Here is a 70,370-nt window from a genome sequence, read left to right as displayed (position 1 = left end):
ATGAATGTTTTAGGGGTTGATCGCTAGGTGGTGTGTATCTAGGTAGAGTCTAAGTGTCAGCATTAATTTGAACGGTCTAGAATTTTTCCTTATTTGCATCAATCAAGGATTAGTTTGCATTTAGCCCTTCACATATGATAAGCTCTTCATGGAGCATACACACTATGCTGTTGGAGAATTCAACCAGTGTTTTTTTTGTTTCAATGTTAATAGTTAAGTCATCAACAGTGGCCCACAGGTGCCAAAAACGTCTTCCCTCCTTGCATACCAGTTCTCTTCGCACCATTAGCATTTTATGTGGATTTGAATGGGGATGTTAGGATTAGTGATGCTAAATGGGGTGAGTTTTTCTGAGTATGACACTCTATGCTAAAATTTCTAGTCATATATCTTTAAACCCTTTTGGGCCCAACATAAGGCTCTTTTGCCAATGGGTGTGTTTCGTAAGGGTCCTATCTTATGGTTGCTCGTCTTTGGATCAGTTATGCCACCGATGGTGCTGAATGGATCTTGCTCTCGCCTGATGGTAGCTTCATTTAGACTATGTTGTTATGGGTTTTTAACAGGTTTGTTGAACTTTGTATTATTCTCAACTACTACCTTTGTCACCCCGCCTACTTTATTCATTTATTGTAAGCTCTGGTCCAAAAGAACAACACCATTGGGATTCCAAATAGTGGGTTATCGACTTTTAGTAGAAGCATCACATGAAATAATTGGTTTTGAGTTTAATGATATCCATTCTTCGAGAGTGATTTTTTATTTTACTGTTCTCTAACGAGTAAGATCAGGTAATATTATCCGGTAATGACTCTTTGCACCTTGTCTAAGTCTTGAGAGGCCAAATATTGCATCACCAAACTAGAAAGATCGCCAAAAGAGAGGAGAATTAAATAACATGATCACAGGCTCACCAAAAATTCAAGGGAGGAACAAGAGTTGTCGTCGAATGATAATGTCGTTGTTTGTGCTTGAGATGTCAAACCCTAACAGAGCCAAAATAAAAAGACATATTTTTCAAGGACTATTAGATTAATTTAATACTAGATAAATAAACTACATGGTGCATAATGAGTAAGGCTAGCCATTTGGGCCGAATCGGGCTGATTTCGGACCGAGCCAAGCCGATTTGGACTGAATATTCAGCTTACCGACTTTTCGGCTCGGCTGAGCCGTACCGAAAGTCAACTTCAACTCTGCTACGGTATGCAAATCCTCTTTCATAGAGATAGGAGTCAAACCCATTACCTCTTTCATACGATCTCTGCCTCTCAGCCACCAGAGCACGAGCAACTCTCATTATATTATGTACAAAGTTTATATTTATTCCATCATACACCAGAGAATTAAAACAAAATAAGTTCAACTGGATCAGCCCTCATTCATCTTGTTTTCTTTCACTTTCTTTCCTCCTCCATTTCTTATTTCCAGTTTCATCATCGTCTTCTTCTTTTTTAGTTCCATCATCATCTTCTTCATTCATACTCCAGTTCCAGCATCATCTTCTTCTTTTTGGTATATAAATCATCCACCACAAGCCCTCAATTCAATTCAACTCCAAAAAACCCCAATTTCACGATTCAACTTCTTCTTCAGTTCAATCAATAATTTTCAATCCAACTCAATTCCCTCTAACCCGATTTGCAATATCCCCTCCCAATCAGACCCAGAATGATGACAATGGAGATTGAGGTGTCCTGGAGGAAGAGCTTTGTGTTTCTAATTTCAATTAGGGATTGCAGATAGGGGAAAGTGTGATCGTGTTATCTTGGTTGCGGAACCTAATTTCAAGATCCGGCTATTCTCCGAATTTGAGCCGAAATTCAGTATACCGATCTGTTGGTAACCGCCGGCGGCGTTCGGTTGCAGATTTGGGAAACGGAATCCACCCCTAATAATGAGTTTTCATTTAAGTGCATAATATTTTTAAGTATAACTTTTTTTGAAATAGAAATTGATATCATGAGAATCAATAGTCGATGGCTAGAGTGTATATGTACTTACAACAAGATAGCCAGCAAAAAATCATGGACCCTATTCTAACTTTCTAAGTAAAAGCAACTCATTACAAGTCTATTTTAATCTTGATAATATTAGCCAACTTATAAACAAAGAACCTTCTAGGGAATAATCATTAATTAGCCTCATATTGGGTTAGCACGCAATTTTGGCACCAACAAAATGTCACTTCCTAGCAAATACATAAAAGTACTTCCTTATTCATAAGTCGCTTGAAATACATCAATCACATTCAAGATGGTTACTAACTCCCATGAAAGTTATTATCCGAATAGATTGGCACTTGAAGGCCAGATATCGACCCAAAAATCCAAGAAGGTCTAACCTCTTGGGCCAGATCATCCCAAATCATTAAGTAACAAGTGAGGATGACAAGACATCCTCCTTATAAGCTCATGAAATAGGCCCATTTAGCCCTAACTCAGACCCCTAAGACCAAATCCAAGTCTAGGTCACTACCCATGTAACACCACCGCCGCCCACATCGCCGTCGATGTTGTGCTTATCGCTGCCACTATGTTCGACGGTCAACTCCTCTAGTAAGCCATAGATGAGAGTTGCACCAAAATTCCCCACCAAGGCACCTCTTCATGATTAGACAAGGCTAGCCGCTACTGCCATTTAAAGAAAAATTGACCACCAACAGGCTCTAGCACAACCCTTCGGCATCGACACCAAACTAAAGTCAAATACGACCACCAACAAGGATGTGCTCCATACCAGCCAAGGAAAAAAACGAAGAAGTCGAGAAGATCATGATCAAAGAAGTTGATTGCTATTAACGTCTTCACCACCAATTATTCAACTATGCCCTGATATTGTGTTTTACGACCCACGACGAGGAATCGCGTTGTAGGATCAGATGGCAACATGAGAATCCTCACAATAATTCCACTGTGACGCTCTGGTCAAAACCCTAGAAAGGTCTAACTTATAAGTTTAACTTGTTAAAAGGTGAGAAAATAAAATGATTTAAAAAAAATATGTTAGGGGAAATGTTAAATTAAAATATTATAGGCATTTTAAAGTTTTTACAGATTATATTGGTAGGACAAGGAAATAAATATAGGTTGCCTACCGGCCTACCTTCTAAATTTATGTGTTTCTCTCTTATTTTCTTGAATATGGCATGCACACTATTTAGAATGGGAGTGATTAATGTGGTCTCAATCATCACGAGGTGGTAGATGGTAACAATTGGCAATGTACAACTATATGAAAAGACACATGCACGTGGTACATTGAAGGATACCTTCCATTTGGCGTGTATGCTTTCTGAAAACAGGTATTTATCATCAAGCTTCCAATTTTTCTCCTTATTCTTTTCTTTGAATACCTCTCGTTCTTTTTCCCTCCACCTTCACATACATCTTTGGTAACAACAGTTGTCGCCGCCTCCGACAATATTCTCTCGCCACCTCCGATAATATCCTCTCACCACGTCTAACAAAACATCATTTTCAACGGTCTCCGATCGAGTTATTTCATAACTATACATAGAAGGTTGCTGAAAGTAATGCAAAAACTTAACAGCTGCTGCTACTATGCTAGATTCATGTTTGAAATTTTGTGCAACTCTCGATCAAATAGTGCTGATATCTCAATGACTATACATATACATGTGCATATAACAAGATAAACTAAAGCTTAGGAGATGAGAGTGGATGGGCGGATGGAACCAAAACCCCCACATTTGCTTTCTTTTGTAACTTGTCAAGTCGTTTCTAACAACCACAACACTAGGCAGCTTCAACCGCTCAACCTGACCCACATTAGTAGTAATTCCAAAAACAAAACAAAAAAAATCCAAGCATATTGCCTAAAGAATAAATGAATCCACATAACTTACGACATACCAATTCTATGTCTCTTCTTAACAAATGATGTTCCACTCTGTCTTCTAACAGATGCTAATATACATGCCCAATGCCAGTCTTTCCCTTTTGTCTTCTCTGTTATTCTCTTCCTTATATGCCTCAGATGGATACTTGGAAATTGGAATATCGGAAAATAAAAATAGAAGCAAGTGATAATAAAAATTGTGGTTATTGGTTTTTCAAGCGCATGCAATTAACATATCCTCTGTATATTATATTTCTAACCTAACATCCGGGGCATTTCGAGAAATGTCTTCCACCACATATACTATTTTTCAAGAATTGATATACATTTTTGAGTGCAAAACAAAACAAAATCAAATTTTCTCTTATAATTTTTGAAATAAAATATTAGAAAGTCAAATATACCCTCGCCAGTTGCTCCCACGAGACTCGCTCTTCTACCCAAAACCAACATCCTTTGCTTTCCCCATCCTTGATTTTGAGAGCCAAAATCGGAAGAACACAAAAACCAAAACCAAGACAGAGAAAGAGAGAGGTCCGATCAACCATCACCACCAATCCGACAACCCTTAAAAAAAAAGAAACAAAATGAGCTAGCTAACCTTTTGCCATTTCCATTTTTACCATTCTCTTTCCCAGTTCATCTACCCAAGCTTTTTTTTTTACCTCTGGTGAGTGCTTCTTGCTTTTTAACCTCTCTGCATCTTTTTACTTTAATCGATCGTGTTATTTATTGATACTGGTTCCCTCGTCATGATCATAAGCATGTTTCTATGTCCCTCTCTCGTGTTTGGAGGCATTGAGCTTTTTCTTTTTGACACAGAAGAGAAGAAAGAGACCCCTTAAATTATTGAAAGCTGGCGGAGACATTACCCCAGGAAGCAACAGTCACGGGACGTGAGGTAATCCCATTTATTGCATTCCATCTCCTCCATTTCAACTTCAAAAAACGACTGATTTTGCAATAACATACCGAAATCGTGAATTCTTCGGTTGTTTCTCGTGTTGTGATTAAACGTATTTTCATCTTGTACTTTCATAAATAAAAAATTATTAATGAATAATAAAAAATTAGTGGCAAATAAAGTAATAAACAAGAAAAAAAATTCAATCAAAACAAGCAAAATAAATCATAAATTCAGACGTCGTTCATCTTTATTATAAAAAACATCTAGTTTCGTAAATCGAGTATCGGGAACAACTTTTTGTGTCTTCAATTTTGTGCATTAATATAATTTCCAGAGAATGTATAATATGAGTTGTAAATTCAAATGTGTAATAAATTATGGACGTAAATTCATCGAGATATCATAGGTAGTATTATTTTCTCTCATTAGTTATGTCCACAAATGATTGTACGTAACGGACATTTAATAGTAAATGTTAGAATTCTTTTTTTGTTTGCACACTCTCGTTCTTTGTAGATCCCATATTACTTGACTGTCCACTTGGATTTCCCATAAATCTGAGTCTCTCGGAATCCAAGAAAAGCAAAAGAGAAAAAACAGAAGAGAAGAGAAGGCGATCTCGGAATCGCAATCCCTTCGCCACTAGAATTTCTTTGTCTTCTTTCGTTCTGTTAATTATTTGCGACTAAGAAAGCGTTTGTTTTGTTAAAAATGGAAGGTCACCGGAGGCTAACGCTTCTCGAGCAGATGTCAGCAAGTGCGGACGGCAGAGCATTAGCCGGACTGAGCCTCGAAGACGTCTTATCCCCAGCAGCAGCAGCAGCGCCCAAAGAACCCCCGCCGGCTCCGGTGATACCGGCGTCTATTTCGGGTCTGACCCTCCTTGACATTATCCGCAACGAGGAGCCCAAATCGTATAAGGCCTTGATCGGAAAGAAAGACAAGAAGCCGTGGAAGACGTTCAAAGACCGCCTCCGCCTCAAGAAAGCCAGCGCCGCCTGGGCCTCCAACGCCCAAGTCCCCACCTCCGACGTCCCCGTCCGGAACAACCACCACCACCGCCAGCCAGGCTACAGCCACAGCCGATCCCGCAACTCCATCCGTTACATCACGCCGGAGCCGCAGCCGATGGCTGAGCCCGGATCAAACGCCGACACCAGCAACCGACCTCCGCAGGCAGGCTCCGCGCCGAGTTTCAATCGGCGAAGCTCCGTGCGGTTCGCGTCGGACATCGAGTCGCCGCGGCCCAAGCTGGAGACGGCGATCAGCGAGGAGAGGTCGCTGTCGGCGAGGGAGGCGGTGGCGGCACAGGAGGCTGCCGAGGCCTCCGCCGCAGCAGCGGCGGCTGAGGCGGCAGCGGCGGAGGAGAAGGCAGAGAGAGAAGGAGAGGGAGACGGCTCATCTTCGTCGGAGAAGGCTTCCGGTGAAACGGTAACGTCGCCGGAGGCGGAGGCGGAGCCGGTGAGGATGTCGCTGATGGACTTGTTGGAGGAGACGGACAGGCAGATGGGGCTGGAGGGAGGGAGGTACACCATGGACGAAGAGGAAGAAGAGGAGGAGGAGGAGGAGGAGGAAGTGGAAGAGGTGGAGGAGGTGAAGGAGGTGGAAGAACCAGAAGAAGCTGGGGGAGTGGAGCACAGTTGCTGCGTGTGCATGGTGAGGCATAAAGGCGCGGCGTTTATCCCCTGCGGGCATACCTTTTGCCGGATGTGCTCCAGAGAGTTGTGGGTGCAGAGAGGGAACTGCCCCCTCTGCAACAATTTCATCTTGGAAATTCTGGACATTTTCTGAAATTTATATTCCCACCAAAGCAAGGAGAACCAGATTAGTATACACGCTTTTCTCCCACTCTCTCAGACTCTCGGTGTCAGCATTGTTTCGTTCATTGGAGTTGTTTAGAAACTTTTTTTTTTCTTTTTTTTTTTTGTATATTTTTTTCAATCCAAGTTTCTAATTTGATGCATCTCTTTCTGTTATCAATAGCTTCAGACTTTGAGTGAATGCCTTCTTTCTGGGCTCTTTTTTCTGTACATCTATTACTTCAAAGCTAGTCTACTTCATTTTGGGACTTATTGCTCATTTGGCAAAACAAAAGAATATTTCAATTACGGTTCTTGGCATCTAAGAAAGTGACAGTTTGCCAGATCATGTACATACAGTACTACAATGAAGATTATTGAACATTTGAACTCATAAGATTCAAATTTCAAACCCCAGACAGATGCTCTACAATCTTGTTTCCAAGAAGTATATTCTATATTCTACAGTGAAAACAACGGGAATGAGTCTACCAACTGTTATCACATTCTGGGAATGCGATTATTCCTCAGATTTTTTCTTTAAAATTGATGTCTTATGGTCCAAAACAACACATTCTAACGGTCTAGTGATACTTCTATTGACGATGTTGAGCAAAGGTCCCAAGTTAAAGCGCCTTGCTTCAAGAATCAAGATCAAAAGATAGTTTATCCACAGGCCGTCTCGTGACAAAGTGAGGCCTAAGGCAAAATTTAGAGAGACATTTCTAATAATTTTGTCCATTGAAAAAAAAAATGTCAACAAAGCAAAGTTCAAACTAAAACATAGTAGATTATATAAACAAAATAAAAAGTAACAATGCCGATAAAGAACATTAGAACAGAGGGTGAAATTCAGAATTTGTTTATATCGGCATGACGGCCTGTGGATAAAAATTTTGGACTTCAGGCCTTGACGGTTTGTTAAAATTATATCAACTATCTGAATTATGATTACGAAATTAGAACAGAGGGTGAAATTCAGAATTGAGTAAGAGGAAGAGAAACATTGCTTCTATGCATCTATGAGAATTTGTCAATGGCTTAAATAGACATAAAAGGAAGAAATGTTACTATTTGTCTTTGAAAGAGGGGAATCAAAAATTCATGTTTCAGCAGCCAATGTTTCATTTTTGCCCAAAATAGTGAAAGTGAGAGCAAAACTTTTGGTTATCTTCTTTTTTAATCCCAAAGTGATGGAGAAAGAGGAAAGCTTAGGTGTTTAACTTACAAATACAAAAGAAAAAGAAGAAATTTTGAGGCCTCATGGAGTCACGGGTTTGATTTTATTGGCCTCAACGTCGTCTTATACAAACTGCAGTTCTGCGTCTTTTTTCTTTTACTATCTTTTTTGTTTTTAAACATATATAAATATAGCCCTTCTATTAAGGGATCCTCTTTTTTTTTGTCTTTTCTAGGGATAGGGCATTAGACTATTTGATCACATTTCGACATCTCAACTGTTCAGTTTTTAGGCCCTAATATGTAGGTCATTTCTGCAAATTTTCAGCTGAATCGATGATCGTTAAGGTATCAAATTAGATTAAATCAATGGACGAACGAAATCTGTCAAACTTAAATCGTTCATACTTATAATCTTAAATCGTCATTTTGAACGTCTTAATGATAATCAATTTGGTTGAAAATTTGCAGAAGTAATCTACACATTGATGCAGAACAGATGGCGGTCCAATTTCAAGAACAAATGGATCGTGCTAAAGGTGGAAAACGAAAAGTGACTAGTAGACGTGAAATGGGCTTCCGGAGTCCGATTGGGACGCACCTTACCTTTCCGGAAAGGAAATCGCGCCAGAAATCAAACTCTTCGCTATGCCACGACCTGTGACCTTTTTCGGGCTTTCGGGGTCGTTTAGGGCCTCAAAACTGCATTTTTCTATTTTTCGGCGTTTTGGTTTTTCTAGTTATTTTCGAATTGTTTTCGTTTTTACCCATGGGCTTTAGGGTTCCATTGTTGGTCGCCCTAGGGTTTATTTTCTTATAAATAAGCCGCCTTAAGGCTGCAGAACGTATCTTATCATCTTTTATCAATAAAATTGAGATTATTCTCTTTTATCTCTGGTGGACTCCAGAATCCTTTGCTTAGGTTTATTGCTGGTAAACCTAGTTATCAATCCGACTGCGTCACACATTAAGAACTAAAAACTGAACGGTTGAGATGCAAAAATATGATCGATATATATATATAGGGCTTCCACTAAGGGACCTTTTTTGGTCTTTTATAGGGATAGGCATTAAACCAACTTTTCGATCATATTTTCACATCTTAACCGTTCAGTTTTTAGGTCTTAATGTATAGATCACTTCTGCAAATTTTTAGCCAAATTGGTGATCGTTAAGACATCCAAAACTGCAATTTACACAAATGGACCGAATCTGTCAAACCAGAACCGTTCGTGTTTATAATGGTAAATTGCAGTTTTGGATGCCTTAACGATCATCAAATTGGCTAAAAATTTTCATGAGTGATCTATACATTATGACCTAAAAACGGAACGACTGAGATGTGAAAATATGATCGAAAAGTTGGTCTAATGCCCTATCTCTAAAAAATACCCAAAAAAAAGGATCCCTCACTAAAAGGGCCTGATATATATATATATATATATATATATATATATATATATAATTTTATTTTTATTGTTTTATTTTGAGATGGAGGCATCTTCCCCAAACTGAGGCCCAAGGCCATTGCCTTGGTTGCCTTGGTCAAGGGACGGCTCTGTTTATCCATTCTGGTTTCGGTTTACAATACATTACATAGCTATGTAAATTTCTACACTACAGAGAGGATTAAATCATCACCTTCATAAATTTCTACCATAACCATGCCTATCAAGTCATGAACTTTGTCTAATCATATCTATATTTGAGATGTATATATGAGATTTAATCATATCTATATTTGAGATGTATAGATGAGATTTTTTAGTATACAGACTATTTCAGTTGTATATCAATGTTACAGAATACAAAGATGGACAGTAGTAGACAATCTTGAGGTATAAAAAGTAATTCCCTCTTCTATTTTATGTGTATAAAAACAAGATCTCAGTGATGCCGACTGAGAATTTGTTCATTAGTCCTGCCTGAGCTGCCCCTTCCATCAGGGAATCTATGAGAAGTAAACTCGATGCTTATGTAACTTCAAAAACCAGAGTAAATTTCCCAGCAGTACAAATCATAGATCAGTAGGCCAACTTTCAAACACCTGCCGGACAGGGCATCTATCTGGTTCCCTCACTATGTAAATTTGATCTCCCACATTATCTTCAGAGTCCTGATTTCGGTACCATGTCCATAAAGCCCAAGTCTCATTCTTCACCTGCAAGTTACGCACATTTCATTGAAATCACTAGTTAAATTTGCATCATACTTTTGGTGGTGAAACTGAGCTACTCTAATAGCTGTTCAAGTCAGTGATAGGATAGCTAGAATGGCTAGTGCGAAGTGATAGTATATTACATTACTTAATGTAGTCTCTGTACTTTCATCAACCAACAACATAAAAGTTAAATTTATGCATTCCTAGTGAGGTGAGTATTCTTGAACTTGGACTATCCAAACAGAAACATAACAAAATGGTGTACCTCAAGGATCCCATGGCCAAAGCTGCTTTCTCTGAAAGCACTGTAATCTGGTTGCCGATCCCAACAAAATTTACCAGCTGCTGGACCGGATGTAAAATTTCTTGCACACATGCCGAGGTATTCATCAGCACTTGGCGTTGGGCACAGACCAGGTTCATCAGCATGTTGGATTGCCATCTTCTCTCGATTACCTCCATCACCAATAGTGATATGCACAGGACCACATGGATCTAATGTGTAATTATAAACTCGATTTGATCTCTCGTAGGCATGAACCTTATTATTATTGAAGCAAAGCAGAACAACATTCAGCACACTTTTAAAGAAAATAGATATTTAGTTACTCTGAGGAACATCAGTTCATCATTCACTATTAATGACAATATTAACTAATAGCATGAAGGACATAGGAAGCAAATGGTGCAGTGATTAAAATCATTAAACTAGTTTCCAGATGATGCTACGGGTACCAAGATACCGAAAAGAAAGGACAGAAATCCAGTTTGTCATTAAAGCCATCAGCAGTAATTTGCTTCTGATAGTTTTTACATTATACCATGATTCTCAAAATTCATGATATAGAATGTAGCTGTTTCTATCAATCAATACCTGGTGCATAAGAAAACCACAACCGAAGGCATATTTTCTACCAAGGGTAAAACCTAACAAAGATTGTCAAAATCACTGGTGGTTATCATTACTTACATGTCCACTGAACACTATATCAACGCCATAAGAGTAAAGTAACTCTTCCATTTCCAGTCTCATACATTCTGCCTCTCTGTAATGGGCTACATAGGTACTGTACCACGGTGGATGCCAAGTAGCTACTAGCCATGGAGTCGTGGATCTGTCCACCTTGGCCAAATCTTGCTCCAGCCACCTGTATTGCTCCGCTATAAGGAAGCAGGAAACATATATTAAGTCATCACTTGTTGGGAAGGAGAGACTCGGAACAACAAACAATATGCTTATAAACAAAAATTGGAAAGAAAAAAAAAAGAGAGAAAATGCACAAGTGAAGAAACAGGTAATCCCTGATTTGTAGATGCATTAAACAAGCACTTCACAATTCTTCAAACAATTAGATCACAAATGAGGATATCTAGACAAGTTAAGCAGACTTTCATTACATGATTTGTCAAAGAGAGTATAGGCTCCAAGCATAATGAAATGAATCCCCCCTGCATTAAACGAGTAGTACATTGGGGACGAAGATCCACTTTCTGCAGATGGGAATGCAAACCGAGAACTATAAGCCACAAATGTCTTGTTCTCAACCTGTTCTTCTTCTTCATGGTTCCCTTCTACCACCATTATCGGAACTCTAGAAACCAAATTCTGCATAAACCTATACAAACAGCAGGCAATGACAACAAAAGAGAACAAACTTCATGAGTCATACTTTGCATAAGCTATTGCATTCATTACAGGGAAATGAATTCATATTCTAACCTTCCCCAGTAATCCCATCGAGGCTGATAGGTCTCATGTATCGGAGTGTCCGCAAACGTGCACGAATAGCAGTCAGAGCCAGTTCCATTTGTGAGGTATAAGTTCGCATAAGTAACATCACCAATCAAGAGCATAAGATCAGGATCATTACTAGTCAAGTGACCAACTGTGGTGGTTGTATTGTAAGTAAGGCCAAGATCTCCCACAATTGCTATTCTCTTCGGGTAGCTCTTCGGACCAGGAACTGGCATGGTCTTGAAATGGTGAATGTCACTCATGGCAGGTATAGAAGGATCTCCACATCTATAAAAGTACTTTGTATTGGGTTTCAACCCTACATACACACCGACCAGTCAGTATTCACCAACTTTAAAAAAAAATCAAGTTAAAGTTAAAGAGCAGAATAGAAAGAAGAAGATGGTGAGACCTGTAAGACGAACATGGTGGATGATTCCAGAAGTGTAGTTCTGAAGACCCACATAAGGGTAAAGCTGACTGTAAACAAGAGAATATCCAGTTGCTTCATGCGTTGGTGGATTCCTAAACTTTCCATAACGAACAACACTCTTCACACTTTTGGGATCCAACGGCTTTATGTTGTATCCAATTTGCGATTTCCCTGCAAACACCAACCAAAAAAAAATTCAAAATTCCCAAATTTCACACAAACCTGCTGTGAACTCGAAACAGAAAAACTGATTACCTGTAATCCAGGAGATCCAAACGGAATCGTAAGTGGCGGAGAGAGTGACGGAAATCTGCTCGGGCTCGAAGCCCTTAACGCGGCGGACAACTCTAGGATCGTTGTCCGGCAAGTCGACGGCGTTGCCGCGCAGGCTGAGGTCGAAGGGGACGGTGACAGGCCGGAAGGGGCCGTCGAGGGTGGTCGGAATCCGGGCCTTGGGGGGATGGGAAAAGGAAAGGCCCACCGCCAGAACGAGCAGAGAGGTGGTTAGGGCAGCGAGGGCGGGAAGGGAAGGCCATGAAGGGTTCGCCATTTATCTGAAAATGGCATTGGTTTTAGGAAGATGGTGCATTGGAAAGGCAAAAATATACCAGAAGTGGAAAAGGAACCAGAAAGGATTACGAAAGGGATAAAAGGAATATTATTTAGGGTGACGTAAGAAATATTTTGGTGGTGAAAGTAACGGTTGCCGGTTTTATAACAGATTTTTGTTTGCGTTTGCCCGCCTTGTAAATGTGAACCTCTCCTCTGCAAATCTGCAAAAGAACCAATAGTGTTCAAGAAGCGCGACCGACGAAGACGAACCTGTTCGTTTTTGGAGAGCCCAGCCGGCCAAGCCTTTGACTAAAAAACCCACATTTGTCCTTTATACATTATCCATTATCTTTTTCGATTAATTAATATTAACTTATGTAAAAAAAAAAAAGTACGTAATAAAAACCCACATACGTCCCATTTAAATATCTATTATCTTCTACATTATCCATTTTCTTTTTTGATTCACTAATATTAAATTATATGAAACGTGTGCATCTTAGCCATGGATGTCTCTATCTCTACTACTAGTCTACTTTTTTTTTTTTTTTTGAGAAAAATACCACCTTCTATTAATAACCAAATAACCATACAGGTTACAATATCATCGAAACCAATGTTACGGGACCATCACCACCAGTGACTTACATGAGTCAAAAAGACCCAACCCCTAACCAGACTTAACCCTTAACCAAACCTAACTATGGCGGTACAACCTCACCAGAAACATAAACGATGAACTGTTTTCACCCGTTCGGACACCGTGTCCAAAACAGCCAGACCACGTGTAAGGGTGATTCATCGTCACGTTGATAGCCAGAAAGCACCGCCAGCAGACCAGACCCAAAACCCTAACCCTCGCTCACAAGAGGAGAGACTTATTCCTACCAAAACACCCACCGAAAACTAACTACCAAAAAATAACAACAGAACACAAAAACATAAACATCACAGAAAGGCCCAAGAATCAGGCTCAGCCCAAAGACCACCACTCCCAGCCATGGCCAAGCACAACCAACAGATCCACCGACCACCAGCAACGCCAATGCCACCAGGCCATCGTCACGCATCAAAACAGCATCACGTTGAAACCCTTCGCCGCAACCCCGCCCTGACACGCCACAAAAAACCACCCCAGCACTAGGCTGACAACCCCCACAGATCCAAAAAGGAGATCAGACAGGTCCCTATTTAGTTTGCGAAAAATAAGTATCAGGAAAGGGTTTCCTTTCCTGTGTTTGGGATGCAAAAGGAAATAAAATCATTTCCTTAAGAAAGGGAAAATAGACAAAAAATCACAAATAGTCACTGAGTTATGACTCATTCGACACTTAACTCACTGTATTTTCAATAATATCACTTAACTCACTCACTTAGTCACTTTTACATTAATCTTTCACTTAACTCATTGCAGTTAATTTTACCGTTAAAAGCCGTTAAAATTGAGGGTATATTTGTCAAAACGCTTAAAAATACATTTTTTACTTGAAAAAAATTCTAAATTTATTAGATTTTTTTCAATTTTTTAAAATTTCTAATAAAAAAGAATTTTATTTTAATTTAAATATATAATTTGAAAAAAAAATGTTTTTTTTTTTTCAATTTTTTTTAAGGGTCCTTGCCCAAAAGCACAAAAAATGAGCCAAACTTTTTCCACTTACCCTAGCAACAGATTTTTATTCTCACTAACCTAATTCAGAGTACAATGACAAATATACCCTTAGTCTAATTAAATAACTTCATTTTATGTCATTCATCTCTCTCTCTCTCTCTCTCTCTCTCTCTCTCTCTCTCTCTCTCTCTCTCTCTCTCTCTCTCTCTCTCTCTCTCTCTCCATAATCACGTACAGATCACCGGCCACCTTCACCGGAGAAAGTTTCACGGTGACATGGAGATCTATTCTTCCCGGACGGCGACAAATTCAACCGCAGAGGCGACGCAGAAGACCCATGGCTCTACACTGTTCGATGCCATCTGATTTGGACCTGACAATTTGCAGAACAGCGGCAGGGATCTGTCCGACTCGCGACATCGTTGAGGAGGTCATCACCGACTTCGATGAGATCGATCTCCACCGCTCGACCCGAAGACCCGATCCGACGAGGGCCTCAGCTCTGTTTTGCAGAACCACCAGCCGCCGTCATTTCAGCCTCGGGCTCCTGTGAGTTTGGATTTGTTTCAGTGACCGGCCAGATCGAATTCGATTCAGGCCTCATCTCCAATTTGATCCTTTCAGCGCCAAAGGAGGAGTTGTGGACGAACGTCCGGTGCTTTAGAAGGTGAGACCGAAACGAAGAGTATGGTTTTCGATAGACTAGGGGATTTGGTGCAACAAGAAGAGAGGGTTCCGGTCAATCGGGGAAGAAGAAGATTGGGTGCCCAGATCATTTTTTGGGTGCCCAAATCAGATAAGATCATTTTTTTTAAGTAACGGGACAAAAGGAAAGGAAAAAAAAAGTTTTGAATGTCTATTAGGGGGCAATAGAGATTTATTGCCCCTCTATTGGAGGGCAATAGACGGCTATTGGGGCGCAATAGATGTTTTGAATTGATGTAATCTCCTTTTTTTTTTTTTCCGTTATCAAAGTTGTATTTGTCTAAATTTAGGGAGATTAGTTTCTATTTTGGCTACTGAAAGTCCTATTGGGGGGCAATACATGGCTGATAGTCGTCTATTGGGGGCAATAGACATCTATTAGGGGCAATAAACTATTAGGGCAATAGACGTCTATTGGGGGGCAATATACCTCTATTGTCCCTCTATTAGAGGGCAATAGATATCTATTGGGGGCAAAAAACATTTCCGGTGAGATTTTCAGCAAATTTAGGTGGGCGGTAGCCGGTGACCAGACTCCGGCGAAGTCTTTATGGTTTCTCTCTCTCTCTCTCTCTCTCTCTCTCTCTCTCTCTAAGTAACAAAGGGGTGAGGGTAAAATGGTATTAAAAAAAATTAAAAAACAAAAAAAAAAATCTTAATGGGGTATTAGGGAAGACCTCTTTAGAGTGTTTTGAGTAAGAGGAAATTAAAAAAATTAACGGGGTAAGTGGGAAAAAAAATCTCTAAAAATGGTGTAAATTGACAAAAACCCTTTTTTTAAAAAGTTAGAAATCCATTTTTTAGTGTTTAGACAAATATAGCCTTAATTTTAATGGTTTTTAACGGTAGAATTAACGACAATGAGTTAAGTGAAAAACGGATGTAAAAGTGAGTGAGTTAAATGATATTGTTGAAAATACAGTGAGTTAAGTGTCGAATGGGTCATAACTCAGTGACCATTTGTGATATTTTCCCGGGAAAATAAGAGGGAAAGTCATACCCCAAATGAATCACTTTCCCCCCTCACAACATATTATTTTATTACATTATTTACAAACTTTTTAACAACTTTCCTGATAACTTTGCTTACGTTACTAAACATCGGAATGAAAAATTCTTAGGAAATTTCATTTCCCTTCGGAAAGACAAAGGAATTACTTTCCTTTCCGTGAACCAAACGAGGCCTAATTTTGGTGTCATACGCTTCACTAAAATTTGAAACACCTAAATTACCTTTTATTTAATAAATTATCACATCAATATTTTTTTATTTTTAAAAGTTAAAAATGTAAAAAAATATTTTTATTTTTAATTGTTAGATAAACAGAAAATGAAAACAAACAAAATTAAATGAACAATCACAGTATCACACGTTCCTCTCTTCAACTATCCGTGTAAACACGCGATTAAGGGCTAGTTACTATAAAGGGAAACCAAAGTTTTGTGTTAAAGGCTTCACCAAATTTGGGATTGTCATATATGTCATTTGGATAAAATAATTTAATTCATATAAAAAGTATTTAAAATATCATTATTCAAAATCAATAAAAGAAAAATAGAAAATATAAAAAAGAAGTGGGTCAAAAACACAATTTCAATCTAAGAATTACTGCAGGCAATTTCCTAAATTTTATACTGAGATTTGAGTTAGAAAAACATTAAGTTATTACTATATTACTTTGGGCATCGCACGGGTATGCTGCTAGTTAAATTAAAGTGTAAAACACTTTAAAATTTTGCCTTTAGATTCACTTGTTTCTTAAAACTGTGTTGTTAGACCATCTGCCATCGTACCCTATAAAGGCATATATAGCCTATTACCCTCTCCCATGGTAAGGCATTCCACAATTCCCAAAAAAAGTTTTTGCCGTTTGGACCAATGTTCAAGTCATATATGGCCTTCAATCTGGTAAGCCATCTCCATTATTTTATTTAAAATAAAAAATAAAAATAAAGTAGCCGTTGCATGCAATCTTTGAATTATAACATACCAATTATGGCATACAGTGGAAACTGCATGCAATCTTAATCAAAGATACCACCGAATATTCCTTTGGTTCATGCCATACATGGCTATATAGCATATCAATTATAACATACGGTGGCAGATGCTCTTATTCTCAACTGTTATATTCACTTGTCTTTTACGGTCATTTAAAAATTGTTTACTGAGTAAGCAACTCTGATTATCAGTAACTAAATTCACCTGCTAATGACATTTCTTTTTAAGGGATCACTCATTTTTCATTTAATTTGCGAATACAATATCTTTATTTTCTATAGCAAATTACCACTAACTACACTTTTAGTCCAATATTTACCATTAACAGGCCTGTTTTTTATATTTCCCTTGCGGTACTGTTTCTGACCCATGCGCAAGGCCCAAACCCCATGCGGCCTATTTCCTGACGAAAATGTCTCTAAACATATTAATAGAGGAAGATAATAATCAATAAAGAGACAGATAAAGATAGAGATGGAGATGGAGAGAGAGAGAGAGAGAGAGAGAGAGAGAGAGAGAGAGAGAGAGAGAGAGAGAGAGAGAGAGAGAGAGAGAGAGAGAGAGATAACAGATCTAGATTGAGATCGAGATCAAAATTGAAATCAATCAAGACGATGAATTTGAAATTCTCATTCAAACTGGAATTTTGAATAGTAAATGAGAGAGAGGGGGAGAAGAGATCTAGATCGATATCTAGATTCGTATTGAGATCGGAGAAGCAATGCGGTGAAGCTGGGCAAAGAAGCAAGGCATTGATGAGATCGGAGAAGCAAGGTGGCGAAGCGAGATGGTGAAGCTAGGCGGCGAAGCAAGATGGAGAACCTATTTTTTGGTCTTGGCCCGCAAATCTACCGGCAAGGAACGCGGCGAAGCTAGGATTTGTTCTCAGCCTGCAAATCCACCGAAGAGCGAGGTCAGTATCAATTAAGATAAGTTGCTAAGCAGGGAAACTTAATGTTATGTTATTGATGATGAATTGTATGAGCTTATTGAGACTCAGTACCATTAAAATGCATGCAATATGTGCAATCTATGATTATTGAGAGTCAATAGCACTAAAATGCTATAGTATGTGCAATCTATGATTTTATGGACCTTCTAAAGATCATTAACTTTAGTTTCTGAGGGTAGTAGCTTTCTGAGATTTGCTTGTTCTGATGGAAAATGATGAGTTTTGTGACTCAATAGTACAAAAGAATTTGTATGAGCTTTAGTTTATGAGGGTTAGTAGCCTTAGCTTCATGATTTCACTAACACTATGTTTATTGTCCTCAAACTTGTGTTAGGAGAATAACTATTGGTTCTGGTTTTCATAATTGAGTGTTTCGAATTGGTATGATGATGTTGTTGGAGCTTTGTAGAATAGAGAGACTGATTCATTCTATTTTTTTGTGATCTTCATAATTGACATGCTCTGTTGGAGAATGTTATTGTAAGTCAGTATGGTGTTACTTAGACAGGTCTTAAAATGTTTGGATACAAATGGTGCCGAATTGTATAGAGTTTATGTTCCATAATGATTACTTCATTAACATGTCAAGATCATTCTTTGAGTGACATCTTTAAGTTTCTAATATGCAATGATGACATATGTGCCTTTCTGTATGTGATGGTTGATTTAAGAGGTTTGAGATTGTGAATGGTACAACTGAAGTTAGAGAACCATGTGTATTGAGGATCAGTATGCTATTGCCCTCTATGTGTATTGCAACCTCATTTGATGTTTATATATGAGGATCAATAGCTTTAGCTTCATGAGTACATTCGCTTGATTGCATGAGGTATTCAACTAAAATCTATTATCGGTTCAATTGAGCTTGCAATTTTGGATAGATTTGTTAGCTTTACTTTATGGAAGGGTCATTGAAATTATGTCTACCTATAGGCTCTATGGATGTTTGATCTTATTACTGCTGTTAGTCTTTTTTTTTTTTGCTTGAAATTCTGGTCATTGATCTGCTACAACTGTGAGGATCTTTTGATTAGGTTATAAGCTACAGTGGTTTTTTAATCAAATTGAGGGTTAGTACACTATTGAAGGTCTGTAAACTATTGAGGGTTAGTACACTATTGAGGGTCAGTACTCATATATTTGCATTTATCATATACACAGATTAATCGCAAATGGCAAAGAGGAAAGCTGCTACATAAGACAAAAAGGATGTACCGATTGAAGAACATGAGAAAAACCATGGTGGAGAGATTTCTTCACCTTGAGAAGAGCTGGTATTCGAAAGTAGGTGATAATTGAAGGCAAGCAAAGACCGTGGGTTGGATTGGATTAGGATTAGGATTTACATTTGATCATTTTGAATCGTTTTGTTTTGTTAAGTGAGATTAATAGCAAAATGTTGATTTTTTGCAGATATGGATTTGTGTTTATGAGTTGATAGGATTTTGATGAAAGTAAATCGACATAAATGTAGGCTTTTTGAAGTCTTCTTTACTGGTTAATGTTAATGGATCGATTTTATTACTAGGTTTCAAACAAAAAAAATGGTGCAAGGTCACATAACTTTTTCTCTTTTATGTGTATACAAACAATTCAATCGGTTAATAATTTAGAATTGCCTCTAGAAACTGGAAAGAACTGCAAATCGTGTATGTCAGAATGATACTAAAGCTCAGTACATTAAATCTGCAATTCCTCATAATGATACTGAAACCCGGTACATTAAGTCTATAGAGGTTATTTTGGTAATTTGGGTTCAGCTATAGTACCGCAAGAGAATTAGAAAAGAAAAAGGCCTGCTATTGGTAATAAATTGCCTGAGATTGTAGTTATTGGTAATTTGCTATATTTTCTATCTGCTTATAATCATCAATGAATTAAAAGGCGCGTGTCAGGCGCGCCTTAAGGCTTCAAAGGCGTGAAGCGTGCTGGAAAAAGCCTCTGTTTTGCAGCTGAGGTGCAGAAGGCGGTGAAAACATGCCTTAAGGCGTCGGAAGCGAACGCCTGACGATTTTTTTTTTTTTTTTTAAGGAAGCCAAAACGACGTCGTTTTGGTTTGTTTGAGAGTTTTGATTATTTAGGTCGTGTTTTGTACAAGAGCTGATCCCCAAATCACTCAAACACAATTGCTCAAACAGCTTTCCCCGACTCTTCACTCTCAATCCCAATCCCTTAATTGAAAAGTTGATAAAATCATGGAGAGCCCATAACTTTTCTCAAGAATTTGGTTCGAAAGGAGGCTATTTGCAGAATTGGAGCAAGATTTGAAGAGAGTTGGAGAGTTGTAGTTCAAATTGAAGAAAAGGAGTTCAAGGTATGATCATGGTTCGATCAATTTTCCTTGTTTTCTTTGGATGGTTTTGTGTTTCTTTGGATGGTTTTGTGTTTCTTTGGAATTGGAATTTGGACATCAATCATCTATGTATTCTTAATTTTTTACTGAATAATTGAATATAGTCACTGGCTCACTGCTTTGATGAACCTGCTCTACACTTCCTCTTACAGTAACTATGGCTTGAGTAGTATCTATCAATTACGGTATACCTGGTTGTTTATAGATATGGCTTGAATTTTCTGCATTTGCATTCAAGTTCGTCCTCTGTCTTGCCATTTCTTCAGGGTAAATTTTGCAAGCTGAGTTTGAATCATGAAGTAAAATTTATGTGAAGAATAATGTTATTGTGGGGTATAAATTTAGCATATGCAGAAATTGCAGGTTGGTTTGTAGAACAATGCTTATTTTTTTTTGTTACAATACATGTTATATATGTAAGACTAGTTCTATACGTAAATACAGCTAGTTTATACGTAAGGCTTACGCCTTACGCCTCAAGGCAGACGCCTCGCTAAGGCTCTCCCGGCTACGCCTCGGCTACGCCTCAGCTTTTTAAAACATTGATAATCATCGTATCACATGAGTAATATATATGTGTGGAACATTTTACTATCACCATTTTTTTTTTCTCATTTGGTCTAGTAGCATAATCTCTCATTTATAAGTGAGAGGCTGTGAGTTTGACTCACGAATGACTAGTTATAGAATTTGAGTTGTTTATCTAATTAAAAAAAAAAAGATTTATTCTGCTCATTATCAACCAAGTAAACCAAATAAGTTAGAAAAACTCAGTATCATCCACTATTACAATAAAACTTACTTAATCAGCAAGCCTACACGGCTACACCACTGATGACTGATGATTAGCATAAATTACATAAATTAGTCACATAAATTGCACACTTTAGACCTCATATTGCACTTGGTCAAATGGTCTCATTGCTCTTAGATAATTGGTCATTTATATATGGTAAAATACTAAAATTAGATAGAAGCTGAAATTAGAGTGACACATCGATCTAGACATCTAGTTGTAACTTATTGGTGATATTTATGGATTGATGTGAGTGAAGATTCGGACTCATCACAATGTCAAACTGTCAATGTTAGGCCAAGATGGACCATCACATCATCACAACACAACTTCAACTATACCTACACGTTAACAGACACGTGGTCGGCCGAATGCAATGGTCATTTCCAAGAATTCTAAACTTGGTCTCTAATCCCTTGAGGGAAAAAAGCAGACACTTCGTCCCTTACGACCTTTGGAGCTTTCTGGCTAATCAAATTAGCAGAAAGTACTCTTTAGAGCATCAAAATTCAAAAGCATTGAAAGTAGAGAGTAGAGACATGTGAAGGTTGGGAGTTTCTAACAACTCTTACTTGCTTTCAGCTTTACCCTTGAAGCCTGCACCACAAGGATGCTCGAACTTCGTTTTCATTGCGCTGGTACTTAAATTGGCTCAGGCGCTCGTCCCACGTACCGATAGGATAGGAGATTATTCCAAGTGAACGGATCACTAGGACTCTACAGCGTTAACACAACTCCGATCTAACAATTTGAAGAGTATGGAAAGATGGTTTCCATTTTGTTGAGAATGTTCCTTTAACATACGTTTGTTTCACAAAAATGGGATTTTTCTACCAGAGAAGGTACAAAGAAATCGTACATTATTATGAGAAAAAGTATACGTCGAAAGAGACGGATTATGACGTTATTGCTATTATTAAAGAGAAAAAGAGTTGTGTATTGATTTTATTGTTGGTGACAGTGGCGGAACTAGGATACAAAAGTGGGGTGGGCTAATCTAAGGTTGCTTATAAGATTTTTTTTTTTTTTGTCAATAATTTTTCTAAAAATTTTAAGACACAAGAATTGAACACGGAATTTACAAAAATTCTATAAAAAAAACACTTATAGAAAATATACAAAACAATGAAAGAAAATAGTAACCAAGAAGAAGGAAGGGAGAAAAAAATAGGGGGAAGAAGAATAGAAACAAGAGAAGAAAATATTGTAAGCAAAGAAGACATGGAGAAGAAAATGGGTGGAAAAAAAAACCAGAAAAAGAGGCAGAAAACACAAAAAATGGGGCAAGTGGGGGCTTGAACTTGTCATAAAAAGGTTAAGCATACAGCAACTTAGCCAACTGAACCAACTGCAGTTCTATGTAATAGGAAGCACATATACTATATAAAACATATCAATAATTTTTGGTTGGGCTATAACCCAAACAGCCTACAACATGGTTCCGCCACTGACACTGACATGTGATACGAAAGACAAAAAAAAAAAAAAGATACACTGACGCTCTTGGGATCAAATGTGTCTTACCAAAGGCAATTTAGCCAAACAAGGTTGGATAATTTTGATCAGTCCAATTGCTTTGATTTCTCAATTTACAAAGCTCTTTACATCTCAAATTTAAATTTTTGGGAGGCTTATCTAAGTACCTCTCCTTCTTATGCTTGGAGGAGTAGACCAGTGACCAGTGTTGCAAGCAGAAGTCCTTTGGAAAGTTGGTAATGGTTCAGATAATTGGATGGTTGATACCCCTTCCCCCTTTGTCAAGCTAAAATTCGATGACTATCAATAATTATGAAGCTGCCATTGGTATTGTCATAAGGTTGAGGCTGGGTTGCCACTGCTTGCTGGTGCAAATAACATTAGTTCTTCTTCAGTTCCTACAACTGAATGCAGAGCTTTAAGAGTGGTTTGATTCATGATCTCCAAAATGGCTTCAAGCGCATCTTAGTTGAAGCAGACTCTAAGCTTGTGACAGATTGCCCCCCTCCCCCTGCGTTTGCATACTCTAATTCAAGATATCAAATTTCTTGTTCGAAACAATCTCCTTATTTCCTGTGTCTTAGAGAATTTTGTGGATGATATTGTAGCTGCCCTTGGTCATAAACAATTCGGATGTCCAGCTTTGGGCTCTAAGCTCCCCTATACATGCTTACCCTACCCTCGATTTTGATTTATGTAATCTTGATTTCAATTTTCAACAGCACAAAAGCAAGGTTTCTGAAGTCAGTCTGATTTAAGATGTTCAGAATAACAATTTACGCTCCAAGACTTATTTTTCAATGCTATACAAAAGAGAGAAATGATGCCTCAATGCACGCAAAACCAGTTACAGTCTGCATTCTTTTCAGCTTAAATACACCTTCTAGAAACATAATCTAGATACACAGTTTGCATATACTGGAATTCCTGAAAGCATAACATGGTTTTTGAGAAACAAATACAAACTAGTACCTAGTAGACTTTGGTTCTCAGTCATGCGATGTATAATACTACTATACGACAGCTAGAAGCCTAGAACATACTTGGAAACATAAACACTCATGTGATTTATGATTTCCCAAAACAAGTCGACAGAAAAAAGAAGCTTCACTTCTATACCTGACTGCTTTAGAATATTACAGGAAAAATTCATCCACAAAATCTAGCAGGCAAAGCAGAAGGGCATCAGAAAGGCAAGATTGTAACTCTTAGCCTTTGGTTCTCATTATTGTAATGCTGCCTTTTCCTCCTTCAGTGCGAATTTTAGTTTTGCCAACGACAGGTTTCCCAGAAAAGGCTGAAGTGGGATATGGTTCAGGCTCTTTTTGCTTTGCTTTTGAAGGTGGCGGAGTGCGGATCCGCTGGTTTATGTCCTTCAGAGTTACAGCTCCATGGGTTCCAGAGGGTTTAATGAATGCAAATGGATATGCCACAGAAGTAGCCAGCTTAGTGGGAGTCCGAATGTAAGACTTCCTACCTATGCACAGAAACAGAGGGCCTCAAGTACTTGGTTTTTTATTCAATAATTTCATAGCATAATCTTTGATGATCCAGGCAGAGAATCTTGGTGGGTTTGGGGACATATAATATCTACATTAAAGGCAGCAGGAAAACACTCTTGAAGACAGAATATATACAACATCTCCAGTGACCTTTGTAATTCATCGCTTGTTTATTGTATACAAGTCTAGGAAGTTGCCATATAATCATCCAATAAGTTCAAGATAGATTGCTGATCCTTTTTCCATGCAATACAGTAAACATAGAAATGTCAAGAACAAGGAAATACCTCTAAATATGATATTTCGAGGTGCTCGAGTAATTCGCTGTTGAATCACATTTGCATGATACTCAGGTTGGATGTCGCACAACTCTAAAACAGAAAATTAAGCTTACACACTCAGAAGTGATCGAGGGGTTAAATCATATGGGAACAAAGGAGAAAGTACAAACTATTAATGAAGAACCAATATAACTTACTTGTAATGTCAATATGAACATCAGATGCACCAGAGAAATTCCTGAATACCACAAACAAAGCAATCAGATTATTGTAAATGGCCGACTGAACCAAAAATATAGAGCTTTAAGAAGCATACATATCATCAGGGCTGAATTGCATATCAGCAGGATCATTGAAGCACTCATCAATCCACCTATCCGGTGATTCATCTAGGCATTCATAGCCAGAGGCAGATGTATTTTCTATAAAAATAAAAAATAATAATAATAATTGCTTATCAGAATCTCCTAAGTAGCAAAGATGATTCAACAAAGGATAGCGACCACCAGCAAGATTTCTTCTAGAAGAGACAAACCTGAAAACCCAGATACCCAATTTGTTGCTTCAAAAGCCTCCTCAATTGAATCAACCCCCTCCTGAATAAAGAACAGAAAAGTAAATGTAGGAAAATTCAATGATATATGCCGTATAGGTACTGATATGTTGTCTTTAAGAAAAACTTAGATCTAATGCATACAATGGCCACTCAATGAAAAAACTAAATCTCCATTCTAACATTTACAAAATCAAATGCAAAGCTAGACTATTAGAGAAACTGTAGTCGCATAGACAGAGTTACTCTTTTGAGAAGGGCATAGACAATTTTACTACCATTAGGCATACATCCAGCACACCAATATGAAATATCTACCACAGATGAGTTGCAGATATAAAAAGCCATTCCCTTCCTAATGAAATACTATAGCATCTCTGTAGCATAAATGGAAGAAACAAAAATATGCCCTTATTGACATCACAAGTTCAAAAGTAGTTGGATATGCAAATTATTTGTGTTTTTTCGTGATCAGCCTATGAATGATATTGCAAAAAACTCATACAAGAAAGTAGATACGCAGCACAGACATTTGATTTCAAGAATGTAGACGATAAGTCTTCACTTGAAAGGGAAGAATCCATTGCTTCAGTATCAAATTGTAGCATCCGACGCCTTTTTACTTGCGCGAAAGATTCTCTCTGTTCTTCTGGTTCCTTGTTTCTATTATCTGAAACCCTCATTTCTGACATTAAAAGAACAAAAAAAAAAAAAGGACGGTGTTCGTTATTGCAAATCCAGGAAAAGCAATAATGCTGGACATTGAGGGAAAATAACAAATGAACCAACCTCTTTGGTTAACCTCATAGGCCAAATCCCCACAAGCCTTAACTGGGGTTGTTTCATCATCCAACATGTAAGAAAGGTCCTCTTGATTCTGAGGCACTCCATTCCACAGGCATTCAGATATGTCTGCAAGAAACAATAGTACCAGGACAGAAATCACAAACTTCATCTAGTACAGCTATTTATTAGCAAACTATGAACTATGGCAACAACGTACCGTGATTGGAGTCCTTTTGGATACGAGGATTCCGGTGCCAATCCCAACGCTGACTATTATCGGTTCACAAACAACAACAGAAAAATGGTCAGCAACAAGTTCACCATTACCTCAAACAACTGAAAGGAAAACCACAATACTCCATTCTCAAGTATAATCCACAGTGGAAAAGTTTATACAAAGGCACATGTTAAACTCAGACGAAAAGGGATATTACAAATCTTCCATTCTCTTTACATTCCAATGCCAAGTGATTTTACATAAGCGCGCAGAACTAGCAATGAAATCTACAAAGCAACAACTTATAAATTTCACAAAAATAGAAGTTCATTCAGCAAATAAACAGCCAAACAATGAGCACTGAGAACCGACCAACAATCCAAAAGAAACGAAATTTGCACATGTAAAACGCTAAACACATATATCAATAAAGAGACGCTTCGGTAATAGAACAGCTAGAATAAAAAGCACTCTCGTAATCTACAAATGGGCATTTTGCTTTTAAGCAACACAGTACAGAAATTAAGCAAATGATAAAGCAAAACAAAAAGCAAAGAACAATGACCCACCAAGTAAATCACAAATCCCACCCCACATCATCACCCTTAAATCACAATCATCTCCAAATAATGAAAACCTAAATCAATACCCAATTTTCCACACCCAAATGCCTGCACAGATTCATGCAAACAATCAAAACCCCCAGTCCCACATTGCCACACCAAACCGAAAACAAACACAAACCCAATAATATTATCACTCATCACATAAATCTTCAAACCCACAAGTCAAAGAGAGATAGAGAGGGAAGGGTATTTACTCGTCATTATTGTAATCCATTTTATGAAGCAGAAGCAGCAGCAGCAGCAACGGAAAACCGTCCAGACGCCAAAATGTAAAGACAAAGAAGAGAGAGAGAGAGACTACTATTGTGTTTGCTGTGGTTACTGAATCACTTGACCCCAAAAGTAGCCGTTACCGATTTGGCTGAGGGTGAGCGAGTGAAGAGTGAGTCTCTATATATATTGCATTTTCAGTGCTCTCTCTCCGTTGATTGAGATTCGCGCTATCTCTGTCTCTGTCTCTGTGTGAGTGACTGTCAAAGACGAGAGACAAGTAAAAAGCGGCCGACCCACCTCCCCCTCTCTCCCTCTCTCTCTATTAAGGAAGTTTCATTTTTTATCATTTTCTTTCTTTTTTTCTGTTTTGGTAAATTCTCACATATACTACAGAGCACGCTTTTACTCTCGGCGGGCCGCACATGGGTCTGTCGTGGGTTTATTATATTAGCTTTTACTGAAATTCCAAATTTATTTTATTTTGTTATTGACCTCTATTTTTTTTTTTTTTTGGTCTTTTCCTATAGGCTTGGCATTCAATTTAGATTGAAGAGCTACATAATAGAGAATCGGTGAATTTATGTCTTGGATTGTTTTTCTACAAATTTTTTTGATTCTTGATCCGACTAATTTTAGTAATGAAAATTGCATAGAATTGACTTCGTTTTCCGCACCCAAGTCAATGACTCAAATGGTCCAGCTTCCTAATCTAAATTATCATATCGTGGTGCATTTATGTTAGAATTAGATTAGTAAGTCTGAACCTAATGCGCTTCATATAAATATAAAATTATAGGATAGATCAAAGCAGTGGCGGAGGTAGGAATTTAGGTTCACTGGGGCACAAAAAAAAAATATATATAAAATCTTTAAATGCAATTTCTATCTATTACAATGGTAAGTGCCCTTGATGAGATTTCACTTTTTGAAATTCTTGCATGATAGTCTCATTATCTATGCTAGTAAAAATGTCTTTCTCAATATATGAAATCAAGCAATCATCAGGAAACTCGTGAGCTCTAGGTTGACAAGAACCTTTTTGTAGATAATATCTACATACTTCATTTTGAACATTAGGATGATAAGTTGAAATTGGAGGACGATTACCAGGATCAGAATGATATTTTTCATTAATTTCAGGACAAGGATTCTCTAAATTACTATCATTCTTCTTTGGTTTTTTTTTTTTTTTTTTTTTTTGCGGGGGATGAATCAAATAAGCTATTTATACCCAACGACTCCTCTGCACAAGGATTTTCTTTTCTTTTAAAGTATCTTAACATATTTAAATGAAGAATAGAGTAGTAGTAAGAATCAAAAGAAGCAACGACAGCAATACTCTTCACAAAAGAATTGATTGGGAATTGTTACTTGACAATATATATATATATATATATGTGTGTGTGTGTGTGTGTGTGTGTTATTGATGTAATAGAATATTTTTTTAAATCTTTTTCCTATTAAACTTAAAAATCTGTAAGTAATAAGAAAATAATTGTTTATTAAAAAAAAAATTGTAATTAGTTTTATTATTGATGTCAAAAAAATAGGAAGAGAAAAATATCATATAAATAATAAATCAAACGTGGGACCCCACGTTTTCTTCCTCAAACAATCCCAACAAAGAAAACAAAAGAAGAGCACGTGAAGTGCTCTCTGAAAATGAAAAAAAATATATATATTTTATATATTAAAAACCTGATATTAACATAACACTAATACTATATATATATATATATATATATATATTAAGTTTTTGGTGAAAATGTGAGTGAGGCACGGGATTCACTGGGCCTCTGCCTCCCTCCACCTCTGGATCAAAGCATACGTAGTAGTACAGTAAATTATTTTCAATGAATTATTTTTGGTAGAAAGAAAAAGCATATAATTAATAGTGTCTTATTGGATGAATCAAAATTTTGAAATGAGTGTCTTCTATATATGGCCCATTGTTAGTAATATAAATACAAAGAATATGATAATATTTTATGCAATAAATATGATGGGTCTAGCTAAACACAATGTTCTCTTCACATGTACATTTTCCTAAACTCCAATTAGATCTTATAAAATAATGATAGTTAATTACCTAGTGTTTTAGAAAGAAAAATACCCTAATTGTGTTAAAGCGAGTCGTGCAATGAATATGATGGGTCTAGCTAAACACAATGTTCTCTTCACATGTACATTTTCCTAAACTCCAATTAGATCTTATAAAACAATGATAGTTAATCATCTAGTGTTTTAGAAAGAAAAATACCCTAATCGTGTTAAAGCGAGTCGTGTTCGATCACGCGCTGGTGGCTTTAGCCTCTTATGATGGTGTTAACTTGATTGCAAACATCCCATTAACTCACTAGCATTTAAGATCAAGGTACGAGGGATTTCACCTGCTTTTCACACAGACAGATGCATCAAGCTGATCGGAAGCGCGCTAGTTTGCTTTATTACTAAAGACTCGATGGAATTTGCGGCAGGTCGAATCCGAATCTAGGTGGAGGTCGACCTACGATAGCTTGTGGTATTCAGTTGGAGTTTTACAATGGAAGATGGATTGAATTTGGATCTTGATTTCTTTTTTTCAAAACTTGTACGGGCATAGCCGTGATTGCAACCTGCTGACCCATGTTGGCCTACCCTATGCTGGGCCTGTGCTCCCCTAGGTAGTTTAGGCTGCAATGTAGCCGATGTTGTGTAATCTGGAACAAGCTCTAGCTAGGGTTCTGATGTTGAGACCTTCGACCCTTCTAAGGGGAATGAGATTATAGTTGCCTAGTTTGTTTCTATTTTTGTCTATGCTAGCCAAACCTTTTCTACTAGCCTTTATAGAAGTGCTTGGTTTCATCGTGCCATAATCGTATATTCAGTGTGTGGAGTCAAGTAGAAACGATTGCCTACAAAGCAAAGTGTTTTTGTTTTTACACAAACTACTCGGTGCTCATATTTTCATCACAGAATAATTGTTTTGTACTATTCTAACCGATACTAAGGGTCATATCAATGCTATGAGTTCTTTAGTTTAAGGGAAAATGGTCTATACGGTACCCCGCCTTTTTCTCCTGATAACTTTTGGTACCTGACAAAAAAAAAACATCAATACGGTACCTGAGGTTCTTTGCCCGACCGAAGATCGGTACATATGGCCGTTAGCTCCGTTACGGAACTTGCCATCTGACAATTTTTTGAGGGTATTTTCGTCATTTTATGTCTTAATTATATTTTTTATCTCTCTCTCTCTCTCTCTCTCTCTCTCTCTCTCTCTCTCTCTCTCTCTCTCTCTCTCTCTCTCTCTCTCTCTCTCTCTCTCTCTCTCTCTCCCCTTCTTCTTCTTCTTCTTCTTCTTCAGTTGCACTACCAGAAGCTCTATCAAAATAAAGCCAATACAAACAGAAACCCAACGTTTCAGTTTCAATTTTTTCCCCTTCCAAATCCATCACTCCTTTCAATTTCCTCCAATCTTGTTTTCCTTGATTCCCCTTTCATTTCTCTATCCCAATCTATTTGAATCTCACCATCAATTTCATGGGTTTTGGAGCGCTGCAAGAACTAGCGGAAGAGGTTGATGCCGACTAAGATGGTGAAGGAGAGGAGGGTCATGAGGAGAGAGCGAAGGGTTGGGATAGGTCTGAGATGGATGGGTCGACTCGGGCAGCAGAGGAGGGTGAGGAGGAGTTGGAGGAGGACGGAGTGGAGGGTGGGGATAGGTCTGAGAGGGATGGGTCGACTCGGGCAGCGGAGGAGGGCGAGGAGGAGTTGGAGGAGGACGGAGCGGAGGGTGGGGATAGGTCTGTGAGGGATGGGTCGACCCGGGCAGCGGAGGAGGGCGAGGAGGAGTTGGAGGAGGACGGAGATGGTGAGGTAGATTGTATCTTGTGGGTTTTGTTATTGTTTGAGGGATTTTGATTCAACATGACACTTTGAACGATCTGGGTCTTTGTATTTCTTCCTTTCTGTTTGCTTTTTGTCACTTTGAATGATCATTGACTCCGGGAGAAGCTTATGGAAGAGAAAGAGAGGGAGTGTGCGGGGTTTAGGTGATGGCCGTAGGTGATCTAATGGCTACGGCGGGGGTGGTGGTGGCCGTAGGTGATCTAATGGCTGCGGCGGTGGTGGTGGAGGAGGAGGAGGAGGAGGAGGAGGAGGAGGGGGGGGGAGTGATTTGGTGCGACCCGGGTGCAGAGGTTTAGATGATCACTACCATTAATCTATTAACATTGAGGACATGGCTGGGATTAAGGAAGATGAAGACATAAAATAACGAAAATACCCTTAAAAAATTGTCAGATGGCAAGTTCCGTAACTGAGCTAACGGCCATATGTACCGATCTTCGGTCGGGCAAAGAACCTCAGGTACCGTATTGATGTTTTTTTTTTGTCAGGTACCAAAAATTATAAGGAGGAAAATGCGGGGTACCGTACGGACCATTTTCCCTTAGTTTAAACATTAGTTCTTATAAAATAAAATTAAAAACTGAGGTATTTAAATATGTTTTGTCTCTAATCCTTCTAAAATATAGATTTATAAGAGGCCCAAGAGGCCCAACTGACATAACTCGCTGACATTTCGTCATCACTGGAACAGAAACTTCTAACTGAAATTAGAGTTGCAGTCTCCTTCCTCTGTGAGCTTCCAACTCCCTGTGATTGATTTGGCTTCGCAGCACCCTCTGAAATCAGCAGAGAGATCCGGATTCAACCCACGAAGACCCGGATCCATCAAAAATGAATATATTCAGATTAGCGGGTGACATGACCCATCTTGCCAGCGTCCTCGTCTTGCTCCTCAAGATCCATACCATCAAATCCTGTGCAGGTACTGCTGCTCTTTCTCTTTCTGTTTCTATCTATCTGTAATTACTATTATTGGACGGCAATGCGTGATAGTATCTGCCACATTTCAGTTTGTGTTGAACCGAATTTGTAACCCCATTATTTGAAGTTGTAATTTCAATGACATTGTGTTTAATGGCTTGCAAGGTTAGGATGAACCCTTATAAGTTGGATTTTGTTGAAGAGGGATATTGGGTTCTGAATGATGAGGCTCGGCTAACAGTAAAATGTTGTAAAGTTTGAATTTTTATGACCTAGTGGATAAAGTGATTCTGTTTTCAGTATCTGGGATATTAGGGATTAGTTTGCTGTTTTACAATGGCCCTGTTTCGTTAGTTGTTACTACTACAACCAGTGATTGTTAACTTCTAGCCCAGTTAACAATGTAATAACCAAAATGTTGTTATTGTTTACTACTTTCGGACAAATGGCATCTCTTTAGTACTTTACAATGAGGGCTGAAGTTTGAATTTTGATTACTTATTGGATTACGCGAATCTTTTGCCGTTGAATATTTGGGTTACTGGGGGATTAGTTAGCTGTTGCATCTTTCTGTCTGTGTCCCTTTCTTGGGTAATTTACTTGGTTACTACTTACTACCACCAATTTTTAACTTCTTTTATTTGTTGTGATGTTGTTTATTGTATCCAGGTGTTTCTTTGAAGACTCAAGAACTCTATGCCCTTGTTTTTGTTACTCGCTACTTGGACATTTTCACCGATTTCATATCTTTATATAACACCGTCATGAAGCTAATATTCTTGGGGAGTTCTTTTTCAATTGTTTGGTACATTAGGCAGCACAGGATTGTTCGCAGGTCCTATGATAGAGACCAAGACACCTTCCGCCATCATTTCCTACTGGCACCATGTCTAGTTTTGGCCCTAATTTTCAATGAGAAGTTCACTTTCAAGGAGGTTCATTTCCTTGTTCTTTTTTCTGTGTAGTCATATGTTCTTCCTGTCTCTCTTCACATCTCATAGAGAACTTGTGCCACGAAAATAGCTGCAGTAGACTAATTTTGGCTTTCTAAATTCTATTAATATGAACCAGGTCATGTGGTCGTTTTCATTATTTTTAGAAGCTGTTGCTATCCTTCCTCAGCTTGTGCTGTTACAGAGAACGAGAAATATTGACAACTTGACAGGGCAATACGTCTTCCTCCTTGGGTATTCCAAAAACCCTGATATTTTCTTTACAAATACAATTCTATATCATATTTTTGGTTCCTTCATTAGACCTATATAAATAGCTAATGCTGGACAATTAAGTTACAGTTTTATCTCGTGTTTATATGTACTTATTGCCAGCCTGCACTACTATATTAGAGTATTAGCTACTAATGTATCCAGTTGAATATTATATGTGTGTGTGTGTATTCATTGGAAGAATATAGCTTGTTATATCAGTTGATGTGGGGTCCTACCGCACTGAGTGTACTCCTAAATGTAGCTACATTGTTCTAAAATCTTTCATCCACAATATAAATGCCTTTTCTGTTTTCTCTTATTTCTTAATTATTAGCTTAGAACTTAGATATATCCTCTGCAGCAGTATTGCAATTGTTCTTTTCATGCAACTTATTATCAATATCTTATCTATGCTTGATTTTATTGTATATCCTTCGTGCTGTGCTAATATCCTAAACTACCTGTGCAGTGCATACCGAGGATTATACATCCTCAACTGGATTTACCGCTACTTCACTGAACCACACTATATCCATTGGACACGTATGCTTCTCTTCTCTCTCACTGCTGCACACTCATTGTATCTATGTTCTTCTTATTCACTTGCATTTTTCTGTTCCCATTTCTATATAGAGATATGTCCTGATGTATTGGTGGTTGTAACTTGTACTGAACGCATGCATATTGTGGGTGATGCTATGTTTAAGCAGATTTTATGAACTTTGATGTAAGAATGGCTCCAGAGAGTTTCCATGCATGTGGGCATCATTTGATTTTAGTGTCTAAATATACACCATAAGCAATATATACCCTTTTTTTAACATTGTTGGCTTAATAGTTAGAATATTTTGGTCATTCCGTAGCATTTAAGTTTTTTTTTTATTTGGATTTAATCTTCTCATTGACTTAATACACTCAAATCGTGAGGGATCCGATGACCACCGCTTCAGTAAATAGCTCTTCTATCTCCTGTTCTCATCTGGTAAAGGAATGATCAACTCGAATATGCACTAATAGCTTACTCACATAAACAGCACTCGATAAGCTCTAAAATCAATTCTTTCCGTCCCCAATTAGAGTATGAGTCTAATATTTTGAGCATAGCCCCTAGCATTACAAGTTCTTCCATGCAATTTATGAGGATGCTAGTTAGCTTTCTTGATTTTCATAATTATATTGCTTAGCTTGGGATTTTGCTTTCTTCCGTAGACCATACTTATGTTGTTTGCTAATTGGCTGTTGCAGCATGGATTGCTGGGATTGTTCAAACACTGCTTTATGGCGACTTCTTCTACTATTATTTCCACAGGTAATGTTACAAATACATATATTTAGATTCCAATGATTATTTGCAGTAATGTGTGTCTTCCCTCACTCATCTTTTGTGATTATTTATGCAGTTGGAAAAACAACCAGAAGCTTCAGATACCTGCTTGAGTTCAGCCACCCTTTACTCAGTCATTGCTTTAGGATACGCAAAGGATCGGATTCCATACGATAACGGGGATTATTGGACTACAGTTTTAACTCTCTTCCCAGTTTTACCTGTTTCACATGGCTTCTTGAAGCAACTAATGTTTTCAGTACTTAGGATTGTATACTTCTCAGAATGTCATAAGTTTTGATCTTGATATGTACTTCTCAGAAATGACACGAGTTTCAAGGCATCATGATGTTCTATTAACCCCAATCTATGTTGAAGAATTTGTCGACACAAGAACTGTGCTAAATAATTACTCTTTAAAGACTGGTGAAATTACAACAGACTAGTTGCAACCACTCTAGCATCAGCACACTAGACTAGCAGAAATAACCATTCAGAATTCCATTACATAACAACTAATAAGAAACATTATCTTTCATATCCATTTTTTTCTAAAATTACAGCCACTTTTGATAGAAGAAACGAAGTAAGAAACTTGATCTTCTGTGGAATCCAGTCCGCATCAGTGAAAGGGTTTCATGCATGGTGAAATTAGAACAACAGAATAGTTGCAACCACTCTAGCATCAGCACGCTAGACTAGCAGCAACAACCATTCAGAATTCCATTACATAACAACTAATAAGAAACATTATCTTTCATATCCATTTTTTTTTCTTACTAAAATTAGAGCCACTTTCGATAGAAGAAACGAAGTAAGATCTTCTGTGGAATCTAGTCCGCAGCAGCAAAAGGGTTTCATGCGCACCCTCCGGTTTGGTGCAGCATTGCATCAATCTCATCACCATCTTCCATCTCAAGCTAAACAAGACACCAAAAGAAAGTTTAAGGTACGAAAGTCAATTTTGATAGTGAAATAGTGTCAAAATAACTCGAGATTTTACCTCATCTGGAGTCTGCTCTGGCCGGAGTCTGCGTCCATCAAACAAGAATGCAATGGAGTTCATGTCCACTGACTGCCGATCACAGTAGGCATTCATGAGTTTCTTCAGCTGGGTGCTATGTTTGATCCTGAAGAATACCTCATTACCATCCTGTAAACAAAAACCCAAAAATGAAGCAGGATAAGAAAACATTTTACGACCACTAACTAATCAACCCACTGTCTCACAACACATTACCAAGTCCCCGATTGGTGTGCAAGAGTAGATCGGATATGCAACTAATTAGATTGAGGGAAGAAGCAGAGGCTAACTTCCAACTTTTGTGCAAGTTTGAAGGAAGAAGATGAATGAATGAATCAAAGAGAAATTCTAAATAAGTACAACATGGAAGGCAAAAGTTGGAAGTTTTCTTCCATTCTTCTTCCAATACAGCCCTTGAATCTAATGAGACATAAAACGGGGCCAAAACCCAAAACTTATACAGATGAGAGTTAGTAGTGACTGTGCATACTCTTGAAAAATTAGATTTAGCTTGAAAACAACAACACAGTTGGAATTAAAGCCTAAAACTTTGAAATACAATGAGGGGTATTAAGAGTTGTGCATATTCTTTGAAAAAACAGATTCAGCTTTGAAAATAACAGGGAATTCATATTTCTAGGAGTCAAAATCAAATCAGGAAAGACAGAGATAATTCAATATCTGGGCTACAATCATACTGATTACATTAGTTATCACATAGTTAAAAGATTCTAGCAATCAATGTACACACTATTACATTGAAGCTGACATGACCTTTCTGTGAAATTGACCCAAGTTCAGGTTAAGCTAGGAGGTTTCAGCGTCTTTGGTTATAGAATTCTAAAGTCCCTCAGTGCCGCCCTAACCAAACTTGTAGCAGGCATAAGATATCAAAAGAACCCAAATTTAATCTGAAACAAGAACTGCATGTTGGACGTACCTGACCCTTCACTTTGAGGTTAATGTGGGCAGATTGATCACTGGGCTTCTTATCTTCCTCCTGAGCTCCTCCCGTTGTCCCTGACATCTTCAAACCCTTCTCTTCTCTCTCTCGTACTCTTTTCTTTGCTTGGGTTTTGTGTGTAAAGCTCAGCAATTTAAGCACAGAGAAACATACTGTTCACATTTAAAAGCACAGAGGCCAAGCGTTGTCGCCACGCTATTAATGTGGGCTTTTGGTGTTCTCGTTCGTGCTCGGAAAATATTAAACTGGATTGGAATGGAATTTGGAATCCGGGAAAAAGGGGGGGAATAGTTGTTTGTTGGAGGGTAAATTGACGGCTGATAGTGAAGGGAGATGGAATCGTACGGGAGGGGATGGCGTTGGCGGTGGGATTGGACTCACGGGTCGTTCTCGTGCTTTTACTACTGACATAGGATGTGTACTTTGTGCTGAACGTTGTTTTGGCCTTTTTGGGAAGATTCTTGTTGGATTGGGTTCCTTCCCATCAGCTTATCCACTCACAAGTCAAACAAAACTTTCGGGCGGGCTGCCGGGCATTCGGGTATGGGAATGATATTTTGATCCCTATACCCTATTCTCCTTACTGTCAATCTTAAGAGGGGAGTGTGTGTTTTTTTCTTATCGCGTGGGTCTGAAATAGCCCGAGTATTACACATATCCACCTTGTTAAAAAGATGGTTCGACACACCATAATTAACGATGACCTGTCCGCCTTATCTCATCAGGTTTATTCATTCGGGATGATAGGAGCTCACAACTAGCCGGTGTTATGTGTAAATTAGGGAAAACATTACTATGCTTTTACACTCATTCATTCAAATAATTAAGTGATACATGGATTAAGGCTGCATTAGAAAATCATATTGAAACTCATTGAGGCCCCAGCAAGTTAGGACCCAGAAGTTCGTGAAGGACTCCTTAGCTTCTTCCACAACACCAGGAGGGGCCACTTCGAGAACGCGAGCAAGTCTCTTCGATCTGGAGGGTTCGGCAGAAAGCTTGGCGACGGGAGCCAATTCTTCAACTGCAGGTTGGGGGCCTACTTCAGCTTCCGCTTCATTCACTTGGGGGGCAGGATTGTTGTTTGCTTCGTCCCTCCAGTTCAGGGTTGATATGGCCTTCCCCAGTAGTTTCCTAGGTGGTTATCGCCACTTCCTCAGTCGAAACAGGACTCTGGCCCTACGAAGGGATGCCAGACTCCAAGCGTCAACAGAAGGGTAATTGAATAAGAAAAGAAGGCAGGTGAGCGAAAGAAGAATACCTCATTTGTACGCGGCTCGCTGATAACAACTGGAATACCCTGGACCATTACTGGGTTCGCTAGGACTTCCGCTATTGTGGGCTCTTGATCTTGATCAGCCACGACCGGAGGGGGCTGAACGTCTGGTTCAATGTGCTCCAGCATTTTCTCTGGGACTTCTTGCTCCTCCAGATTTTCGCCAAGAGCGTCAGGGGAGTGCGTTTCTTCTTCAGCCTCAGGGGAGTTGTGATCTGATGCTCAGATCACCACTGGAGAAGGCGGTGGATACTCCACAAAACGAGGTTGAGAAAAGGGGACCACTGGACTCGGAGGTGCTTGGGCCTGCGAAAAGGCCGCTTCCCCTCCATTTGTAGATGGACCTGCTCCACCTTGACTAGAAGGACCAATGGTTCTTCAGTGAATCTGTGAAACAAGATACATTCAAAAACTCAACCAAATAAGAGAAAAATTTAGTGACACGGTTGAATTTTGAAGAATACCAGTCGCGAGGCGGTTGGTTCATCCTTTTCCAAGTTGTCGCCCGAGAGGTCAAGTCGACTTCTTTTGCGGGCCTGGGCAGCAGCAATCTGATGAAAAATTAGGAATTAGAATCTAAGACCAACTGGTTTCAAGATTAAATATAAGTTTGAAGCCATGTGAGGCTTTACCTCTGCAGGATCTTCGTCGTCAAAAGAGTCCTCGACTTCAGGTTCCTCCACCACTGCTTTTTGCTTCGCGACCTGATAAGTGGTCGCAGTGGAAGGACCGACTTGTTGACTGCCAGTGGTTGGCGGCGCCCCTCTACTCCTAGTATTGACCCGCAGAAAAGAAAAGTTTATCAGAATTAGGAAGTCAAGGCATTGTGAGACTGAGTATAGCGGAACTTACCTCCGACCTTGGTTCATCGCGAATGACCACTCCGGTCTACCAGCATAGTGGAGGCTGTGCCTCACGAATGGGGAAGCGAGCTAGCGCTTGAGAGTCAATCTCGCAAAGATAACCCAGGCAGCGGAAGATCATGAAGAAAAGTTCGTCATCCGGCAGGTCCCAGCAATTGACATAAACCTTGGTCCACCATTCGTCATAATCCTCGTTGAGTCTGTCGACGGGATAAAGGACATTAGCCTAAGGGGGAAGATCTACCAAGGTGAGCGTGCTTTGCGCTGGAGCATGCCCGGTTAGGGGGCCTATTCTTCGCCAGGAGGTATAATAATTCATGGAATCGAAAAGAGGGAAGGGTATCAATTGGCCAAACCCGAGTTGGCGAGCGAAGTGGTTGGGTGGTAAAGCCCATGGCTGAACTCGTCAGCCGCGAGCCTGATGTCCGAGCAAGAGATGGCGTGGCGGAAGGCCAAGTGGGCTCGGTCACTTTGATTCGGGCCCCCGGGGATGAACCTATGTTGAAGAGGAGGTGGGAATCTCTGATTGAGAACCAGGTCCGAGTCTGGTATGTCATCCAAAGGTAAAGGTAGGAGAAGCACTCAGAGTATGCAGGGAGGCGTACCTTGCGTCCTGGCAGAGCCATCGTCCCAGGAGAGAGTTGATTGGGGGATTTTCCAGAATGTTTGGTCGGCGGAATTGTGTGAAGTAGATTTGTAGCCAGAAATCCAGGATCTAGAGAGGGCCAGAAATGCTGGTCTCAAAGGGATGCATGGTGGCTTGGTAAAGGGCTCGATATAGTGAACCCAATACACATTGCTCAAGGCTGACACGACGGCCATTATAGAGGACAGTGGCCAAAGAATTCCAGGTACCATTGGGCTTGTTAGCAGAAGCGCAGAAGATGTACTCACAAAGACAATACTCCAGAAAGGCGATGCCGCCATTCACATCATGTTGTTCGCGATAATGACCTTGCCAATTTGGGTAGCATCTGGCGAATGTAGCACGACCAGCCTGATCCATTCGCGAAGGGAACTTAACAGAGTCAAATTGGCCATGTACATAGGGCTCGTAGTCGATGGGCAGCCATGTGATGGTGAGTATGTCCAGTAGCGTAATCCCCATCTGCCTAAAGCGAAAATCGAAGGTATTGCTGTAAGTATTCTAGAAACAGAGGGCGGCGGCTAGAGGTGATCGGTTGGCGCCACCAGGGAGACGGAAGCATAGATCGATAGTGTTGGTGATACCTATTGCATTTCAGCCAGCCAAATCCCTTCATCTGACCTCGAGATACCAGGCGAGTTTGTTGTCGCTCATTGAGGGCTAGAATCCTATCTTAGCTTTTTGTTGTCTCTGGCCCCAATTGCTAAAGTCGCCGGGAGTCCTTTGGAAGACTTGAATGGGGCGGTGAATAGGAAGGCCGTATAAGGCCATGGCATCTTTCAGAAGGACATCTCGGGGGGTAGGACCCAATCTGGCCTGGTTATTGGGCAAACCAGATAGAAGAGGTCTCTGGATTGAGGTTCGAGACAAGCACCTGGCACTCATGCCGGTTCCCTAGACATGAGCGGCTTGCTTATTGATTTCCTCTTCTTGATCAATAATGATTTTCTTTTGCGAAGCCATTTTTGGGTTTCTGAAGGAAAATGAGAGTGCGTGAGAAGTTGGGAGGTTTATGGGTTTAGAGAAAGAGACTGATAGGGTTTCTGATGTGATGGATCCAGACATTTGCGACTGGATTTAAATAAAAGATTTTGTGAGGGAAACGATGCGATAAAACGGCGTTCGACAATGGCAAACCCTCATTAATGGCCTCGTTTCTATCATAAGTCATGTCGCTTAAGTCCTCTTCAATCAGTTACAATATTTGCGGGCCTAATCTCGAGGCCTGGGGGGCAATGTTTGAGCCAAAAAGTATTTTTGGCAATATCCTTAAGAGTATTGACCATAGCGGACCGATACCTGCGGCCCAAAAATAAGTCTACTTGGGTTTGGGTTATAGTTTTGCCTATTCCGGAGTCTATAAGGAAAACAAGCCCTTATAGGATTCGAGTAGCAGAGACCGATTAGGAATCTTCAATCAATAATCCTTTTATGGCAAGGAACCGTTTAAACCCTAGTTATAAATATATACCAGGTTTCAAGGGACAACAAGACACAACTCTTTAATCAACTAATCGCACAGATTATCAAAGTCTCTTCGGAGCAACCTACCTTCAACTTAGTTGAAACCAACGAAGCAAGGGTAACGCCTCGCAACCTAGCGAAGCTAAAGTCACGCTTTAGCAAATCCTTGCTTTCTCCTACTTCCCGGTGATTGCTCTGCTTAACCTACAACGTTAAGTATCGACTCGGTGACGTAAGAGATCACGCCACAAGTCTTTATCCGTAAGGCGAAAGTCCTTTTCCGAAAAGCAGAGAAAAGAACCTGGTGAAAAAGAACTTATTATTTTCTTAATTGCAGCTGCCTCTTTAATTGTTTAAATTAAGCTTCTGCCTTGTTTTACTAATTCGATATTGATCAAGTACGTGGAATATGCGAGCTTAGCATAATAGTTAAGTACCATCGAGCAAAGACTTTCTATCTCCAATCACCATTTTCTGTATATATTTAGACGTCTAGTTCAACATTTCAATATACACATTGCAAATATCGAGACTTTTCTACTTGAACATTGTTTTATCTTTACTGTGATATAAAATTATTTATGCTTATTTGTAGTTCGGATTAGAACATATAATAGGAGAATCTTTTTTCTTAGAGCCTTAGGGATGCTTTGCAACCTTTCTGAATCGTACATGATGCGGCTTTCTTTGGTCTTCTTTCTAGCACTTGTTGTAATGAAACATACAAGTGAAGCCGCTGATAATGTTAGCTTTGATGAAACCTACGTCGTTCGATGCGGAAATGATCATATCTCGAAGCTAGACCAAGGAAGAGAAGTTCAGCTCTCTTTGGACTTCATGTAATAGTTCTATCTCTTAATCGATATCCATATGCTTTCTATATAATGTTTATGAAATTTGTTCTCTTATCAAAGAACCCGACATGCATGCTAGGATCGGGGTTTAATTCCAAGCATGGCTATGGTTCGGGATTCTTTGAAATGAAAATAAAGTTGGCGGCGAGACATTCTCCAGGAGTTGTCGCCACATTTTATGTAAGAAATTAAATTACTTGTACATTTTTCCTGGTTTTGTTCATCATAAATTAATATAAGCAAGGTTACTATTGAATCTGAACTTTGGGTCGTCGATGACAGCTAAGTTCACATCCAGATAGTAAGCCTGGAAATCATGATGAGCTAGACTTTGAGTTCTTGGGCACAGATGGACCTGTATACTCTTTACAAACAAATATTTTCGCAAATGACAATGGGAAGAGAGAGCAAAGACTTCATCTTTGGTTTGATCCCACAAAGAATTTTCTTAAGTATGGAATCCTATGGAACCATCGCCAAGTAGTGTAAGCAGACTCAATCACTAGCTACAAACTACGTACGGATTTCAGTTCTTGTTTTTCACCTTTATTCTTTCCAATCTCCATATATCGTGTTAATATATTTTGATATCTATTATAATTAGTTGCTATATATATACCACAATATTGTGATTGCATCTCTAAAGCGAAAATGTGATCTAATCATATGGCTCATGATCGAGTCCTTTATATCATTGTTATACGGGTCTATTCACAGGGACGGATCTCATCTCCGTAAGAGATATGACAAATTAATCAGGGTTGTGATTGTTGTTATATACATCTATGATTCTATGTCATATTTATTGGGTGATCTCATACTAGATATTTATTGGGGTTATAGCTTTTTTGTGGACAACATCCCCATTAGAGTGTTCAAGAACAATACAAGGTTGGCTGCAAGGTACCCTTCACAACAGATGTCTGTGGAGGGAAGCATATGGAATATATGGAGAATCTTGGGCATCAAGTGGGAAAAAGATTAAGTGGTCTCAAGCACCTTTCCAGGCACAATACCAAGAATTTGATATATATGGTTGTCCATTTGGAGCCAATTGCTCTTCTGAATCTCAACTCTACTGGTGGAATTCAAAGGAGTTCTATGAACTGACCCCAGAACAACAAAGAATCTACAAGAAAGTGACTCACAAATACATGTTTTATGACTATTGTCATGATAGAGGAAGAGACTTCAAGGAATGCCAAGTAAAATAGTTAGGTTGTGGTATCTCCCTGACTTCTATGCTTTGCAAGTTTATAACCTTTACATGACGCACAAACAAAAAAATTTAGGTTTTTCAACTCTCTGTTTTTTTTTTTTTTCAAAAGCAGTGATTCTCTTCTAACTCAAACACAGCACAGATTCAAGTCCATCGTTATTGCACATGTTTCTTTAATTAAGATTAATTTTGATTGTTTTTGTTTTTCATGGTCATTTGAATTACATATTAGGTATTCAAAGCACTTGTGGCTCAAGCTTTTAGTTTAACACCAACATGGGTCGTCTTGGGTACCTTGATGTATGTCATACCCTTATATTTTTTAATTTTTTTTTACTTTTAGTAAATTAATATAGTGGAAACCTACTGAATTGGTCAACAGATTACCCAATTAAATATCGACATGTGTCATTTTTAAAAATAAAAGTTACCGTATTAATAACACACTCTTTCTTGATATGTAACATTGTTAAAAATCATGTAACAAGTATTGTCAAAATAATAAATTACACATAGTTGAACTACAATTACGACTTATGACAACAGTTGTTGTGATTATTGTAATTGAGTGGTCAAAGATGTAAATATCATATTTGGACAACTTTTATCAAATTTAGAACCTTGATTATCAAGTGGAGAAGCTCCTTACAATACTGAGTTGTTACATATCTTTTTGTCTAATTTTAATTTTACCATGTTCACAACACAAATGTTATCGGAATTGTAAAATGGTTGGTAATCTTGTAAATGGTATAGTTTTTGAAGTAATTACTACAATCAGAACAAAAGTTACCACTTTTACACCAATAGTTGCGAGTTATGCTAAAATATGTAGTCATTGAGTAATTATTCCATTAATGACAAAAATATAAAGATTTACCACTTTGACAACAAATTTGTTGTTGCACTTGTTAAATTGTCCATAAATTAGTACATTAGTTTAGGTTGAGTAATTACTATAAATAGGACAAAAGTTATCGCTTTTACATCAATTGTTGTGATTGTGGTAAAATGTGTAGTCATTGTAGTAATCATTTCATTAATGATAAAAACATAAAGATTTACTACTCTGACAACAAATTTGTTGTCATACTTGTTAAATTGTCTATAAATTATTACATTAGTTTAGGTGGAGTAATTACTACAAATAGAACAAAAATTACCGCTTTTACATCAAGTGTTGTGGGTTGTGATAAAATGTGTAGTCATTGTAGTAATAATTTCACTAATGATGAAAACATAAAGATTTACCACTTTGATAACAAATTTATTGTCACACTTGTGAAATTATCCATAAACTAGTACATAGGTTGTAGGTGGAGTAATTACTATAATTAGAACAAAACTTTTCGTTTTTTCATCAATTGTTGGAATTTGTGGTAAATTATGTCCATTAAAAGTAATTACTAATTCGACGATCGATGGAAATTACACAATATATTACTTTAATTACACAAGGGAGAACTTTATTACACAAATGAGGACGGGTAAAGCTATGGACATTAACATTTCTCATACATATTCTATTTTATATAATATTTACTACTCTAAAGACTCATGTAACCTCTTTGAGAACACATGTGGTAATTAGAAGAAAAAAAAACCTCATTAAAGTAAATAAGGTCTTCGTTAGAGTAAAATAGGTTCTCATTTGAGTAATTAAGTCCTAAAAGTGGTAATTGTAATAGGTTCTCATTAGAGTAAAGTAGATTCTCATTTGAGTAAATAAGTCCTAAAGTAGGTTCTCATTTGACTACATTTAAAACAAATATTATTTATTTTTACACTAATTGTTGTCGTTGTCGTAAAATGCATGTAAAAAAAATTATATTTGGTTAAGGAAACTACTAATGATATAATTAATTGGTAATAAAGACTACTTAACTAATACTAATTTTGCGAATTGAGGTTAGAAGGTTTTTATTTTTAATAAGGAAAAAACGTAATTTTCAATTGTGTAATTGTCCATTAATAACAAGCATTAATTCACTAATAATAAAATTAATTAGTAATATAGATTATTGAACTAAAAGTAATTCAGTGAACCTAGGATAGAAGGTTCTTTTATTTTTTTTTGAAAAAGGAAAAATCATAATTGTCAATTGTCAATTGATAATCAAACATTGATTGGCTTTATTGTTTTCACTATCTTTATTGTTTTCAATTCAATTAGTAGTTTGTGTTAACATTTTTGCTTATTGGAAATGAGTAGCATAATTAGTGCCAGGGGTTAAATTTTGTTAAGTAGTCATTGCTAGTTCTTGATATCATAAACAATTAGTAATTTGTTAACTTAAATTGTTTTCATTGTCCTTCTTAGAAATGAGTTTTTGTTTTATTTGTGTATGAGGTACTTATACTATGATTGTAGGCTTTGTGGTTTATGGAGATTAATTAGCAAAAGTGTTACTTGTTGTGTATGGTTTCAGCAAGACAAAGAATAAAGTGTATATGGAAGATTTAAATGCACCGACTGAATTTGGATTGGAGTTGTATCATATATTTAAGCTGTATGCTTAGGTAATACTTTGTGGAATGAAGTTGGTACAAGATTGTTGGCATTAATGTGGCAGAGCTAGTCGCCTTGGCACCTCTCAATATCTCCATGATTCCTTATGTGGAGCTGTTAAGACAATGGTTAATAGACTTTGAAAAGTTTTGCTATTGATTCTTTTGAAATTTGATATGCGGCTGCGTGCAATATTGCTGGAGATAAAAAAAAAAATTTGCTTGGTCTTGTTCCAACTTAACCCTAAAAGAAAAAAAAAAGGAAAAAATAAAATAAAATTAGAAAGGCTAAGGGCTAAACAAGTTACCAATTTGTTAAATATTTTGAACCATTGGATATATTACTAATCCAATGGTCCAAAATATTTAACAAAATGAGGGTATGACAAACACTAAGGTACCAAGAATTCTCCCAACAAAATCATTTATGCGTTAGGGAAAGGGCGTAGAATATATAAATCTGTATGCATGTATATTAAAGTAGCTGAAAAGAGGACTCAATCTACTATTCAAAGGACAATTTTTAAATTTCACGCATTCTAATGAGCTAATATGAATGCTTGGAACAGAATCCAGTACATAGATTTTGCTAGGATCAACCTATGTGAATGGTATGAACCTATATATCTACCAGTTGAGTAGTAGATCATATAACTAGTACAAATTAAAATTGGAGATGATGAGAATCCGTTGTACCTTTAAGCTATAATGCCAGGTGTTTGAGCCCAAAAGTAATTTTGGCAAGATCCTTTAGTGGATTTCGCATAACAGGCCGATACCTGCAGCCCAAAAATAAGTCTGTTACAGCTTTGCCCATTCTAAGACCCATAAGGAAAACGAGCCCTTATTGGAGTCAGGTAGCGGAGATTGAATAGGAAACTGCAATCAATAATCCTTCTATGGCAAGGAGCAGTCGAAACCCTAGTATAAATACCGGGTTTCAAGGACGAATGAAGGACAACTCTATATATCTACCAGTTGAGTAGTAGATCATATAACTAGTACAAATTAAAATTGGAGATGATGAGAATCCGTTGTACCTTTAAGCTATAATGCCAGGTGTTTGAGCCCAAAAGTAATTTTGGCAAGATCCTTTAGTGGATTTCGCATAACAGGCCGATACCTGCAGCCCAAAAATAAGTCTGTTACAGCTTTGCCCATTCTAAGACCCATAAGGAAAACGAGCCCTTATTGGAGTCAGGTAGCGGAGATTGAATAGGAAACTGCAATCAATAATCCTTCTATGGCAAGGAGCAGTCGAAACCCTAGTATAAATACCGGGTTTCAAGGACGAATCAAGAACAACTCTATATATCTACCAGTTGAGTAGTAGATCATATAACTAGTACAAATTAAAATTGGAGATGATGAGAATCCGTTGTACCTTTAAGCTATAATGCCAGGTGTTTGAGCCCAAAAGTAATTTTGGTAAGATCCTTTAGTGGATTTCGCATAACAGGCCGATACCTACAGCCCAAAAATAAGTCTGTTACAGCTTCGCCCATTCTAAGACCCATAAGGAAAACGAGCCCTTATTGGAGTCAGGTAGCGGAGATTGAATAGGAAACTGCAATCAATAATCCTTCTATGGCAAGGAGCAGTCGAAACCCTAGTATAAATACCGGGTTTCAAGGACGAATCAAGGACAACTCTGAAATCATTCAATCCCTCGGATTATCAAGCCTCCCCGGAACAAACCTTCAACCTTGTTGAAACCCGGCGACCGTGCTTCCAGTCCTAGTCTCTTCAAGAGCCGACTGTTAGTGCTACTGACACCGATACTACCAGCGAAGCATGGGTAACGCCCTCGCAACCCAGCGAAGCTAAAGATACGGTTTAGCAAACCCTGTGCTTTCTCAGAACTTCCCAGTGATTGCTCTGCTCAACCTACAACGTTGAGTATCGATTCGGTGACGCGAAGAGATCACAACCAAAGCCCTTATCCGTAAGGCAAGAAGTCATTTCTCAGAAGGCAGGAAAAGAGCATTGTGACGAGGTTGGTGCTCTCCTCGTCCACAACGCTTGATCAAGAAGTCAGGTCAAGGGACACCCCGACGACTGCACCCCACGGTGCTGGCACGCTCGCGCATTCAAAAGAGACAGTTTGTACCATACTGGATTTCCGTGTCAAACATTTTGGCACGCCCAGTGGGACTACCAGATTTTCGCTAACGAAACCATTAGGAAGTTAAGCGAAAACCCTTACCAAAAGGTTTACGCTAACTGCTCAAAGCATAAGACCTCCAGTTACAGACCGCACCTTCGCGCGGACTGTCGTGGTCTTTCTGAAGAACAAGTGACTCAAAGGTTCTCTCGTTACCCCCAATCATCCAATATGTCAACTGGACAGGGAGAGAATCACCCGACCTCTACTGAGGGTCAAAGTGTCATTACTAACCAGGCAAGGGAGCTTGTCAACACTATCGCGGTTCCTGATGCTGTGGAAAGTGTAGAAAGAGAGGCTTTCGTTTTGAAGCCTATTCCAGAGGAAGCGACCTTTGAGGAAAAACTCGCGATCATTATGAAGAATATCGAAAACCATCATGTTAAGGTAGCTGCTGACTTTGACAAGGAAACCGCGAAGAAGGACTAGCTCATACGCGAACTAGACTAGCGCATTGCCCAAAATGCTGAGGATACTAAGCAACAGATCTCACGATCAGAGAATGCAGTAAAGGCCCATGCTAGAGGCATCGCTGATGAGCAGAGTCAACATAAAAAAGAAGTTATGAAAGCCATCGCAAGCCAGACCAAGCAAACTGCGTTAAATTTGGCAGGTCTTCGCAAGGATGGTTCTAATCTTACAACAGAGGTCGCCATGCAGAGAGCCGAACTGAACCAGGCTAAAGAAGTACTGAACAAAGCTCTAGGCGATCCTAACGCCATCCTTGGCTCACTGGGTCTGCCTTCTGGTTCTGGTAAGTATATTCCACCAAACGCTCGCGAGAAGGCCAGCAGCAGTGCGGCCACACCTCCTGAAAAGGCCACTGCCACATCAACTAAAAATAAGGAAAGAGCTTTGGTGATTGGTGATAACAAGGATGCCTCATCAGCCTCACCAAAGGATAAGATCCAGAAGACCGGTGAAGGTACTCCAGCTGATCCCGTAAAGTTTACTCAGTACGACAGCAACGGAGTGGAGAAAATCTATCATGAACTCCCAGATAATTACTATGGCATTGACCAGGCAGGCAACCCCATCAAGATAACAGCGTTGGTCAAAGATGCGGCCGTACCAGCGGTAACTCTTCAACAGTCCTCTAATCCCCAGACTGTTCGCATAAGGGAAAGAGCAGCAACGGTCGACCAAACTGTACCCTTGCAGTTTACTCGCCAAACTGTGGCGAATCCTCCTCCTCTTGGCCCAGAGTATGTGAGACGTGAAGAGGTAGAGGAGATGATCAGGTTGGCCAACCCTAGGGCCCAAATGGATGGGGTCTATGAGGGACCTTTCCCGCCACATATAATGCTCGCGCCCTTTCCAAGAGGTTATAAGAATATCACATTTTCTACTTTTTCAGGAGAGGACACGAAGAACGCGGTAGCTCATTTGGCCAGGTTCAGGGTGTAATGCGGTCAATACCCGAATGATGATAGCCTCAAGTGCAGGATCTTTGGCACTTCTCTTTCTAGAGCCGCCTTCAGATGGTTTTCCAAACTCTGACCAGGAACAGTGGCAGACTGGCCCGCGATGGAAAAACTCTTCCGAGAAACTTTTGGAGCCATCGAGCTTGAGGTTGATTTGGCCTCTCTTACTCAGATGTCCCAACAACCCACAGAGCTCGCCGTCGCCTATCTTCAGTGCTTCCAGATCCAGAAAGCCAAACTAAATGTGATCCTCCCTGAAAAAGAATTGGTCAAGCTAGCGATCAAGGGTTTGGAACCACTCCAACGAAAGAAGCAACATGGCAGCATGATCCAGTCAATGGCAGAACTGATCACAGAGGTGGGTAGCTTCGAACATCTCCTCAGAGAGACAGATGCTAGGAAAAATGCGTCCAAAGGAACATATGTGTCCGGGAAACACCGCACAATGGCAACTCTTGGATACCTACAGCCAACCTATGATCCTTACTATCACCATCAAGGGGAAGAGGTTTTCCAGAGTGAAGATGAAGCTGAAGAAGAGAAGAACAATGTCTCCGCACTAGAGTTGACAGGTAGGAAGAATTCAACCCTCAAGCAGTTAAAGATATCTAAGGAGCCTGTCAAGCTCAGGTCTGTGGCTTTCACCAAACCTGAGTTCGCAACATATACATATGATGCCAATAAGGCACATGAGATTCTGGATGAGATGATTGTCGCGAAGATGGTGAAAACAGACTTTGGCCCTTTCCCTCGACCGGATCAGCTGAAAGGAAAAAAGTACTGCAAATTCCACAACTTGTGGAACCATAACACAGCTGATTATTTGAAGCTAAAAGACCAAATTCAGGTATGGCTCAATAACGGCAGTTTGCAGGTAGAAGCTTCGGCGGCAGCGGCAGCACTAGTAGACCTGAACCCTTTCCCGAATACTGGAGTTGGTATGGTTGATGTGAACTGGCCCAAGAAGAGCCAGAGGAAACCAACCCTGGATTTGACTACAAAGGGGAAAGAAGAAAGGGATGAAGGGGAGGAAACCCCTGTAAAGAAGAAAGTTAAGCCCATTAGCGAAGCCTCACCAGTAGTCCCATGCTCGCGGTGTAAAGAAGAATGCAGCATCCAAGTGTCGCACGCAAAGGTCGAGCAGACTTTTCGTTTTGGTTCCCTCCCGCCAATCAAATGGGCTTCACCATCACGAAATTACCAGCCTTTTAGCCCAAAGGCGAGAGATGAGGTAAAGTCACCTCCATCCCTAAAAGATTCCAACTTGTTCAAGAAATTGAAAGCGGTCGCGAACGATCATAAACAAGATGGACAGGCTAGGAATGAGCACAAAGATGTCGTGACCAAACCTTACATCCCTCCTGCTTCGATGTCCACCATCAAAGAAGGCAAATGGTATACTAGAGAGAAGGGGAAGGCAGTGGAGATCAGCCCTTCTAGGAAAAGGAAATTGCAGCGCAGGTTCAGAGAAGCCAAGCGTGCCTTGGAGGCTCTTGATCAGGGCCTAATCAAGCCGTCGCAACTTGTTAAATCTCCTGAGCAATATCAGAAGGAGATGGAGGCGTTAGCTGCTAAGCCATTGGTGGCTCCCTGCAGTTTTCAAAAACAGGTGCGCTCAGAATCAGGAGCCTCTAAGCCTAGTGTTTTCTGCAGGATCACAACAGAGAGGACACCTCCGCTAGCTAGGAAGGACAACTCGCCAACCAGGAGGCCACATGTTAGGCGCAGGTTGTTTCGAGAGGAACCAGAAGTCAAACCCTCAGTTTTTGAAAGATTGGAGAGCAAGGGCAGCACTGCAGAAGCTTTACTGTGGAGACCTTAAAAAGTCCAAAGTTTGGTGGTCGCGCCCCCAAAGGAAATACTTATAGGGGAATAGAAACCAAACTTGCCATTGTTAATGGCCGAGCTGCGGGAACAGAAACAGTGTGAAGTAAAGGGGCTTGCAGAAGAGTCATTTGTAGATCGGCTAGGGAAACAGTTCAACACTGACATCCCGGTTAAAGAGCCGAAGCTCAACCTGAAGGACGACATAGACGAAACTGAGCCGATTGATACTTCCTGCAATATGGTCTACGTACTTCCCACGAGATATGTTTTGCCGATTGCCGCGCAGGAGTGCATGGAGAAGGAAGAAGGTACCGATCAGCCTCTGCAAATCACATCGGCTGCAACAACACCTTTAGCAAAGGCAGTGGTTCTTGAGACCGAAGACGCTGAGGGTAAGGGTTTCTTTATGAGCTTCACAAGACCAACGCCCGCGATGGTTCAGCACATGCGACCTTTATATATAACAGTGGATATTGCTGGCACTAAGGTCAGCAAGGTCATGGTCGACACAGGGGCCGCTGCCAACATTGTCACCACAAGAACCATGCACTTACTTGGGATCAAGAAAGAGAAGATCCAGTCTACATCCCTCACGCTGAAGAACTTCGCAGGGACAGTCACGAAGGCTTTGGGCTTATTGTTCCTACGTATCAAGGTAGGACCAACAGAGGGGGTCTATGCTTTCTTCGTAACAGACTGTTACGCAGCCTATAGCGCCATCCTGGGGCGCGACTGGATTCACCGGAGCTATTGTGTTCCTTCAACTCTCCACTAGGAGCTGGTGATGTGGAATAGGGCAGCCGATCAAGAGGAGTTAATTAAAGCAGATCCTCGCCCATTCCCAGTTTCCGCCAACTATGTGGATGCCAGGTACTACTTAGAGCCAATTACTCCATTGCAGGTCAGTGGCATTGATGACAAAGGCCGCCCCACAGGGGTGACGGCCTCTGAATTGGCACAGTGGGGGCTTACGCTCGCAAAAGAGGGCTTGGAAAGGCCTGGCCACGCTGTGCCCAAACCCTTAAACGATTAATGGATTACGACCTTCCAGAGGAAGGGATAGAGGCCTTCTAATCTTTGTACGAAGGACTATCCTCATACCTGGTGGAAAAAGAGGCCTATGATCGTGTCGTGACCTTGGAACTTGTCAACGAGGAGTTTTCTGACCAAGGAATAGAAGACGCAGAAGAAATTCAGCTGGCCCCAGCAGTGCTGGATGACACCCCTCCAAAGGTCAGGGATCCTACAGAGAGTGTCAATCTTGGAACAGCAGTTGAACCGATGGAAGTGGCTATCAGCACTTACTTAGAGCCTAGCGAGAAACAGAGGCTCATTGATTTGTTATTGGAGTTCAAAGACTGTTTCGCGGTGAAATATGAAGACATGCCCGGCCTGTCACTGGACTTGGTTTTCCATCAACTACCAACACTCCCTGACAAGAGGCCTGTGAAGCAAGAACCGCGAAGAATGAACTCCGAAACCCAAGTTCTGGTCAAAGAAGAAGTTGAAAAGATGCATAGATCAGGCATCATTCGGGTGGCCAAATACAATCAGTGGCTGTCCAATATCATGCCAGTCCGTAAGAAGAATGGTAAGATGAGGGTCTGCGTGGACTACTGAGACCTTAATGTCGCTACGCCTAAGGATGTCTACCACATGCCAGTCACGGATATGTTGGTAGATGCAGTAGCACGACATGAATTGTTATCCTTCATGGACGGAACTGCGGGGTATCACCAGATTCCAGTTGAGGAGGAAGACAGACACAAAACAGCATTCCGTTGTCCAGGTTTCGCGGGCGTTTTTGAATACATAGTTATGCCTTTTGGACTGAAGAATGTTGGGGCAACGTATCAGAGAGCCATGAACCTGATCTTCCACGACATCCTAGGGAAGATTTTAGAGGTTTACATTGATGACGTGGTCGTCAAGTCCAAACAGCGCGGGGACCACATCACAGATCTCAGAAAAGTCTTCGAGCGCATGCGGCTGCACAAGCTCAAGATGAATCCAGCTAAATGCGTTTTCGAAGTTCAAGCCGGAGATTTTCAGGGTTTCATTGTCCATCAAAGGGGTATGGAGGTCCCTAAGGATAAGGCCAGCATAGTCATCAACGCCTCTTCCCCGCGCACAAAGAAAGAGTTGCAACGATTACTGGGTAAGATCAACTTCCTGAGACGTTTCATATCTAACTCTGCAGGTAAAATCCAACCTTTTTCCCCATTACTAAGACTACAAGGACAGAACGAGTTTGTGTGGGAATCTCAACACCAAGAGGCTTTTGACAAAATTAAGGCCTATCTAGCGAGCCCGCCAGTACTCGTTCCTCCTAGAGCTGGATTTCCATTAAAGCTGTATATTTCCGCAGCCGAGGCATCCATTGGCAGCTTACTCGCCCAGGATGATGAGGAAAGTGTCGAGCATGCCATTTTTTTCCTCAGTAGGACACTGACGGATTGTGAAACCAGGTATACGCCCATGGAAAAATTGTGTCTTACATTGTATTTCTCAGCATGCAAGTTGCGATACTACATGCTATCCTTTACCACTTGCATTATCGCTCAAACCGACTTGGTCAAGTACATGCTGTCGCGACCTATTCTGCGAGGTCGTATTGGCAAGTGGGTGTTGGCATTATCCGAATTCTCGCTACAGTACGTTACACAGAAAGCAGTGAAGGGACAAGTTATCGCAGACTTTCTAGCACATCACCCTATGTTGGATGTCCCCAACGTGAAAGAGTTAGAGATCGTGACCGCAACAACAACTCAACCAGATTTGGTGCGCATTCCCGAATATGCTATTTGGTATCCGGCCACAATTTCCCTTCAACCTTGGATATTATTTTTTGATGGTTCAAGAACAGAAACACTAGCAGGGGCAGGGATTGTTCTGGAAAACCCAGCGGGCGATCATTTTTCTTATTCCTTCCAATTGGAGTTCAAGTGCACCAATAATCAAGCGGAGTATGAGGCCCTCATTATTGGCCTAGAGGTGTTACTAGAACTCGGAGTAAGAGATGTCCAAGTACGCGGTGATTCTTTGCTCGTCATAAATCAACTTCAAGAGAAGTACAGATGTGTGAGTTGCATGCTTGTACCATATTTGAATAGCGCCGTTGAACTTCTGGATCAATTCGATGACGTGGATTTGGAATATATTCCTCGCGAACGCAACTTTGCGGCCAACGAACTTGCTCAACTAGCTACAGGCATTACTTTGAAATATGGGGTTCGCGAGCGAATCTTGAAAGTTGAAAGACGCACGCTGCCTTCTTGGCTCGCACGACCTTACCCACCAGACGATCCAGTTATCGCGGTCCTCGAACCTATTGATATAGATTGGCGCATTCCTTTGATTGCTTACCTAAAGCAACCAGACGCCACTGCAGACAGGAAGACTCATTTTCTTGCGTTAAATTACTTCCTCAGAGGTGATGAGCTGCGCTGACGCGGGGAAGACGGCATAGACTTCCGTTGTGTGTTTGGCCGCGATGCGAAACGTCTAATGCGAGAGGCACATGCCGACATATGTGGAGCCCATCAGGTGGGTCCAAAGATGCGTTGGCTCATCAGGCGACATGGGTATTACTGGCCCAGCATTTTAAAAGACTGTATCACGTTCGCGAAAGGTTGTCAGGACTGCCAGGCTCATGGACCAGTTCAGCATATTCCCAATATTCCCATGCAGCCTATCATTAAACCTTGGCCTGCGCGAGCCTGGGCATTGGACTTGATTGGCATGATTCATCCCCATTCGTCACTCCAACACAAGTTCATCATTGTCGCTACAGATTTCTTCACTAAATGAGTCGAAGCTGAACCTTTGAAAGAAGCCTCTGGAGCGACCATTCGCCGATTCATCTTCCAAAATATTATATGCAGGTTCGGCGTCCCCGAGGTGTTAGTATCGGACAAGGGGGCACCATTTATGGGTGGTGATGTGGAGCAGCTCGTCAACGACTTCGGCATCCAGTTTCTTCATAGCACGCCGTATTACGCTCATTCTAATGGTCAAGTAGAGTCCAATAACAAGATTATCATTACCCTACTGAAAAAGATGCTTGTTGAAAACCCTCGCCAATGGCACGAGACATTGTATGAAACGTTGTGGGCCTATCGCACTTCAAAGCGAACTTTTACCGCCACAACGCCCTATGCACTCATGTTTGGTCACGACGCAGTTCTGCCTTTGGAGATCAATGTTCACTCCCTCCGCGTCCAAGATCAACATCATTTGATTGGTGATGACTACGTCCAGGCCATGTGGCAGGAGCACGAAGACCTTAGCGGACAGCGCTTAGAGGCTTTGGACAACTTAGTGATGGAGAAGCAATGTGTTGCTTGCGCCTATGACAAGAGAACTTGTGATCACAGTTACAAGGAGGGCGAGCTCGTTTGGAAAGCAGTCCTTCCATTTGGTGAGAAGGTGACCGGCCGCGGTAAATGGACCCCACGCAGGGAAGGGCCCTTTGTGATTCATAGGATTCTGGAGCGTGGGGCTTTTCACCTCAGAGATTTGGATGGAGACCTCCACCGTAACCCTATCAACGGCAGGTTCTTAAAGAAATACTACCCCAGCGTTTGGGAATTTGATGACTGATTTCGTAGCAAGGACAGGGGGGCAAACATAGTGTCCTTTGGCTCGCTTCATTCCTTGTAATCAGGCCTTTTCATTGTGGCCTCGATTCACCTATCTTCGCTCCACCTACGAACACTAAGGGGGCAACACTCTGTACATACAGGCCTTTATAGTGGCTATTTTATTTTTCCATTTAGCCATGTCTGGCAAATTTATCATACATTTTCGTACAATATCCTTGACAATAGGTGTTAGGAATGTTTGTAAGGGCCTATACCAGAGGCCTTATTATTATACCATTGTGGTTTTCAACAAATAATTTTCGAATCTTTCATTCATAAGTGGCTTTGCAGCCAGAAGCAAGACAATGTGTCCCAGAAAGTTACATTAACAATATACAAAGCCAGAAAGTGGCTGAAACAACTAATAAGGATTCATGTCTTCTATGAGTTTCCGGATCTTGCGGCAAGAAGGGTTGATGAGATATTCACTCTTACTTTTCCTCTCTTCACCCTCCACTGATCTGAGTCGCAGCTGCTATGATTTGTACTGGAAGGAGAGGGAAGGAAATAATCCATCGCAACCCTTCGAGTTGATTATCCTCCGGGATGGAGACAGAATCAGCGCCGGAGTGCGACCCAGCTGCCTCACCTACCTCCAAAGGAAAACAGAAGGCGGTTCATCAGACCCCGGAGGTAGGCCGCGGAAGAAGAACGGTCGGCCTTAAAGTGGCCTTCCTCCCTTCTTCGCTTTGCTCCTCGTGGAGAGATCTGAAGAGAGGGACTCCCCAATTTGAGATGCCCCGCGTTAGGAGCCCTTCGTATTCTTCAACCTATCCAAAACCTAGGATGTTCCATCCAGGCTTTCATAGACCAAAGACACGAAGTTGCCTGAGATTAGGCCATAAGGCCTACACAGGCAGTGAGATTAAGCCATAAAGCCTAAGATCTAGAGGCTAAGGGAGAGATAGTATGGAGAAGATTTGAGAGATAGAAGAAAGAGGAGAAGGGCTTGCAAGGTCATTTCTGGGTGAGCCATGTTGGTGTAAGTTTTCTTCTGTCCAGGGTATTGATATTTATAGAAGCCTACCTCAGTGGTCTCAACCCTTGGATATGGGCAGTCGAAGACATTTCAATGCCTTCAACGAGAATATCAATAGAATTCAATGCTGAGATCTCGGGAATAAACGGAAAGGAATACGCGTGGACGAAAGAGCGGTCTCCGAGGAGGTAACCGTTCCTTTTCAAGATTATCTTTTGAAACTATTTGTGTGCAGTTAAATTTGAACAGAGCTATTGTTCACGAGATAAAAATAAATTTGGGCCAACAAAAGTGGGTTAGATAATTTATTGCTAGTAATATTGTTCATACAAAATTAATGGGCCTAATATCAGAGGCCTAAAAGTTTCCGGCTTGCACGAGTTAAGCGGAGGAAAAGTTCATCCAGGCGAAAGCTAGCATCAGCGGCGGCTTGCGCGGCATGTTGGGCTTCTACACGAGCCTGGGCCAAGTCATGGGTCAGCGTTTTAAAAGCGGTAAGGGGTTGCTCCAATTGAGGTTCCGCTTGGGCAAGCCTAGCCTTCACATCAGTTAATCGGGCCTGAAGATCCTGGATTTGGGTCCGCAGGTGGTTCCTCTCGAGAGTCAATTCCCTGATGAGATTAGCCCGGTCACCCAAGAAATCACGCGCAGCGTCCGTTTGTTGAGCAAGAGTCTGGTAATGTGTTTCGGTCTGCCTAGCTTGCGCGGTCGCGACTGCTCTCTCATTGAGCCCTTGGGGAAGATTTTGCAACAGCTCGTCAACCTCTTGATATTGGTCTTGAGTGATAACCCTCTCGCGAAGAAGCACCCTCAGATATTCCAAAACTCTCGCGGGTGCGCCAGGAATTAGAATATCAGGACCCAGGAGGCGACGAAGGCCTTCTCGGGCATCATCTATGACCCCAGGAGTGGTCACTTTGAGCACGGGAGCTAGCCATTCTAAAGTGGACGGAGGCGGTTGCTCAGCGACGGAGGGGGCCTCGAGAGGCTCCGCGACAGGTACTGCCTCTGGCAATGGTTCAGGGTTTTCTTCTACCTCCCCGGCTTCAATGGCTTGGGGGGCAGGGTCCTGACCGACTACATCAAGGACAAGTTCAGCAGGATTCTCGGTCACTATCTCTCCTTCTGTGACAGCCGCTTCCTCATTTGGAATGGCATTTGGGTCCTAGAAGGAGACATTATCAGAATAACCAAGCCAGGGGTTAATGATAAAACATTTTTTTAAGAGAAGTACCTCTTCAGCAAGTAGTTTGCGAAGAATTGCTGTAAGCACAGGTTCCTGGGCAACCTCACTGGACACCGGAATTGAATCAGGCCCTGCTTGTTCCAGAAGGAGGGTTGCGGTTGGCTGCCCATGGGAGATGTCTGGGAGCGGCACCCTTTCTTCAACCTCAGGCGAGTTGTCATCTATAACCTGTATGGGGACCAAAACCAACTGCATATTGTTTGCAGCATCAATTGGCTCTTGGATTTGCGAACTAGACACACATTTGCCAGCAACGGAGGATCCTTCTCCAACTTGCCTTGATGACCTACGACGAGTCTACAGATGAAGAGCGTTATAGACTCATACATAATGAACAGAACGTCATGGCTCATTTTAGAAGAGTATTACCAGTCGGTCAGTGACGGGTTCATCTTCTGCCCATGGGTCAGTCCGGGGATTAGCGCGACTGCGCTTGCGGGCTAAAGCGGCAGCAATCTGTCAGGATTAAAGCGGCTTCAAAATAAGCTTCGAAGAAGGTGACAGGATTATGAGATTCTAAGATAAGAGTATTACTGTTTGTGGGTCATCATCATCAGAGGAAGAGTTTTCGACTTCAGGCTCTGTCGCTATCGCTTTCTTCTTCGCGGCCTGACCAGTGGCCGGAGAAGCGTCAACTACACGACCGCCAGAGGGTGGCACTCTTCCCTGATGCAACAAATCATGAGTAAAAGGGGAAAAGAAGACAGAAAATAATAAAAATATATGTAAGACAATTACCTCTTGAGGAGGCTCGTGGATGACCATCCCAACTTGGACCGGGGGAGGGGCTTGCGCGGGTCACGAAGCCGGTTCAGGTAGCTGAGGTCACGTCTTAGCTTCAGGAAAGCGGGCAAGTAGCTCGGTATCAGTATCATAGGGATATCTCAGTTCTTCAAAAATGGTCGCGAAGAGCTCGTCATCCCTCTGTCCCCAGCAGTTGACGGAAACTTCTGACCACCATTGATCATAATCTTCAGCAGTCCCATCCACGGGGTTGATGTTATTCACCCAGTCAGGGAGATCAACCAGCACGAGCATGCTTTGTACTGGCGGAGGCCCAGTCAAGGGGCCACTTCTGCACCAAGAAGTATTGTAGTTCCAAGCATCATAGAGGGGGAATGACACTAGTTGGATAAGGCCAAACTGGCGAGCTAAGTGGTTGGGAGTGTAAAGCTCATAGCTAGGGTCATTGGATGCAAGCCTAATATCTGAGCAAGAAATCGCGCGGCGAAAAGCCAAGTGCGCGCGATCACTATAATTAGGAGCTCCAGGAAGGAACCCATTTTCAAGAGGAGTGGGGAATCTCCTATTGAGTACTAAGTCGCAGTAGGGCATCTCGTGCAGGAGGTACAAATATGAGAAACACTCAAAATAGGGTGGGGATATGTACCTTTCCTCGCGACAAAACCACTGACCAAGAAGAGCGTCAGCTGGTGGTAGCAATGAAATATCGTTGCGGCGGAAGAATGGGAAGTAGGTTTGAATCCAGAAATCAAGGATCCAAAAAGGGCCAGAGATGCCAGTCTCGAAAGGATGCATGGTGGCCTGGTATAGAGTACAGTAGAAGGCGCCCAACAATGGCTGTCCTAACCCCACGCGGCGGCCGTTATAGAGGGCTATGGCCAGGGAAGTCCAAGGACCAGTGGGCTTATTGGCGGAGATACAAAAAATGAACTTGCAGAGCCAATACTCTAGAAAATCAATGCCACCAGTCGCATTATGTTCTTTGCGGTAATAGGCCAGCCACCTCGGATAGGAGCTACTATGAACGCTGCGACCGGTTTGGGCCATAGTTGAGGAAAAGTTGTCAGACTCGAATTCGCCGTGCAGATAGGGTTGACCGTCGATGGGCAATCCAGTAATGGTAAGAATATCAAATAATGTTATACTCATTTGGCCAAAACGAAAGTCAAAGGTGTTGGTGGCGGTATTCTAAAAGCAAAGGTAGGCAGCGAGCGGCGAGCGATTGCCACCGCGAGGAAGGTGGAAACATAAATCAATGGTTTGGGTAATACCTGTTGCATTCCAAAGGGCCAGATCTCGCACTCGCGTTTCGCGATACAAAGAAAGCTCCGCCACGCTGATCGAAGATGGCCAGTACCCTATTTTCGCTCGATGTTTTTGAGCACCCCAACTGCTGAAATCTCCAGGGGTCCTTCGGAGGACCAGAATGGGTCGACGGATGGGTAGGCCGTAGAGGGCGAGAGCGTCGTCTGGAATGAAATCTTGCGGTGCCGGGCCCAGTCCAACATGGTGATTTGGGAGCCTAAGAAGCAGTGTTCTCTGGATATTGGTGTGAAGATGACAGCGGGCACCAATTCCGGTTCCCCAAGTATGAGCGGCTTTCTCGTTGAGTTCTTCCTCCTGATCGATAATTATTTTCTTTGGAGGAGCCATTTCTGGGTTTCTGTAAGGAGGATTGTTTGGGACAGAAGAGTTTCTGGGTTTTAGGAGACTGAAGAGTTTCTGTGTGACAAGTTTGGAGTGGCTGCGGGATTTAAATAAAAGATTTTGTGAGGGAAACGAAAAGACGTTTTGCCAAGCGAATAGACGTAACCCTCATTAATGATATCGTTTCAGTCATCAGACACGTCGTTTTAGTCCCCTTCAATCAGTTACATTCTCATGGGCCCATTTCGAGGCCTGCGGGGCAATGTTTGAGCCCAAAAGTAATTTTGGCAAGATCTTTTAGTGGATTTCACATAACAGGCCGATACCTGCGACCCAAAAATAAGTCTACTTGGAATTGGGTTACAGTTTCGCCCATTCCGAGATCCATAAGGAAAACGAGCCCTTATTGGAGTCAGGTAGCGGAGATTGAATAGGAAACTGCAATCAATAATCCTTCTATGGCAAGGAGCAGTCGAAACCCTAGTATAAATAACGGGTTTCAAGGACGAATCAAGGACAACTCTGAAATCATTCAATCCCTCGGATTATCAAGCCTCCCCGGAGCAAACCTTCAACCTCGTTGAAACCCGGCGACCATGCTTCCAGTCCTAGTCTCTTCAAGAGCCGACTATTAGTGCTACTGCCACCGATACTACCAGTGAAGCAAGGGTAACGCCCTCGCAACCCAGCTAAGCTAAAGATACGGTTTAGCAAACCTTGTCCTTTCTCAGAACTTCTCAGTGATTGCTATGCTCAACCTACAACGTTGAGTATCGATTCGGTGACGCGAAGAGATCACAACCAAAGCCCTTATCCGTAAGGCAAGAAGTCCTTTCTCGGAATGCAGGAAAAGAGCCTTGTGACGAGGTTGGTGCTCTCCTTGTCCACAACGCTTGATCAAGAAGTCAGGTCAAGGGACGCCCCGACGACTGCACCCCACGGTGATGGCACGCTCGCGCATTCAAAAGAGACAGTTTGTACCATACTGGATTTCCGTGTCAAACACCAGCTTGTGACGAGGTTGGTGCTCTCCTCGTCCACAACGCTTGATCAAGAAGTCAGGTCAAGGGACGCTCCGATGACTGCACCCCACGGTGATGGCACGCTCGCGCATTCAAAAGAGACAGTTTGTACCATACTGGATTTCCGTGTCAACCCCCATCGATCATTCACAAACCAGAAATTACTCACACCCAAGCTCACAGCTACGTATGCATGTCTGTACCTTGAAAATACAACAAATTTTGATCCACCTTCTGGGTACAATAGCTAGCTAGGTTTGAAGCTCTTTTTCTCTATTTAACAAAAGTGGAAGAAAATTAATGCTGTGGGAGAACAATTGACCTTCAAGGCTTTCTATTCAAATGGCCGCTTTTTTCTGCTCCATGAAAAATATGATCTAAAAAGGGTTAAAAGTTTTTGCAAAATCTTAAAGTAGTTTTTGAAAAGAGTTGCTTATGAAAAAGAAGGTAATAATGATGTGGTTTGGACGTTTGTTTATGGAGATCGGATAGCAAGGAACTAGAGAAGTCATTAGCGTGTGGTTAAGAATTAATGTGTAGGGTTGGTAGAGGCCTGGAATGATGGCTCAGACACTACGTACCCTTCTTGCTCTCTTGGGTTCTTAATTATCAAGTCTTTCAAATCATCCTCTGTGTATATTAATTATTACAGCTTACGATTTCGATCATAACTTGCAAACACTTGCATATTTTGGCTAAATAATTAGGATGGCTTCTTCAGTGAAGGGTTTTTGTATGTTTCTTTTGCTTTTTGTTTGTGGTGGGATGCTTGCAAATGGGGACACTGGCTTCGACGAAAATTATAATGTCACATGGGGATTTGACCATGCCTTGCGTACGGATGAAGGGAGACAAATGCAGATCTACATGGATAAATATTCGGGTTATTATCATCGATCTACATTGATCTACCTCTTCCTTGTCTTCTTTTTATCTTTGTTAGATGCTCACTATAGTAATCTCCCCTAACTTGCATGATTCAGCTTAATGTAAGTTTATATTCGTGTTTTGATCTCAGACTCAATCATTTCTCCTGTTTTAAGTAAAGGATATGTGTCTTATAAACTATATATTAATTAATTAGGGGATGGATCAGTGTGTTAACTAGAGCTACCGTTCTGTGAATATGATAATAATACTAAGGAAAATTCTAGCATATGTTGACGTATGCCATACATCAAGTTTTTAGAATATTTTAGACCGTTAGATTTAATTAAAAGTTGAATATATCTGATGGTCAGAAATATTCAATAGTGGTGACCTGCTTACCAGGTAGCCTTTATAAACTTTTTTTTTTCTTTTTCAAAATTCTGAATTACATATTTACAATGAAATTAAAAAAAAAACCCTAAATTGAAAAAGAGGAGAAGACGAGGAAAAGGGGAAGAACGACAGTTTGTTCATGTACAAAGTGAGAAAGAACGACCACTACAACTGGATGTTTCAATCAATACTTAGGTAAGTAGAATCCTTTTCTGTTTGTTCGTCTTCTCCTTTTATGTTGTTTGATGGCAAACGAATTCTACCTTCTATGTAAGGTTTCTGGTTTTCTTTGTACTGTTCTCTCTCTCTCTCTCTCTTTTTTTTTTTTTTTTTTACAACAAACTACAATCCGCATAGAGGTGGATTGGAACATTGGATACACAGGATTGTTTTCTACTCGGATCCAAGGCAGTATATCTTCCTAGCCTGATAACTTTGTTTTACAATTGACTCTCTAGCGAGATTTGGATATCAACACATACCTACACCCTTTGATTTGAATACACTTCTTGTCGGCTTTAAACGGTATGTCTTTCTTTTGCCCAGTTCTTGTAGGCTTATTTGTTTTATGCTTCTTGATTTGTGTTGTTGTGAACCTAAGGTATCTGACTACATCATGTAATATATATGTACCTGCACACAACATTCAATATATATATGTACCTGGTTTCTCATCCCAGTACATGTCATAATATATGTGGCCAGGAGTATGCTCAGCTACACAACACCATATACCAACGTATCGCTTCACGCGATTCCTGAATCTCTCTTCCCTTATCTGAGAATAGATTAATTTTGCACAGCATCAACAAATAGCAACTAAACAGGTTTACACGTTTAGCCTGTATGAAACCAAAGGTCAAAGAAATAAAGACTTACCTTGTCAGCAAAACCAAGGAACGCATCTTGCATTGATGAAAACTGAATTACATTGACATCTTTGAACGAGGAAAATACTGTCTTTAACTGTACATACAAGAGAAATTCAGAATCATTACAAGTTACGTGGGCTGAAGGAAAATCATAACTCAAATACGACATTGCATGGTTAAAGAAAATATAAAGGATCCAGAATAATTATTTCAAAATCTCAAATAGGTCCGACCACATATACTACACTATCATAGTAATTTTTTACTTCAAAGGCCAGCATACTCTCTGACCAGTTCATGAGCTATAGTTTGTTAGGCTATCTATCAATTAAAGACTTAATGTCGTATAATAGACTAATGTATCTGATGTAAACCTCTAGCTAGTTATTGTCTTGATGTACTCATGAGCATATATATATATATAACAGAACTATAATGCTCCTATTTATACCTACATTAAATCTACAAACAGAAGATAACGTACAGAAATCTAACAATAATGACATTCTCTAATTAGTAATTTTCTGATAGACGAAAAACTCTATGTAATTGCTCGTAAGTGTTGAATGGCTGTGTTTATATGTTTGGTAAATCTGTGCTATTGTTTGGTTGGAAGTTGTTTCATTGGTATATAATTTCTCTAATATGTAGGTGATCTGTTGAAACTAGCATCGTTAATGACATGAGTAATTTTGTTTTTCTAATAACACATTATGATCACTTTTAGGACTCCTCCATTGTGAATCTTAACTGATTGATGTCTTGTTATAGTTTGATCACCAATCATGATACCAAACAGAAGAATTAAGTTGATATGTTAATAGTGCATCAAGTACTCTGAACTGCATTATTTTACCTGGTTTTCTCAATCAAAAGTATAAATAACATGAAGATGAAAGCGTAGACTTTTGTGTGGTGTGCTTATATTTATATGTAGTATTTGATATCTGTGATATGTTATTGAAAGTGGAGAACCTTATTTGGCATCAAAAGCATAATGGTTTAGATAGGTTATAGTATTTTACTCTTGGAGAATGGTTTGGGCTAGAAAATTAGACCAAACATAATGTCAGTTGATTATGGTTTGTTAATACTTGGATAATATTTTCATTGTTGCAGGCATGGATGGATCGTATGAACCTTCAATATCTGGAGGTTGAATACCTGATCCAAACAACATATGCAACAATGGCAGCAACCATGAATCCGACAGCACCCATGAAGGTAGCAACCTCCTTTAAAAGCACCTATGAAGAGTCCTCTATGGTTTAATATATCGTGCATTTACAATTAAGAGAATAAAATCTGTTACAACAATAGTTGAGTGAGCTGACCTGCAAGTGGGTTTTATTCTTCTGTTTCTCCGTGTCTTTTGAATCGGCGCTAGCCCTGAGCCTTCCCAATTCAGTAAATTTCCCTACCCCAGTTACCTGATAAAAGCAACCCTTAGTGAAAAAGGAAAAGTACAAGCCTACCAAAAACAGAGAAGCAACAAGTCTCAGTTTCTTACACAAAATGTCATTTTGAAATAAAACTACAACACAGAAACTCTAAAACTCAATTCCCACAGAAGTCATCACAACCTCTAAGTTTACCCAAAAACCCTGACCTTAAAAAATTCATCAGGTCACACCCACACCTCTACAAATTCATCACGTCACCCCTAACATTACTCAATGCCACCATTATATTCCAATCTCAAACCCCCTCCAAGTTGACCCTCCTTCATTCAACACCTCCTCCAACAAATTAACAAGAACACAACTTTTCATACAAATTCCAAATTCATATATAAATCCAATAAAAAATAATAAAAAAAGACCAAAACAGGGTGAATTTTTTTAAAACAAATTGCATATACCTGTGAAGAAGAACTCTCATGCACAAGGCCAGACCTTCTTCCTTCCATAGAAGAGCCATCCCTACCTCTCTCAGCTTTGTTGGACCCAATATGCGCAGTCCTCTTCCGCCCCAGAAGCCCCAGAAGCCCCTTTCAATTGCTGCAATAGAATCACATTCAAAAACCAAAGAACTAACCAAAATCAACTCCAATTTACCGAAAATAGACTGCAAACATATACCAAAAAGAAAGAAATACCTAACGAGCCACAAGATTTCGATTGCAAGTACAGAAATCGAGTGCGACAAGCAACTGATTGCTAAGCAAGAAGTCGAGAGAGCAAGTGAGATTGGAGGAGGTATTTGGGGCTGAGGTGTTAGGTTTTTTGATTTGGGTATTACGGATTTTGGGCCAAGATTGGTTTCATAGGAAATGAAGCAGGATGTGAGAGGCTAAGAGAGAAGGAAGACGAAACGGATGGCGAAGGTACAATTCAGATTTGGTTGTTTGGTGTTTGGTATGTTTTTCGATCTGGTTTTTGAGGGTGAGAGCGACTGGAGGAGAGAGGAAGTAGAAGATATAGAACGAAGAAAAATGACAACAAAAGAAGAAAAAAAGAAGAAGCAGATAATCTGAGAGCCAAAGATTAACTATGGACCAAGAAGGAAGAAGTAAGAAGGAAGAAGGAAGAACTAAGAAGGGCTTGGAAGAGAAAGGGAAATAGAGAACCCAATCCTAAGGTCGGAAAAAAAAAAAAAAAAAAAAAAGCTTAGTTCACTTTTTAATACTTTATTATTACAAGTTTTCAGAACCACTTTACTAATAAAACAACAAATGTGTTGCTATAATAGTAAAACTTCATATATTTAAGTAAATTTGCAGTGAGTCCTTTATGGTGTAATAAGGTTGTCTATTTTGTAATTACTGTCCTTTAGGAGTTATTTACTTATTTGACAATGTTTTTTCTAGATTTTACGGCAATTGAGGCCCAAAGTAATAACCAAGGTTGTATTTGTGGTAATTCTTCAATATTACAAGTTTGACAACGAATTGTTGTAGAAGTAGTAATCAAACTCTTATTTGTGGTAATTTTTTATATTACAAGTCTGAGAACCATTTTACTAATGTGACAACGAATTGCTGTCAAAGTGGTAAAACTTTATGTATATATTGTAAATGAGGCGCGAGTTCTTAATTGTGTATTAAAGTTCTATATTTTGTAATTAATACTTTTCTTGTGTAAATCTTATCATCCATGAGAGAATTACTCGTTTGACAATGCATTTTACTATAGATTACAACAATTGAAGTATAAAGTGGTAATTATGGTTGTTTTTATGATAATTACATGAAATATGATCCATTTACAAAAAAAAACGATCCACTTACCAATGCTACAACAAATGATTTGTTTATATGGTAAATAATCATGTTAGACCTAAAACTTTTCAAGTCCTTATTCTTGTAATCCAGTTGTTCTTTTTGTAATTAGAGTCCTTTCTTTTGTAAATTATATCATCGATGAGGCATTTTACAACAAAAGACCACATTGGACGTATTTAATGATAATTATGGTTGTAATAAAAGTAATTATTATATTTACGATATTCATTACAAGTTTTTGAACGATTTACGTATAAAAGAATAAATGAGTACTTAGTATGGTAATTTTTTTTTTTTAAGTACACATGTCAAATTATAATTGGATAACCTGTTGACCTGTATAACAGGTTTCACCAACTAATTTAATTTAATATATATTAATTAAAAAGTTGATGTATGACAAACATCAACACACCTTAGACTTCCCCTAATACTAAATATGACAAATAAATGCTATCTCTTATTATAGCTTGTAATTTAATAAATCCTATGGCCATGGGGTGAGGGATATGGGATTTATAATTAAGTAACTTGCATCAACCAGGTCAAGAACAGGGGTTTGCCTGAAATAATTTTTTCAATATTCCACTCTTTTATTTTATTATTATTTTTTTTTTGCAAACCATTTTCTCCTTTAATCAATTGACGTACGTCACTGATTCTTCTTTAATGCAGGCGCAGGGTTTAAATCCATTAAATGGTTTGGTTCTGGGATCTTTCATATGAGGATCAAGATACCAGTGAGGGATATATTGTGCTGGAGTTGTCACTGCTTTTTATGTGAATATTGTTCCATCCTCTTTGATTTTTTATTTTATTTTATTCTTTTACACCATGTATCTTTTCCTTGTTTGTACAATACTAAATTTAGTTTCCCCCAATGGCTAGAGGAAGTTATTTAATTCATGCTATTAATTTACATATGTTTTCAGCTAACAACAGAAGGTGATCGGCTGGATGAGATGGACTTTGAGTTCTTGGGTAATAGAGAAGGCAAGCCATTCGTATTGCAGACCAATGTGATTACTAATGGTGATAATAGAGAGCAAAGGATTCTTTTTTGGTTTGATCCCAATCAGATTTTCATGACTACAAAATTATTTGGAATCAGCATCAAATTGTGTAAGAATCCTCTCTCTCTCTCTCTCTCTCTCTCTGTGAAGCATTATTGTTTTTTATGTTGTCAAATTCTTATGTATATTTGATTTTACATTTGCCTATAGTTTTTATGTCGACGATAAACCAATTAGGGTTTACAAGAACAATGAAAATATTAGGGTTCCCTACCCATCACGGCCAATGATAATAGACGCCAGCATATGGGATGGATCAAATTGGGAAACTGATGGAGGCCAAACAAAGATCGACTGGAACCATGCACTATTTAGAGCTTACTTCCAAGGGTTTGACATAAGTTCTGGCTGTACACTAGATAAGTCCAGGACCGATGTTAAGGAATGTTATGCATCCACATACTTGTGGAACCATCAGGAGTATTGGCAACTAAACTCAACCGAACAACAAGCATATGAGAAGGTGAGAAAGGAACAGATGAACTATGACTACTGTACTGATTCAACAAGGTTCCCTACACCTCCCCAGAGTGCAGTAGTAATACCTAATTTGTCGTGGAGTACGTACCAAAAAAGAGGCTAAATCCTGTGAATAAAATGGTATTTCATATATGCTTGAATAATGTATTAGGTTAATTGCTGATGACCATTATTAATAATGTATTTTCAATCGTACTTGTGATTTTGTGGCTTCTGATCTGAAATCCTAAAGAACATCGATCAATCAGCTCTATCATTTGTTCGTACAAAACGACCTCAGCAAGTCAGCAATTAAGTTTTCTAAGACCCTAGCATGTTGCTAGCAAACTTAATCTTCACAATAATTAAGAGCTAATTAAGAAGTTATTTCATGTGCAGTTTCTTGATTCTTCTTTTTAGTCCTAGATTATATCGGAGGAGGTGAAATTCAAACTCTTCGACTAATTACAATTGTGAAAAGAAAAAAAAAAGAGTACCATTATACTAAGATCTACCTAGCTTACTCCATGGGCTCTGAAGATTGTCCATGTCAAGAGATGTGCTAACAATGTTGCGCATTTGATAGCAAATCATGTTGCAAATTATAGTCAGCATTAATTTTTCGTTTATTTCTGCTCCTCTTTTTTTATCTACTGCTGTTGCAGCTGAATTGAGTATTGTGTAATTTATTCTATCATAATAAAGTTTCTTACCTCCTTATTATCAAAAAAAAAAAAAAGAAGCTCCATTCTTCCTTGATTCACATTGTTATTGTCAGCTAAGAAGTGTTATCTTGATGTTTAGCATCGGGTCTTTCTAAATATACCCAACAAATATCTAAAGGGTAAGGCTATGATATGTATTTCTCATACATAAACTATTTTTACTACTTTGAGGACTCATTTTACCACTTGAGGCCTCATGTGGTAATTAAAAAAATTTACCACTTCAAGGACTTATGTTACCACTTATTTGAGGACTAATATTACTATTTTGATGACTGATTTTACTACTTTAAGGAATTGTATGCATGTCATACGTTAACACATTGTAGAATTTTCCATATCTAAATACACCCGACACTTAAAATATTGTCATGCACTTTCCAACGTTACCCTTACTTTAATTTACAAACCCAGCAACCAGATCCAATAGACGTCGACAAGACTAGGAATTGATCTCTTGCAATTGGACCTCAACTCTATCCGTCTCCCTCATGGAGAAACCTTCGGCATTTCAAGTGATGATGAAGATATCGACAACGATGCGAATTTGGAGCCGCAGTCCCGGTTCAGCAACATAATCGTTGTTGATATAACCTTCTGGTGGTTCCGATTGAGAAGCTTGAAATGTCATTTGCATAATTTACAGCAAGCTAACAATAACCTTATGTTGCCCACTGATCAAGGAAGATGGATTTTGGATGCCTCTTGAACCCGAAACGCAGAAGACCACTGTCTATGTGCTACTTCATTGAGTTAATACTTTTCTGAAAGCCGAACTTGCCGGGGAGAAGACTCATGGATACAAGCTCGACAGATCACACATTTTCGTTGTCAGCATGTTTGATGACTTTGATTGATTCATGAAAGTTCTTGATCAGTGGGTTCCTCTAGAAATAAGACTACTGTTCTCTCTCTTTCATCTTAACGCTTAAGTCTTAATTGTGATGATGGAGATGACATTTAGGTTTATATCAAGTATATGTTTGCTGGGTTTGAAACATTGAATGATGCTTGCTAGGTTTGAATGGTGCTTGCTGCCTAGAAGATTGCTGGGTTTTTGGCTGGGTGTATTTTACTTAAGGGTAAATTTGGAAAATTAAACACAATATTCTAGGGCTGGGTGTGTTAAGATATTTGCTGGGTACATTTAGAAGCACCCTTTAGCATGTCTTTGTTTGCACTGGCCTTTTGAACTATGGTAATTATTAACTTTTTTTATCAGATATTATCTTTAAATCATAACTCAATTAGAAAATGTACAATAATCAAAACAAACTTGAGTGAATGATCTCCTTAATCAAATGAGTTTACATGGGTAATCAAGGACTTTACCCATGTTCTCCTTGATTTGTTGTTTAAAAAGCATAAATATTCCTTTTTCCCTTCGGCCAGAGTAATTGCCAAGACCTCACATTTCGGATAGAAAAATCTAAGTTCTCATTTTACTCACTAGGTGAATAAGACCTTGAAAATCTTGTTCGTGTTCAAGTGAATCCAGAATATGTGTCTGACCCAAACTTAAGGTTACTTGACCTAGTTTTAATAGGGTTTAGAATTAGAGATATATGATTAATTGTACGATTATCTTTCCTTGTACAACTCTGATTCTATGTCCTGTAATCCTCTATATAAAGATCAATGAAAGTACGACTCAATTCTCTCCCAATTTCAGTTTTCCTTAAACACGTTATCAGCACGAAGCCCTAACCCTAAAACAAATAGCCAAACCCTGATTCAAGAAGCTAAAACCCCAAATTCGAATACAAAACCTTGAAGCCTTTTCTATCTCCGCCTCACACCATGAAGCCCTCGACCCCAGGAATCCAGAACCGGCGGTGCCACCCCAAGAACCGACTACTGGAAGCTCCAAACTACCCGCAGTAAATACTCCATCGGTTCACCACCTTCCGGACCTCCAATTTGTACCAAATTAAGGCAGCAGGAGCTCCTCAGACATACAATTCAGGAACCGGAATAAATAGGCCAAAAACTGGTCTAGAAGTGCTGAACAGGCAACGTGAACATCTGGCAGAAAAACCGGCAGAAGAAGAAAAAAAAAAGGGAGGAGGAGGCAACCTAATCAAGCCCAAGCCGAGAATAAGCCACAGCCCAAGCCGCCCAATGACGTAGGCCCACCAAGGAGACACGTCAGCAGCCACACAAGCAGCCACGTCATGAACCACCTCAGCAGCTCCG

At 39.9% G+C, this 70,370-nt stretch overlaps 7 protein-coding genes and 1 pseudogene across 10 annotated transcripts; 5 read left to right on the top strand and 3 right to left on the bottom strand.

Moving 5' to 3' along the window:
- The first annotated feature begins 4,468 nt into the window (after positions 1-4,468).
- Positions 4,469-6,832, top strand: LOC112174789 (nucleoporin NUP159). Of its 3 annotated transcripts, XM_040509755.1 has the most exons (3): positions 4,469-4,531; positions 4,684-4,762; positions 5,487-6,832. In XM_040509755.1, the coding sequence occupies exon 3, from the start codon at positions 5,516-5,518 to the stop codon at positions 6,557-6,559; it is 1,044 nt and encodes a 347-aa protein (XP_040365689.1). In that variant the 5' UTR covers positions 4,469-4,531; positions 4,684-4,762; positions 5,487-5,515; the 3' UTR covers positions 6,560-6,832. The 3 variants fall into 3 exon arrangements, with proteins under 3 accessions (XP_040365689.1, XP_040365690.1, XP_024168368.1); XM_040509756.1 differs by lacking the exon at positions 4,469-4,531 and having other exon boundaries at positions 4,631-4,762; XM_024312600.2 differs by lacking the exons at positions 4,469-4,531; positions 4,684-4,762 and having other exon boundaries at positions 5,243-6,832.
- A 2,633-nt stretch (positions 6,833-9,465) lies between these two features.
- On the bottom strand, positions 9,466-12,907 carry LOC112172059 (purple acid phosphatase 15). Its single transcript, XM_024309227.2, has 7 exons — positions 12,331-12,907; positions 12,055-12,246; positions 11,628-11,961; positions 11,306-11,523; positions 10,878-11,068; positions 10,173-10,448; positions 9,466-9,907 (listed from the first exon to the last, which is right to left on the bottom strand). Exons 1-7 carry the CDS (start codon positions 12,623-12,625, stop codon positions 9,764-9,766), a joined length of 1,650 nt encoding a protein of 549 aa, XP_024164995.1. The 5' UTR covers positions 12,626-12,907; the 3' UTR covers positions 9,466-9,763.
- Positions 12,908-23,333: 10,426 nt separating this feature from the next.
- On the bottom strand, positions 23,334-27,020 carry LOC112172646 (protein XRI1). 2 transcript variants are annotated; one of them, XM_024310067.2, is made up of 9 exons: positions 26,683-27,020; positions 25,863-25,915; positions 25,649-25,771; positions 25,390-25,529; positions 24,842-24,902; positions 24,623-24,728; positions 24,504-24,544; positions 24,313-24,396; positions 23,334-24,000 (listed from the first exon to the last, which is right to left on the bottom strand). In XM_024310067.2, the coding sequence occupies exons 1-9, from the start codon at positions 26,700-26,702 to the stop codon at positions 23,732-23,734; spliced, it is 897 nt and encodes a 298-aa protein (XP_024165835.1). In that variant the 5' UTR covers positions 26,703-27,020; the 3' UTR covers positions 23,334-23,731. The 2 variants fall into 2 exon arrangements, with proteins under 2 accessions (XP_024165835.1, XP_024165834.1); XM_024310066.2 differs by having other exon boundaries at positions 25,390-25,544; positions 26,683-27,018.
- A 4,222-nt stretch (positions 27,021-31,242) lies between these two features.
- Positions 31,243-34,388, top strand: LOC112173992 (ER lumen protein-retaining receptor). The gene is made up of 6 exons (XM_024311677.2): positions 31,243-31,514; positions 32,183-32,448; positions 32,585-32,700; positions 33,191-33,264; positions 33,967-34,030; positions 34,122-34,388. Exons 1-6 carry the CDS (start codon positions 31,424-31,426, stop codon positions 34,156-34,158), a joined length of 648 nt encoding a protein of 215 aa, XP_024167445.1. The 5' UTR covers positions 31,243-31,423; the 3' UTR covers positions 34,159-34,388.
- Positions 34,389-34,522: 134 nt separating this feature from the next.
- Positions 34,523-36,207, bottom strand: LOC112173993 (small ubiquitin-related modifier 1). Its single transcript, XM_024311678.2, has 3 exons — positions 36,010-36,207; positions 35,049-35,198; positions 34,523-34,965 (listed from the first exon to the last, which is right to left on the bottom strand). Exons 1-3 carry the CDS (start codon positions 36,094-36,096, stop codon positions 34,903-34,905), a joined length of 300 nt encoding a protein of 99 aa, XP_024167446.1. The 5' UTR covers positions 36,097-36,207; the 3' UTR covers positions 34,523-34,902.
- A 16,054-nt stretch (positions 36,208-52,261) lies between these two features.
- Positions 52,262-53,728, top strand: LOC112171456. Its single transcript, XM_024308638.1, has one exon. It carries the CDS (start codon positions 52,262-52,264, stop codon positions 53,726-53,728), a length of 1,467 nt encoding a protein of 488 aa, XP_024164406.1.
- A 480-nt stretch (positions 53,729-54,208) lies between these two features.
- On the top strand, positions 54,209-54,880 carry LOC112171455. The gene has a single exon (XM_024308637.1). The coding sequence runs from the start codon at positions 54,209-54,211 to the stop codon at positions 54,878-54,880; it is 672 nt and encodes a 223-aa protein (XP_024164405.1).
- A 6,387-nt stretch (positions 54,881-61,267) lies between these two features.
- Positions 61,268-67,573, top strand: LOC112171454 (annotated as a pseudogene).
- The last annotated feature ends 2,797 nt before the right edge of the window (positions 67,574-70,370 follow it).

The sequence above is a fragment of the Rosa chinensis genome, chromosome 6, assembly GCF_002994745.2.
Source record: "Rosa chinensis cultivar Old Blush chromosome 6, RchiOBHm-V2, whole genome shotgun sequence".
NCBI classification, from domain to species: Eukaryota; Viridiplantae; Streptophyta; class Magnoliopsida; order Rosales; family Rosaceae; genus Rosa; species Rosa chinensis.
The sequence above is the reverse complement of the archived record's forward strand: the minus strand, read 5'-3'. Positions and strand labels throughout refer to the sequence as shown.

Bases quoted from the DNA above. Each gene is read 5' to 3' on its own strand.
- LOC112174789 (XM_024312600.2), top strand. From the start codon at position 5,480: ATGGAAGGTCACCGGAGGCTAACGCTTCTCGAGCAGATGTCAGCAAGT.
- LOC112172059 (XM_024309227.2), bottom strand. From the start codon at position 12,625: ATGGCGAACCCTTCATGGCCTTCCCTTCCCGCCCTCGCTGCCCTAACC. The intron at 11,962-12,054 runs GTCTCACCATCT...GTGTGTATGTAG, and splicing joins CCACCATGTTCGTCTTACAG to GGTTGAAACCCAATACAAAG. The intron at 9,908-10,172 runs GTACACCATTTT...CGTAACTTGCAG, and splicing joins TTGGCCATGGGATCCTTGAG to GTGAAGAATGAGACTTGGGC.
- LOC112172646 (XM_024310066.2), bottom strand. From the start codon at position 26,702: ATGGATTACAATAATGACGA. The intron at 25,916-26,682 runs GTAAATACCCTT...AACCGATAATAG, and splicing joins ATGGATTACAATAATGACGA to TCAGCGTTGGGATTGGCACC. The intron at 24,903-25,389 runs GTCTGTGCTGCG...TTCTTTATTCAG, and splicing joins CTACATTCTTGAAATCAAAT to GAGGGGGTTGATTCAATTGA.
- LOC112173992 (XM_024311677.2), top strand. From the start codon at position 31,424: ATGAATATATTCAGATTAGCGGGTGACATGACCCATCTTGCCAGCGTC. The intron at 32,449-32,584 runs GTTCATTTCCTT...AATATGAACCAG, and splicing joins AGAAGTTCACTTTCAAGGAG to GTCATGTGGTCGTTTTCATT. The intron at 32,701-33,190 runs GTATTCCAAAAA...CTACCTGTGCAG, and splicing joins CAATACGTCTTCCTCCTTGG to TGCATACCGAGGATTATACA.
- LOC112173993 (XM_024311678.2), bottom strand. From the start codon at position 36,096: ATGTCAGGGACAACGGGAGGAGCTCAGGAGGAAGATAAGAAGCCCAGT. The intron at 35,199-36,009 runs GTACGTCCAACA...TTTTGTTTACAG, and splicing joins ACCTCAAAGTGAAGGGTCAG to GATGGTAATGAGGTATTCTT. The intron at 34,966-35,048 runs GTAAAATCTCGA...TGTCTTGTTTAG, and splicing joins CAGAGCAGACTCCAGATGAG to CTTGAGATGGAAGATGGTGA.
- LOC112171456 (XM_024308638.1), top strand. From the start codon at position 52,262: ATGCGGCTGCACAAGCTCAAGATGAATCCAGCTAAATGCGTTTTCGAA.
- LOC112171455 (XM_024308637.1), top strand. From the start codon at position 54,209: ATGGGTGGTGATGTGGAGCAGCTCGTCAACGACTTCGGCATCCAGTTT.